The sequence below is a fragment of the Coregonus clupeaformis genome, unplaced genomic scaffold, assembly GCF_020615455.1.
Source record: "Coregonus clupeaformis isolate EN_2021a unplaced genomic scaffold, ASM2061545v1 scaf2431, whole genome shotgun sequence".
NCBI classification, from domain to species: Eukaryota; Metazoa; Chordata; class Actinopteri; order Salmoniformes; family Salmonidae; genus Coregonus; species Coregonus clupeaformis.
The window spans coordinates 5,023-75,457 of NW_025535885.1; the positions used below are offsets into that span (position 1 = coordinate 5,023).

The 70,435-nt window shown below is 51.8% G+C and overlaps 1 long non-coding RNA gene across 1 annotated transcript; it reads left to right on the forward strand.

Annotated features, from left to right (window-relative positions):
• The first annotated feature begins 3,112 nt into the window (after positions 1-3,112).
• On the forward strand, positions 3,113-41,129 carry LOC121563066. The gene is made up of 3 exons (XR_006660250.1): positions 3,113-3,194; positions 24,816-24,928; positions 41,095-41,129. It is a non-coding gene; the product is annotated as an uncharacterized LOC121563066 (long non-coding RNA).
• The last annotated feature ends 29,306 nt before the right edge of the window (positions 41,130-70,435 follow it).

Here is a 70,435-nt window from a genome sequence, read left to right on the forward strand (position 1 = left end):
CCCCCCCCCCAGCATGCCTAGCTCCACTATCAGACGTTCTGTGAAGAACATGGTGAATAACTACTCTGACGCAGAGAAGAAGGTCCAGGAGGCCACCTCCAACGACCCTTGGGGCCCTTCCTCCTCTCTGATGTCAGAGGTGGCCGACTGACCTACAACGTGGTGGTCGTTCAGTGAGATCATGAGCATGATCTGGAGACGCCTCAACGACCACGGAAAGAACTGGAGACACGTCTACAAGGCCCTGACGCTGCTGGACTACCTGATTAAGGTAACGCACCCTAACCCTAAACCAAGGAGTGCCTTGGGGTTTTTCTTTTAACACTTAGGATTGTGGCCAAACTGGAATCCGACACCCTTTTTAAAAAATATTTTGTTAATGTGTTGTTATCTGTTCCAGACGGGTTCGGGCAGTGGCCCTGCAGTGCAAGGAGAACATCTTTGCCATCCAGACCCTGAAGGACTTCCAGTACGTAGACAGAGACGGAAAAGACCAGGGAATCAACGTCAGACAGAAGAGCAAAGCAACTGGTGGTACTGCTAAAAGACGAGGAGAGACTGGGAGGTGAGGAGGAGAGGAGGGAGGGAGGGAGGGTACTGCTGAAAGACGAGGAGGAGAGACTGGGAGGTGAGGAGGAGAGGAGGGAGGAGGGAGGTGGTACTGCTGAAAGATGAGGAGAGACTGGGAGGTGGTGGTGGTACTGCTGAAAGATGAGGAGAGACTGGGAGGTGAGGAGGAGAGGAGGAGGGAGGTGGTACTGCTAAAAGATAAGGAGAGACTGGGAGGAGAGGAGGAGAGGGGGAGGGAGGTGGTACTGCTAAAAGACGAGGAGAGACGGAGAGGAGGAGAGGAGGGAGGAGGTGGTACTGCTAAAAGACGAGGAGAGACTGGGAGGAGAGGAGGAGAGGAGGAGGGAGGTGGTACTGCTAAAAGACGAGGAGAGACTGGGAGGTGAGGAGGAGAGGAGGGAGGGAGGTGGTACTGCTAAAAGACGAGGAGAGACGGAGAGGAGGAGAGGAGGGAGGAGGTGGTACTGCTAAAAGACGAGGAGAGACTGGGAGGAGAGGAGGAGAGGAGGGAGGGAGGTGGTACTGCTGAAAGATAAGGAGAGACTGGGAGAGAGGAGGAGGGAGGAGGGAGGTGGTACTGCTGAAAGATAAGGAGAGACTGGGAGGTGAGGAGGAGAGGAGAGGAGGGGGGTGGTACTGCTGAAAGATAAGAAGAGACTGGGAGGTGAGGAGGAGAGGAGGGAGGGAGGGAGGTGGTACTGCTGAAAGATAAGGAGAGAGTGGGAGGTGAGGAGGAGAGGAGGGGGGAGGTGGTACTGCTGAAAGATAAGAAGAGACTGGGAGGTGAGGAGGAGAGGAGGGAGGGAGGGAGGTGGTACTGCTGAAAAGACGAGGAGAGACGGAGAGGAGGAGAGGAGGGAGGGAGGTGGTACTGCTAAAAGACGAGGAGAGACTGGGAGAGAGAGGAGGAGAGGAGGGAGGGAGGTGGTACTGCTAAAAGACGAGGAGAGACTGGGAGGTGAGGAGGAGAGGAGGGGAGGGGAGGTGGTACTGCTGAAAGATAAGGAGAGACTGGGAGGAGAGGAGGAGGGAGGGGAGGTGGTACTGCTGAAAGATAAGGAGAGACTGGGAGGTGAGGAGGAGAGGAGAGGAGGGGGGTGGTACTGCTGAAAGATAAGAAGAGACTGGGAGGTGAGGGAGGAGAGGAGGAGGGAGGGAGGTGGTACTGCTGAAAGATAAGGAGAGAGTGGGAGGTGAGGAGGAGAGGAGGTGGGGGAGGTGGTACTGCTGAAAGATAAGGAGAGACTGGGAGGTGAGGAGGAGAGGAGGGGGTGGTACTGCTGAAAGATAAGGAGGAGACTGGGAGGTGAGGAGGAGGGAGGGAGGTGGGTACTGCTGAAAGATATGGAGAGACTGGGAGGTGAGGAGGGAGGGAGGTGGTACTGCTGAAAGATAAGGAGAGACTGGGAGGTGAAAGCCTACAGCCCAGTACATCACTGGGGCCGTCTATCATGTACCACTAGGTCTGTCTATAGTAATGTACCGTCTAGCACGTACCACTAGGTCTGTCTATAGTAATGCACCGTCTAGCATGTACCACTAGGTCTGTCTATAGTAATGTACCGTCTATCATGTACCACTAGGTCTGTCTATAGTAATGTACCACTAGGTCTGTCTATAGTAATGTACCACTAGGTCTGTCTATAGTAATGTACCGTCTATCATGTACCACTAGGTCTGTCTATAGTAATGTACCACTAGGTCTGTCTATAGTAATGTACCGTCTAGCATGTACCACTAGGTCTGTCTATAGTAATGTACCACTAGGTCTGTCTATAGTAATGTACCGTCTAGCACGTACCACTAGGTCTGTCTATAGTAATGTACCACTTGGTCTGTCTATAGTAATGTACCACTAGGTCTGTCTATAGTAATGTACCGTCTAGCATGTACCACTAGGTCTGTCTATAGTAATGTACCGTCTAGCATGTACCACTAGGTCTGTCTATAGTAATGTACCACTAGGTCTGTCTATAGTAATGTACCGTCTAGCACGTACCACTAGGTCTGTCTATAGTAATGCACCGTCTAGCATGTACCACTAGGTCTGTCTATAGTAATGCACCGTCTATCATGTACCACTAGGTCTGTCTATAGTAATGTACCGTCTATCATGTACCACTAGGTCTGTCTATAGTAATGTACCGTCTAGCACGTACTCACTAGGTCTGTCTATAGTAATGTACCGTCTAGCATGTACCACTAGGTCTGTCTATAGTAATGTACCGTCTAGCACGTACCACTAGGTCTGTCTATAGTAATGTACCGTCTAGCATGTACCACTAGGTCTGTCTATAGTAATGCACCGTCTAGCATGTACCACTAGGTCTGTCTATAGTAATGTACCGTCTAGCACGTACCACTAGGTCTGTCTATAGTAATGTACCGTCTAGCATGTACCACTAGGTCTGTCCAGGTGAGGTTACTGATGATGATATTTTTGATGCTGTCCAGGTGAGCGTTCCCAGGCTCTGAAGACTAAGGAGAGGATGGCCCAGGTAACCACTACAGGTGCCGTGGCACCAGGGTCAGGTTTTGGGCAGGTTCGTCTCAGCCCAACCTGTCTACCTCCTACAGCGAGGAGTACGGCAAGTCGGAGGGGTCACCTGCATCCTACCACGGCTGTGAGTAGCACTCATTTTATATTACGCACAAACACACGCTTAGACACACACACACACAGACACACACTTCGACACACAAGAGTTTAAGATTGTGTCCCAGTTTTGATTTTCTTGTTCCTTAAACTAGGGGGTGTCCAATCAAAACTCATATTTTTACCAGTGGGAAAATTGTATAGATAATCCTCTAAGAACCAACGGTCCAAACCTCATGTCTCTATCATAATACGTTCCAAAAGTTAGAATGGCCAGAATTAAGGTGACTAAATCAATGGAGTCAAAAATCAGGAAACTAGCATGGTGTCAGCTAGCTGGATGCTGTGAGAGAATGAAGGCTACCTGACAGGAAACTAGCATGGTGTCAGCTGAGCTGGATGCTGTGAGAGAATGAAGGCTACCTGACAGGAAACTAGCATGGCGTCAGCTAGCTGGATGCTGTGAGAGAATGAAGGCTACCTGACAGGAAACTAAGCGTGGCGTCAGCTAGCTGGATGCTGTGAGAGAACGAGCTACCTGACAGGAAACTAGCGTGGCGTCCAGCTAGCTGGATGCTGTGAGAAGAACGAAGGCTACCTGACAGGAAACTAGCGTGGCGTCAGCTAGCTGGATGCTGTGAGAGAATGAAGGCTACCTGACAGGAAACTAGCGTGGCGTCAGCTAGCTGGATGCTGTGAGAGAATGAAGGCTACCTGACAGGAAACTAGCATGGCGTCAGCTAGCTGGATGCTGTGAGAGAATGAAGGCTACCTGACAGGAAACTAGCGTGGCGTCAGCTAGCTGGATGCCGTGAGAGAATGAAGGCTACCTGACAGGAAACTAGCATGGTGTCAGCTAGCTGGATGCCATGAGAGAATGAAGGCTACCTGACAGGAAACTAGCATGGTGTCAGCTAGCTGGATGCTGTGAGAGAATGAAGGCTACCTGACAGGAAACTAGCGTGGCGTCAGCTAGCTGGATGCTGTGAGAGAATGAAGGCTACCTGACAGGAAACTAGCGTGGTGTCAGCTAGCTGGATGCTGTGAGAGAATGAAGGCTACCTGACAGGAAACTAGCATGGTGTCAGCTAGCTGGATGCTGTGAGAGAATGAAGGCTACCTGACAGGAAACTAGCATGGCGTCAGCTAGCTGGATGCTGTGAGAGAATGAAGGCTACCTGACACCCTACTAAAACTGGGCAGAAGGGGGGAGACACCCTACTAAAACTGGGCAGAGGGGGGGGGAGACACCCTACTAAAACTGGGCAGAGGGGGGAGACACCCTACTAAAACTCTGGGCAGAGGGGAGACACCCTACTAAAACTCTGGGCAGAGGGGGGGAGACACCCTACTAAAACTCTGGGCAGAGGGGGGGAGACACCCTACTAAAACTCTGGGCAGAGGGGGGGGAGAGACACCCTACTAAAACTGGGCAGAGGGGGGGGAGACACCCTACTAAAACTGGGCAGAAGGGGGGAGACACCCTACTAAAACTGGGCAGAAGGGGGGGAGACACCCTACTAAAACTCTGGGCAGAAGGGGGGGAGACACCCTACTAAAACTCTGGGCAGAGGGGGGAGACACCCTACTAAAATGGGCAGAAGGGGGGGAGACACCCTACTAAAACTCTGGGCAGGGGGGAGACACCCTACTAAAACTCTGGGCAGAAGGGGGGGAGACACCCTACTAAAACTGGGCAGAAGGGGGAGACACCCTACTAAAACTCTGGGCAGAGGGGGGGGGAGACACCCTACTAAAACTCTGGGCAGAGGGGGGGAGACACCCTACTAAAAACTCTGGGCGGGGGGAGACACCCTACTAAAACTCTGGGCGGGGGGGGAGACACCCTACTAAAACTCTGGGCGGGGGAGACACCCTACTAAAACTCTGGGCGGGGGGGAGACACCTACTAAAACTCTGGGCAGAGGGGGAGACACCCTACCAAAACTCTGGGCAGAGGGGGAGGAGACACCCCTACTAAAACTGGGCAGAAGGGGGAGACACCCTACTAAAACCATGTAGCCCCTCCACCTCATACAGCCCCCTGGCTCCGAGCTGCAGGCTTGCAGTAGGGCCACATTCCCCTGGAACACACAGACATCAGAGGAGGAAGTAGAATCACCTCCTTCACATGACTGGAATCTGTTCCTCTTCTCTCCGGGGAGCTCCGTGCTCACCTCTCCTTCACATGACTGGAATCTGTTCCCCTTCTCTCCGGGGAGCTCCGTGCTCACCTCTCCTTCACATGACTGGAATCTGTTCCCCTTCTCTCCGGGGAGCTCCGTGCTCACCTCTCCTTCACATGACTGGAATCTGTTCCCCTTCTCTCCGGGGAGCTCCGTGCTCACCTCTCCTTCACATGACTGGAATCTGTTCCCCTTCTCTCCGGGGAGCTCTGTGCTCACCTCTCCTTCACATGACTGGAATCTGTTCCCCTTCTCTCCGGGGAGCTCCGTGCTCACCCCTCCTTCACATGACTGGAATCTGTTCCCCTTCTCTCCGGGGAGCTCCGTGCTCACCCTCTCCTTCACATGACTGGAATCTGTTCCTCTTCCTTGGGGAGCTCCGTGCTCACCCCTCCTTCACATGGCTGGAATCTGTTCCCCTTCTCTCCCGGGAGCTCCGTGCTCACCTCTCCTTCACATGACTGGAATCTGTTCCCCTTCTCTCCGGGGAGCTCCGTGCTCACCCTCCTTCACATGACTGGAATCTGTTCCCCTTCTCTCCGGGAGCTCCGTGCTCACCTCTCCTTCACATGACTGGAATCTGTTCCTCTTCTCCGGGAGCTCCGTGCTCACCTCTCCTTCACATGACTGGAATCTGTTCCCCTTCTCTCCGGGAGCTCCGTGCTCACCCCTCCTTCACATGACTGGAATCTGTTCCCCTTCTCTCCGGGGAGCTCCGTGCTCACCTCTCCTTCACATGACTGGAATCTGTTCCCCTTCTCTCCGGAGAGCTCCGTGCTCACCTCTCCTTCACATGACTGGAATCTGTTCCCCTTCTCTCCGGGGAGCTCCGTGCTCACCCCTCCTTCACATGACTGGAATCTGTTCCTCTTCTCCGGGGAGCTCCGTGCTCACCTCTCCTTCACATGACTGGAATCTGTTCCCCTTCTCTCCGGGGAGCTCCGTGCTCACCTCTCCTTCACATGACTGGAATCTGTTCCTCTTCTCTCCGGGGAGCTCCGTGCTCACCCCTCCTTCACATGACTGGAATCTGTTCCTCTTCTCTCCGGGGAGCTCCGTGCTCACCTCTCCTTCACATGACTGGAATCTGTTCCTCTTCTCTCCGGGGAGCTCCGTGCTCACCCCTCCTTACATGACTGGAATCTGTTCCCCTTCTCTCCGGGGAGCTCCGTGCTCACCCCTCCTTCACATGACTGGAATCTGTTCCCCTTCTCTCCGGGGAGCTCCGTGCTCACCCCTCCTTCACATGACTGGGAATCTGTTCCCCTTCTCTCCGGGGAGCTCCGTGCTCACCTCTCCCTTCACATGACTGGAATCTGTTCCTCTTCTCCGGGAGCTCCGTGCTCACCCCTCCTTCACATGGCTGGAATCTGTTCCCCTTCTCTCCGGGAGCTCCGTGCTCACCTCTCCTTCACATGACTGGAATCTGTTCCCCTTCTCTCCCGGGGAGCTCCGTGCTCACCTCTCCTTCACATGACTGGAATCTGTTCCTCTTCTCCGGGGAGCTCCGTGCTCACCCCTCCTTCACATGACTGGAATCTGTTCCCCTTCTCTCCGGGGAGCTCCGTGCTCACCTCTCCTTCACATGACTGGAATCTGTTCCTCTTCTCCGGGAGCTCCGTGCTCACCTCTCCTTCACATGACTGGAATCTGTTCCCCTTCTCTCCGGGGAGCTCCGTGCTCACCCCTCCTTCACATGACTGGAATCTGTTCCTCTTCTCCGGGGAGCTCCGTGCTCACCCCTCCTTCACATGACTGGAATCTGTTCCTCTTCTCTCCCGGGGAGCTCCGTGCTCACCTCTCCTTCACATGACTGGAATCTGTTCCTCTTCTCTCCGGGGAGCTCCGTGTCACCTCCTTCACATGGCTGGAATCTGTTCCCCTTCTCTCCGGGGAGCTCCATGCTCACCCCTCCTTCACATGACTGGAATCTGTTCCTCTTCTCTGGGGAGCTCCGTGCTCACCTCTCCTTCACATGACTGGAATCTGTTCCTCTTCTCTGGGGAGCTCCGTGCTCACCCCTCCTTCACAGGGAGAGAGAATAAACAACACTTCCCCTTTCTGGCCCCAGTCACCTCTAACCTTTTTAGGTCATAGCAGTGGAGCTCTAAGGTCTCATCTCCTGGTGAGTGTAGCGCGCGCGTGTGTGTGTGTGTGGTCTTGATAGATGTGGTGGAAACTGTAGCAGCTGAGTCATTATCTGAAGGAAGCAGAGATCAGCCAATAGAAACGACGCTTAACAGGCACTGGCCAATGAGAGCGGGGCTGGGGTGTTGCCAAGGGGCATTTTGGGGATTCCAGACAGTGGAAGATTCCGGGTATTGTTCACTCAGGGTGTGAAGTGACTCACTCTTTTTAGATGTGTGTGGTGGAGATGGAACCAGAGATGGTTAGTTAGAATTCAGTAGAATTACGTGTATTCTTTTGTTGTTGTTAGTAGAGGGCCAGTGGTCACATCAGTTATAGTAGAGGGCCAGGGTCAGGGGTCACATCAGTTATAGTAGAGGGCCAGGGTCAGGGGTCACATCAGTTATAGTAGAGGGCCAGGGTCAGGGGTCACATCAGTTATAGTAGAGGGCCAGGGTCAGGGGTCACATCAGTTATAGTAGAGGGCCAGGGTCAGGGGTCACATCAGTTATAGTAGAGGGCCAGGGGTCACATCAGTTATAGTAGAGGGCCAGGGTCAGGGGTCACATCTGTTATAGTAGAGGGCCAGGGTCAGGGGTCACATCAGTTATAGTAGAGGGCCAGTGTCGGGGTCACATCAGTTATAGTAGAGGGCCAGGGTCAGGGGTCACATCAGTTATAGTAGAGGGCCAGGGTCAGGGGTCACATCAGTTATAGTAGAGGGCCAGGGTCACATCAGTTATAGTAGAGGGCCAGGGTCAGGGGTCACATCAGTTATAGTAGAGGGCCAGGGTCAGGGGTCACATCAGTTATAGTAGAGGGCCAGGGTCAGGGGTCACATCAGTTGTAGTAGAGGGCCAGGGTCACATCAGTTATAGTAGAGGGCCAGGGTCAGGGGTCACATCAGTTATAGTAGAGGGCCAGGGTCAGGGGTCACATCAGTTATAGTAGAGGGCCAGGGGTCACATCAGTTAAGTAGAGGGCCAGGGGTCACATCAGTTATAGTAGAGGGCCAGGGTCAGGGGTCACATCAGTTATAGTAGAGGGCCAGGGTCAGGGGTCACATGTTATAGTAGAGGGCCAGGGTCAGGGGTCACATCAGTTATAGTAGAGGGCCAGGGTCAGGGTCACATCAGTTATAGTAGAGGGCCAGTGTCACATCAGTTATAGTAGAGGGCCAGGGTCAGGGGTCACATCAGTTATAGTAGAGGGCCAGGGTCAGGGGTCACATCAGTTATAGTAGAGGGCCAGAGGGTCACATCAGTTATAGTAGAGGGCCAGGGTCAGGGGTCACATCAGTTATAGTAGAGGGCCAGGGTCAGGGGTCACATCAGTTATAGTAGAGGGCCAGGGTCAGGGGTCACATCAGTTATAGTAGAGGGCCAGGGTCAGGGGTCACATCAGTTATAGTAGAGGGCCAGGGTCAGGGTCACATCAGTTATAGTAGAGGGCCAGGGTCAGGGGTCACATCAGTTATAGTAGAGGGCCAGGGTCAGGGGTCACATCAGTTATAGTAGAGGGCCAGGGTCAGGGGTCACATCAGTTATAGTAGAGGGCCAGGGTCAGGGGTCACATCAGTTATAGTAGAGGGCCAGGGTCAGGGGTCACATCAGTTATAGTAGAGGGCCAGGGTCAGGGGTCACATCAGTTATAGTAGAGGGCCAGGGTGGGGTCACATCAGTTATAGTAGAGGGCCAGGGTCAGGGGTCACATCAGTTATAGTAGAGGGCCAGGGTCAGGGGTCACATCAGTTATAGTAGAGGGCCAGGGTCAGGGGTCACATCAGTTATAGTAGAGGGCCAGGGTCAGGGGTCACATCAGTTATAGTAGAGGGCCAGAGGGTCACATCAGTTATAGTAGAGGGCCAGGGTCACATAGTAGAGGGCCAGTCAGTTATAGTAGAGGGCCAGGGTCAGGGGTCACATCAGTTATAGTAGAGGGCCAGGGGTCACATCAGTTATAGTAGAGGGCCAGGGTCAGGGGTCACATCAGTTATAGTAGAGGGCCAGGGGTCACATCAGTTATAGTAGAGGGCCAGGGGTCAGGGGTCACATCAGTTATAGTAGAGGGCCAGGGTCGGGTCACATCAGTTATAGTAGAGGGCCAGGGTCAGGGGTCACATCAGTTATAGAGGGTCAGGGGTCACATCAGTTATAGTAGAGGGCCAGGGTCAGGGGTCACATCAGTTATAGTAGAGGGCCAGGGTCGGGGTCACATCAGTTATAGTAGAGGGCCAGGGTCAGGGGTCACATCAGTTATAGTAGAGGGCCAGGGTCAGGGGTCACATCAGTTATAGTAGAGGGCCAGGGTCAGGGGTCACATCAGTTATAGTAGAGGGCCAGGGTCAGGGGTCACATCAGTTATAGTAGAGGGCCAGGGTCAGGGGTCACATCAGTTATAGTAGAGGGCCAGGGTCAGGGGTCACATCAGTTATAGTAGAGGGCCAGGGTCAGGGGTCACATCAGTTATAGTAGAGGGCCAGGGGTCAGGTCATCAGTTATAGTAGAGGGCCAGGGTCAGGGGGTCACATCAGTTATAGTAGAGGGCCAGGGTCAGGGGTCACATCAGTTATAGTAGAGGGCCAGGGGTCACATCAGAGAGAGCCAGTCACATCAGTTATAGTAGAGGGCCAGGGTCAGGGTCACATCAGTTATAGTAGAGGGCCAGGGTCAGGGGTCACATCAGTTATAGTAGAGGCAGGTCAGGTCAGGGGGTCACATCAGTTATAGTAGAGGGCCAGGGGTCACATCAGTTATAGTAGAGGGCCAGGGTCAGGGGTCACATCATGGCAGTTATAGTAGAGGGCCAGGGTCAGGGGTCACATCAGTTATAGTAGAGGGCCAGGGTCAGGGGTCACATCAGTTATAGTAGAGGGCCAGGGTCAGGGGTCACATCAGTTATAGTAGAGGGCCAGGGTCAGGGGTCACATCAGTTATAGTAGAGGGCCAGGGTCACATCAGTTATAGTAGAGGGCCAGGGTCAGGGGTCACATCAGTTATAGTAGAGGGCCAGGGGTCACATCAGTTATAGTAGAGGGCCAGGGTCAGGGGTCACATCAGTTATAGTAGAGGGCCAGGGTCAGGGTCACATCAGTTATAGTAGAGGGCCAGGGTCAGGGGTCACATCAGTTATAGTAGAGGGCCAGGGTCAGGGGTCACATCAGTTATAGTAGAGGGCCAGGGTCGGGGTCACATCAGTTATAGTAGAGGGCCAGGGTCAGGGTCACATCAGTTATAGTAGAGGGCCAGGGTCAGGGGTCACATCAGTTATAGTAGAGGGCCAGGTGGGGTCACATCAGTTATAGTAGAGGGCCAGGGTCAGGGGTCACATCAGTTATAGTAGAGGGCCAGGGTCAGGGGTCACATCAGTTATAGTAGAGGGCCAGGGTCAGGGGTCACATCAGTTATAGTAGAGGGCCAGGGTCAGGGGTCACATCAGTTATAGTAGAGGGCCAGGGGTCACATCAGTTATAGTAGAGGGCCAGGGTCAGGGGTCACATCAGTTATAGTAGAGGGCCAGGGTCAGGGGTCACATCAGTTATAGTAGAGGGCCAGGGTCAGCATCAGTTATAGTAGAGGGCCAGGGTCGGGGTCACATCAGTTATAGTAGAGGGCCAGGGGTCACATCAGTTATAGTAGAGGGCCAGGGGTCACATCAGTTATAGTAGAGGGCCAGGGTCAGGGGTCACATCAGTTATAGTAGAGGGCCAGGGGTCACATCAGTTATAGTAGAGGGCCAGGGTGGGTCACATCAGTTATAGTAGAGGGCCAGGGTCAGGGGTCACATCAGTTATAGTAGAGGGCCAGGGTCAGGGGTCACATCAGTTATAGTAGAGGGCCAGCGGGTCACATCAGTTATAGTAGAGGGCCAGGGTCAGGGGTCACATCAGTTATAGTAGGGCCAGGGTCAGGGTCACATCAGTTATAGTAGAGGGCCAGCAGGGTCACATCAGTTATAGTAGAGGGCCAGGGTCAGGGGTCACATCAGTTATAGTAGAGGGCCAGGGTCGGGTCACATCAGTTATAGTAGAGGGCCAGGGTCAGGGGTCACATCAGTTATAGTAGAGGGCCAGGGTCGGGGTCACATCAGTTATAGTAGAGGGCCAGAGGGGTCACATCAGTTATAGTAGAGGGCCAGGGTCAGCACATCAGTTATAGTAGAGGGCCAGGGTCAGGGGTCACATCAGTTATAGTAGAGGGCCAGGGTCAGGGGTCACATCGGTTATAGTAGAGGGCCAGGGTCAGGGGTCACATCAGTTATAGTAGAGGGCCAGGGTCAGGGGTCACATCAGTTATAGTAGAGGGCCAGGGCAGGGGTCACATCAGTTATAGTAGAGGGCCAGGGTCAGGGGCCATCAGTTATAGTAGAGGGCCAGGGTCAGGGGTCACATCAGTTATAGTAGAGGGCCAGGGTCAGGGGTCACATCAGTTATAGTAGAGGGCCAGGGTCAGGGGTCACATCAGTTATAGTAGAGGGCCAGGGTCAGGGGTCACATCAGTTATAGTAGAGGGCCAGGGTCAGGGTCACATCAGTTATAGTAGAGGGCCAGGGTCAGGGTCACATCAGTTATAGTAGAGGGCCAGGGGTCACATCAGTTATAGTAGAGGGCCAGGGTCAGGGGTCACATCAGTTATAGTAGAGGGCCAGGGTCAGGGGTCACATCAGTTATAGTAGAGGGCCAGGGTCAGGGTCACATCAGTTATAGTAGAGGGCCAGGGTCACATCAGTTATAGTAGAGGGCCAGGGGTCACATCAGTTATAGTAGAGGGCCAGGGTCGGGGGTCACATCAGTTATAGTAGAGGGCCAGGGGGTCACATCAGTTATAGTAGAGGGCCAGGGTCAGGGGTCACATCAGTTATAGTAGAGGGCCAGGGTCAGGGGTCACATCAGTTATAGTAGAGGGCCAGGGTCGGGGTCACATCAGTTATAGTAGAGGGCCAGGGTCAGGGGTCACATCAGTTATAGTAGAGGGCCAGGGGGTCACATCAGTTATAGTAGAGGGCCAGGGTCAGGGGTCACATCAGTTATAGTAGAGGGCCAGGGTCAGGGTCACATCAGTTATAGTAGAGGGCCAGGGTCAGGGGTCACATCAGTTATAGTAGAGGGCCAGGTGGGTCACATCAGTTATAGTAGGGCCAGGGTCAGGGGTCACATCAGTTATAGTAGAGGGCCAGTCGGGGTCACATCAGTTATAGTAGAGGGCCAGGGTCGGGGGTCACATCAGTTATAGTAGAGGGCCAGGGTCAGGGGTCACATCAGTTATAGTAGAGGGCCAGGTGGGTCACATCAGTTATAGTAGAGGGCCAGGGTCGGGGTCACATCAGTTATAGTAGAGGGCCAGGGTCAGGGGTCACATCAGTTATAGTAGAGGGCCAGGGTGGGGTCACATCAGTTATAGTAGAGGGCCAGGGTCAGGGGTCACATCAGTTATAGTAGAGGGCCAGGGTCAGGGTCACATCAGTTATAGTAGAGGGCCAGGGTCACATCAGTTATAGTAGAGGGCCAGGGTCAGGGTCACATAGTTATAGTAGAGGGCCAGGGTCAGGGGTCACATCAGTTATAGTAGAGGGCCAGGGGTCACATCAGTTATAGTAGAGGGCCAGGGTCAGGGGTCACATCAGTTATAGTAGAGGGCCAGGTCAGGGGTCACATCAGTTATAGTAGAGGGCCAGTGTCAGGGGTCACATCAGTTATAGTAGAGGGCCAGGTGGGGTCACATCAGTTATAGTAGAGGGCCACAGGGGTCACATCAGTTATAGTAGAGGGCCAGGCAGGGGTCACATCAGTTATAGTAGAGGGCCAGGGTCAGGGGTCACATCAGTTATAGTAGAGGGCCAGGGTCGGGGTCACATCAGTTATAGTAGAGGGCCAGGGTCAGGGGTCACATCAGTTATAGTAGAGGGCCAGGGTCACATCAGTTATAGTAGAGGGCCAAGGGGTCACATCAGTTATAGTAGAGGGCCAGGGTCACATCAGTTATAGTAGAGGGCCAGGGTCAGGGGTCACATCAGTTATAGTAGAGGGCCAGGGGTCACATCAGTTATAGTAGAGGGCCAGGGTCAGGGGTCACATCAGTTATAGTAGAGGGCCAGGGTCAGGGGTCACATCAGTTATAGTAGAGGGCCAGGGTCAGGGGTCACATCAGTTATAGTAGAGGGCCAGGGTCAGGGGTCACATCAGTTATAGTAGAGGGCCAGCAGGGGTCACATCAGTTATAGTAGAGGGCCAGGTAGCACATCAGTTATAGTAGAGGGTCAGGGGTCACATCAGTTATAGTAGAGGGCCAGCGGGGTCACATCAGTTATAGTAGAGGGCCAGGGTCAGGGGTCACATCAGTTATAGTAGAGGGCCAGGGGGGTCACATCAGTTATAGTAGAGGGCCAGGGAGGGGTCACATCAGTTATAGTAGAGGGCCAGGAGTGGGGGTCACATCAGTTATAGTAGAGGCCAGGGTCAGGGGTCACATCAGTTATAGTAGAGGGCCAGGGGGTCACATCAGTTATAGTAGAGGGCCAGGGTCAGGGTCACATCAGTTATAGTAGAGGGCCAGGGTCAAAGGGCCAGGGTCACATCAGTTATAGTAGAGGGCCAGTAGGGGTCACATCAGTTATAGTAGAGGGCCAGGGTCAGGGGTCACATCAGTTATAGTAGAGGGCCAGGTCGGGGGTCACATCAGTTATAGTAGAGGGCCAGGGTCAGGGGTCACATCAGTTATAGTAGAGGGCCAGGGTCAGGGGTCACATCAGTTATAGTAGAGGGCCAGGGTCGGGGGTCACATCAGTTATAGTAGAGGGCCAGGGTCACATCAGTTATAGTAGAGGGCCAGGGTCAGGGGTCACATCAGTTATAGTAGAGGGCCAGGGGTCACATCAGTTATAGTAGAGGGCCAGGGTCAGGGGTCACATCAGTTATAGTAGAGGGCCAGGGTCACATCAGTTATAGTAGAGGGCCAGGGTCAGGGGTCACATCAGTTATAGTAGAGGGCCAGGGTCGGGGTCACATCAGTTATAGTAGAGGGCCAGGGTCGGGGGTCACATCAGTTATAGTAGAGGGCCAGGGTCAGGGGTCACATCAGTTATAGTAGAGGGTCAGGGGTCACATCAGTTATAGTAGAGGGCCAGGGTCAGGGGTCACATCAGTTATAGTAGAGGGCCAGGGTCAGGGGTCACATCAGTTATAGTAGAGGGCCAGGGTCAGGGGTCACATCAGTTATAGTAGAGGGCCAGGCATCAGTTATAGTAGAGGGCCAGGGTCAGGGGTCACATCAGTTATAGTAGAGGGCCAGGGTCAGGGGTCACATCAGTTATAGTAGAGGGTCAGGGGTCACATCAGTTATAGTAGAGGGCCAGGGTCAGGGGTCACATCAGTTATAGTAGAGGGCCAGGGTCAGGGTCACATCAGTTATAGTAGAGGGCCAGGGTCAGGGGTCACATCAGTTATAGTAGAGGGCCAGGGTCAGGGGTCACATCAGTTATAGTAGAGGGCCAGTGGGTCACATCAGTTATAGTAGAGGGCCAGGGTCGGGGGTCACATCAGTTATAGTAGAGGGCCAGGGTCGGGGTCACATCAGTTATAGTAGAGGGCCAGGGTCAGGGGTCACATCAGTTATAGTAGAGGGCCAGGGTCAGGGGTCACATCAGTTATAGTAGAGGGCCAGGGGTCACATCAGTTATAGTAGGGGCCAGGGTCAGGGGTCACATCAGTTATAGTAGAGGGCCAGGGGGTCACATCAGTTATAGTAGAGGGCCAGGGTCAGGGGTCACATCAGTTATAGTAGAGGGCCAGGGGGGTCACATCAGTATAGTAGAGAGTAGAGGGCCAGTGTCACATCACAGTAGAGGGCCAGGTCAGGGGTCACATCAGTTATAGTAGAGGGCCAGGGTCAGGGGTCACATCAGTTATAGTAGAGGGCCAGGGTCAGGGTCACATCAGTTATAGTAGAGGGCCAGGGTCATCAGTTATAGTAGAGGCCAGGGTCACATCAGTTATAGTAGAGGGCCAGGGTCAGGGGTCACATCAGTTATAGTAGAGGGCCAGGGGTCACATCAGTTATAGTAGAGGGCCAGGTGGGTCACATCAGTTATAGTAGAGGGCCAGGGTCAGGGGTCACATCAGTTATAGTAGAGGGCCAGGAGGGGTCACATCAGTTATAGTAGAGGGCCAGGGTCAGGGTCATCAGTTATAGTAGAGGGCCAGGTGGGGTCACATCAGTTATAGTAGAGGGCCAGGGTCAGGGGTCACATCAGTTATAGTAGAGGGCCAGGGTCGGGGTCACATCAGTTATAGTAGAGGGCCAGGGTCAGGGTCACATCAGTTATAGTAGAGGGCCAGGGGTCACATCAGTTATAGTAGAGGGCCAGGGTCGGGTCACATCAGTTATAGTAGAGGGCCAGGGTCAGGGTCACATCAGTTATAGTAGAGGGCCAGGGGGTCACATCAGTTATAGTAGAGGGCCAGGGTCAGGGGTCACATCAGTTATAGTAGAGGGCCAGGGGGTCACATCAGTTATAGTAGAGGGCCAGGGTCAGGGTCACATCAGTTATAGTAGAGGGCCAGGGTCAGGGTCACATCAGTTATAGTAGAGGGCCAGGGTCAGGGGTCACATCAGTTATAGTAGAGGGCCAGGGTCAGGGGTCACATCAGTTATAGTAGAGGGCCAGGGTCAGGGGTCACATCAGTTATAGTAGAGGGCCAGGGTCAGGGGTCACATCAGTTATAGTAGAGGGCCAGGGTCAGGGGTCACATCAGTTATAGTAGAGGGCCAGTGTCAGGGGTCACATCAGTTATAGTAGAGGGCCAGGGTCAGGGGTCACATCAGTTATAGTAGAGGGCCAGTGTCAGGGGTCACATCAGTTATAGTAGAGGGCCAGGGTCAGGGGTCACATCAGTTATAGTAGAGGGCCAGGGGGTCACATCAGTTATAGTAGAGGGCCAGGGTCAGGGGTCACATCAGTTATAGTAGAGGGCCAGGGTCAGGGGGTCACATCAGTTATAGTAGAGGGCCAGGGGGTCACATCAGTTATAGTAGAGGGCCAGTGTCGGGGGTCACATCAGTTATAGTAGAGGGTCAGGGGTCACATCAGTTATAGTAGAGGGCCAGGGTCGGGGGTCACATCAGTTATAGTAGAGGGCCAGGGTCAGGGGTCACATCAGTTATAGTAGAGGGCCAGGGGTCACATCAGTTATAGTAGAGGGCCAGTGTCGGGGGTCACATCAGTTATAGTAGAGGGCCAGGGTCAGGGGTCACATCAGTTATAGTAGAGGGCCAGGGTCAGGGTCACATCAGCAGTAGAGGGCCAGGGTCAGGGGTCACATCAGTTATAGTAGAGGGCCAGGGTCAGGGGTCACATCAGTTATAGTAGAGGGCCAGGGTCAGGGGGGTCACATCAGTTATAGTAGAGGGTGCAGGGGTCACATCAGTTATAGTAGAGGGCCAGGGTCGGGGTCACATCAGTTATAGTAGAGGGCCAGGGTCAGGGGTCACATCAGTTATAGTAGAGGGCCAGGGTCAGGGGGTCACATCATTATAGTAGAGGCCATGGGGGTCACATCAGTTATAGTAGAGGGCCAGGGTCGGGGTCACATCAGTTATAGTAGAGGGCCAGGGTCAGGGGTCACATCAGTTATAGTAGAGGCCAGGGTGTCACATCAGTTATAGTAGAGGGCCAGGGTCAGGGGTCACATCAGTTATAGTAGAGGCCGGGTCAGGGTCACATCAGTTATAGTAGAGGCCAGGGTCGGGGTCACATCAGTTATAGTAGAGGGCCAGGTCAGGGGTCACATCAGTTATAGTAGAGGGCCAGTGTCACATCAGTTATAGTAGAGGGCCAGGGTCAGGGGTCCATCAGTTATAGTAGAGGGCCAGGGGTCACTGTATAGTAGAGGGCCAGGGTCAGGGGTCACATCAGTTATAGTAGAGGGCCAGGGTCAGGGGTCACATCAGTTATAGTAGAGGGCCAAGGTCAGGGGTCACATCAGTTATAGTAGAGGGCCAGGGTCAGGGGTCACATCAGTTGTAGTAGAGGGCCAGGTGGTCACATCAGTTATAGTAGAGGGCCAGGGTCAGGGGTCACATCAGTTATAGTAGAGGGCCAGGGTCAGGGTCACATCAGTTATAGTAGAGGGCCAGGGTCAGGGGTCACATCAGTTATAGTAGAGGGCCAGGGTCAGGGGTCACATCAGTTATAGTAGAGGGCCAGGGTCAGGGTCACATCAGTTATAGTAGAGGGCCAGGGTCAGGGGTCACATCGTTATAGTAGAGGGCCAGGGTCAGGGGTCACATCAGTTATAGTAGAGGGCCAGGGTCAGGGGGTCACATCAGTTATAGTAGAGGGCCAGGGGTCACATCAGTTATAGTAGAGGGCCAGGGTCAGGGTCACATCAGTTATAGTAGAGGGCCAGGGTCGGTCATCAGTTATAGTAGAGGGCCAGGGTCAGGGGTCACATCAGTTATAGTAGAGGGCCAGGGTCGGGGTCACATCAGTTATAGTAGAGGGCCAGGGTCAGGGGTCACATCAGTTATAGTAGAGGGCCAGGGTCAGGGGTCACATCAGTTATAGTAGAGGGCCAGTGGGTCACATCAGTTATAGTAGAGGGCCAGGGGTCACATCAGTTATAGTAGAGGGCCAGGGGTCACATCAGTTATAGTAGAGGGCCAGGGGTCACATCAGTTATAGTAGAGGGCCAGGCAGGGTCACATCAGTTATAGTAGAGGGCCAGGGTCACATCAGTTATAGTAGAGGGCCAGGGGCGGGGGTCACATCAGTTATAGTAGAGGGCCGGGGGGTCACATCAGTTATAGTAGAGGGCCAGGGGTCACATCAGTTATAGTAGAGGGCCAGGGTCACATCAGTTATAGTAGAGGGCCAGGGTCAGGGGTCACATCAGTTATAGTAGAGGGCCAGGGTCAGGGTCACATCAGTTATAGTAGAGGGCCAGGGTCAGGGGTCACATCAGTTATAGTAGAGGGCCAGGGTCACATCAGTTATAGTAGAGGGCCAGGGTCACATCAGTTATAGTAGAGGGCCAGGGGTCACATCAGTTATAGGTAGAGGGCCAGGGTCAGGGGTCACATCAGTTATAGTAGAGGGCCAGGGTCAGGGGTCACATCAGTTATAGTAGAGGGCCAGGGTCAGGGGTCACATCAGTTATAGTAGAGGGCCAGGGTCAGGGTCACATCAGTTATAGTAGAGGGCCAGGGTCACATCAGTTATAGTAGAGGGCCAGGGGTCACATCAGTTATAGTAGAGGGCCAGGGTCAGGGTCACATCAGTTATAGTAGAGGGCCAGGGGTCACATCAGTTATAGTAGAGGGTCAGGGTCACATCAGTTATAGTAGAGGGACCAGGGTAGGGTCACATCAGTTATAGTAGAGGGCCAGGGTCAGGGGTCACATCAGTTATAGTAGAGGGCCAGGGTCAGGGGTCACATCAGTTATAGTAGAGGGCCAGGGTCAGGGGTCACATCAGTTATAGTAGAGGGCCAGGGGTCACATCAGTTATAGTAGAGGGCCAGGGTCACATCAGTTATAGTAGAGGGCCAGGGTCAGGGGTCACATCAGTTATAGTAGAGGGCCAGGGTCAGGGGTCACATCAGTTATAGTAGAGGGCCAGGGCCAGGGGTCACATCAGTTATAGTAGAGGGCCAGGGTCAGGGGTCACATCAGTTATAGTAGAGGGCCAGGGGCAGTGTCACATCAGTTATAGTAGAGGGCCAGGGTCAGGGGTCACATCAGTTATAGTAGAGGGCCAGGGTCAGGGGGTCACATCAGTTATAGTAGAGGGCCAGGGCCAGGGTCACATCAGTTATAGTAGAGGGCCAGGGTCAGGGTCACATCAGTTATAGTAGAGGGCCAGAGGGTCACATCAGTTATAGTAGAGGGCCAGGGACAGGGGTCACATCAGTTATAGTAGAGGGCCAGGGGTCCAGGGGTCACATCAGTTATAGTAGAGGGCCAGGGGTCACATCAGTTATAGTAGAGGGTCAGGGGTCACATCAGTTATAGTAGAGGGCCAGGGTCACATCAGTTATAGTAGAGGGCCAGGGTCAGGGGTCACATCAGTTATAGTAGAGGGCCAGGCCAGTGTCACATCAGTTATAGTAGACGTCAGGGTCAGGTGGCATCAGTTATAGTAGAGGGCCAGGGTCAGGGGTCACATCAGTTATAGTAGAGGGCCAGTGTCAGGGTCACATCAGTTATAGTAGAGGGCCAGGGTCAGGGGTCACATCAGTTATAGTAGAGGGTCAGGGTCACATCAGTTATAGTAGAGGGCCAGTGTCAGGGTCACATCAGTTATAGTAGAGGGCCAGGGTCAGGGGTCACATCAGTTATAGTAGAGGGCCAGTGTCACATCAGTTATAGTAGAGGGCCAGGGTCAGGGGGTCACATCAGTTATAGTAGAGGGCCAGGGTCAGGGGTCACATCAGTTATAGTAGAGGGCCAGGGTCAGGGGTCACATCAGTTATAGTAGAGGGCCAGGGTCACATCAGTTATAGTAGAGGGCCAGGGTCAGGGGTCGCATCAGTTATAGTAGAGGCCAGTGTCACATCAGTTATAGTAGAGGGCCAGGGTCAGGGGTCACATCAGTTATAGTAGAGGGCCAGGGTCAGGGGTCACATCAGTTATAGTAGAGGGCCAGGGTCAGGGGTCACATCAGTTATAGTAGAGGGCCAGGGTCAGGGGTCGCATCAGTTATAGTAGAGGGCCAGGGTCACATCAGTTATAGTAGAGGGCCAGGGTCAGGGGTCACATCAGTTATAGTAGAGGGCCAGGGTCAGGGGTCACATCAGTTATAGTAGAGGGCCAGGGTCACATCAGTTATAGTAGAGGGCCAGTGTCAGGGGTCACATCAGTTATAGTAGAGGGCCAGGGTCAGGGGTCACATCAGTTATAGTAGAGGGCCAGTGTCAGGGGTCACATCAGTTATAGTAGAGGGCCAGGGTCAGGGGTCACATCAGTTATAGTAGAGGGCCAGGGTCAGGGGTCACATCAGTTATAGTAGAGGGCCAGGGTCAGGGGTCACATCAGTTATAGTAGAGGGCCAGGGTCACATCAGTTATAGTAGAGGGCCAGTGTCACATCAGTTATAGTAGAGGGCCAGGGTCAGGGGTCACATCAGTTATAGTAGAGGGCCAGGGTCAGGGGGTCACATCAGTTATAGTAGAGGGCCAGGGTCAGGGGTCACATCAGTTATAGTAGAGGGCCAGTGTCACATCAGTTATAGTAGAGGGCCAGGGTCAGGGGTCACATCAGTTATAGTAGAGGGCCAGGGTCAGGGGTCACATCAGTTATAGTAGAGGGCCAGGGTCAGGGTCTGTGCTCAGGACTTAGGCTACAATGGAAGGTGTGTGGGAGGAACCTTTTTTTTAGCACTTTTCACTAGCATATTTTGTTATTCTTTCGAGTGTGGATTATATTAGGTTTATTTTTAGCGTCTCGGCCTCCTTGGTTTTTCCTTTTCATTGTTTTTGAGTACTTCCACATCAGTTATACACACAACCCTGAGCTGTGGCACTGTGAGATATATATATATATATACTGTAGCTATATTTACACATCAGTAGGATCTCACTCTGTGTCTGTAGTCTGTCTCTCTGACTGACTAGGAGTAGGTCTGGTTTAGAGCTGTAGTCTGTCTCTCTGACTAGGAGTAGGTCTGGTTTAGAGCTGTAGTCTGTCTCTCTGACTAGGAGTAGGTCTGGTTTAGAGCTGTAGTCTGTCTCTCTGACTGACTAGGAGTAGGTCTGGTTTAGAGCTGTAGTCTGTCTCTCTGACTAGGAGTAGGTCTGGTTTAGAGCTGTAGTCTGTCTCTCTGACTAGGAGTAGGTCTGGTTTAGAGCTGTAGTCTGTCTCTCTGACTGGGAGTAGGTCTGGTTTAGAGCTGTAGTCTGTCTCTCTGACTGACTAGGAGTAGGTCTGGTTTAGAGCTGTAGTCTGTCTCTCTGACTGACTGGGAGTAGGTCTGGTTTAGAGCTGTAGTCTGTCTCTCTGACTAGGAGTAGGTCTGGTTTAGAGCTGTAGTCTGTCTCTCTGACTGACTAGGAGTAGGTCTGGTTTAGAGCTGTAGTCTGTCTCTCTGACTGACTGGGGAGTAGGTCTGGTTTAGAGCTGTAGTCTGTCTCTCTGACTAGGAGTAGGTCTGGTTTAGAGCTGTAGTCTGTCTCTCTGACTGACTAGGAGTAGGTCTGGTTTAGAGCTGTAGTCTGTCTCTCTGACTGACTGGGAGTAGGTCTGGTTTAGAGCTGTAGTCTGTCTCTCTGACTAGGAGTAGGTCTGGTTTAGAGCTGTAGTCTGTCTCTCTGACTAGGAGTAGGTCTGGTTTAGAGCTGTAGTCTGTCTCTCTGACTGACTGGGAGTAGGTCTGGTTTAGAGCTGTAGTCTGTCTCTCTGACTAGGAGTAGGTCTGGTTTAGAGCTGTAGTCTGTCTCTCTGACTAGGAGTAGGTCTGGTTTAGAGCTGTAGTCTGTCTCTGACTGACTAGGAGTAGGTCTGGTTTAGAGCTGTAGTCTGTCTCTCTGACTAGGAGTAGGTCTGGTTTAGAGCTGTAGTCTGTCTCTCTGACTAGGAGTAGGTCTGGTTTAGAGCTGTAGTCTGTCTCTCTGACTGACTAGGAGTAGGTCTGGTTTAGAGCTGTAGTCTGTCTCTCTGACTAGGAGTAGGTCTGGTTTAGAGCTGTAGTCTGTCTCTCTGACTGACTAGGAGTAGGTCTGGTTTAGAGCTGTAGTCTGTCTCTCTGACTGACTAGGAGTAGGTCTGGTTTAGAGCTGTAGTCTGTCTCTCTGACTGACTAGGAGTAGGTCTGGTTTAGAGCTGTAGTCTGTCTCTCTGACTAGGAGTAGGTCTGGTTTAGAGCTGTAGTCTGTCTCTCTGACTGACTAGGAGTAGGTCTGGTTTAGAGCTGTAGTCTGTCTCTCTGACTGACTAGGAGTAGGTCTGGTTTAGAGCTGTAGTCTGTCTCTCTGACTGACTAGGAGTAGGTCTGGTTTAGAGCTGTAGTCTGTCTCTCTGACTAGGAGTAGGTCTGGTTTTAGAGCTGTAGTCTGTCTCTCTGACTAGGAGTAGGTCTGGTTTAGAGCTGTAGTCTGTCTCTCTGACTAGGAGTAGGTCTGGTTTAGAGCTGTAGTCTGTCTCTCTGACTAGGAGTAGGTCTGGTTTAGAGCTGTAGTCTGTCTCTCTGACTAGGAGTAGGTCTGGTTTAGAGCTGTAGTCTGTCTCTCTGACTAGGAGTAGGTCTGGTTTAGAGCTGTAGTCTGTCTCTCTGACTAGGAGTAGGTCTGGTTTAGAGCTGTGGTCTGTCTCTCTGTCTGACTAGGAGTAGGTCTGGTTTAGAGCTGTGGTCTGTCTCTCTGACTGACTGGGAGTAGGTCTGGTTTAGAGCTGTAGTCTGTCTCTCTGACTGACTAGGAGTAGGTCTGGTTTAGAGCTGTAGTCTGTCTCTCTGACTGACTGGGAGTAGGTCTGGTTTAGAGCTGTAGTCTGTCTCTCTGACTAGGAGTAGGTCTGGTTTAGAGCTGTAGTCTGTCTCTCTGACTAGGAGTAGGTCTGGTTTAGAGCTGTAGTCTGTCTCTCTGACTAGGGAGTAGGTCTGGTTTAGAGCTGTAGTCTGTCTCTCTGACTGACTGGGAGTAGGTCTGGTTTAGAGCTGTAGTCTGTCTCTCTGACTGACTAGGAGTAGGTCTGGTTTAGAGCTGTAGTCTGTCTCTCTGACTAGGAGTAGGTCTGGTTTAGAGCTGTAGTCTGTCTCTCTGACTAGGAGTAGGTCTGGTTTAGAGCTGTAGTCTGTCTCTGACTGACTAGGAGTAGGTCTGGTTTAGAGCTGTAGTCTCTCTCTCTGACTGACTAGGAGTAGGTCTGGTTTAGAGCTGTAGTCTGTCTCTCTGACTAGGAGTAGGTCTGGTTTAGAGCTGTAGTCTGTCTCTCTGACTAGGAGTAGGTCTGGTTTAGAGCTGTAGTCTGTCTCTCTGACTGACTAGGAGTAGGTCTGGTTTAGAGCTGTAGTCTGTCTCTCTGACTAGGAGTAGGTCTGGTTTAGAGCTGTAGTCTGTCTCTCTGACTGGGAGTAGGTCTCGTTTAGAGCTGTAGTCTGTCTCTCTGACTAGGAGTAGGTCTGGTTTAGAGCTGTAGTCTGTCTCTCTGACTAGGAGTAGGTCTGGTTTAGAGCTGGGTTAAACCTTGGACTGTACAGACGCCTAGGCTACCTTGTGTTTGTAGCAGCTTCCTGATGGCTTTGTCCAAATGACTGTATATTTGAATGGACAAAGCCATCGATCACCTGACACCGTTCATTGATCACGTGACACCATTCATTCCTATGTGAAGACTCAACAGTGTATTGAAGCCAAGTGAAGTCGGTTAAAGATGGCGTCTCATGGAGACATAACATGAGCAGTTTTGAGCTACTCCAGGAAGTGACGTTGGTGGCCAGCTCAGTGCTGCCCCCTCTCATTAAGTAACTGAAGTTGAAGGCCGACCGGGGTACTGCAGGCTGCCGTTAGCCACTAAATTAGCCTTTAACAACTTCTGTGTGCGATTTTAAAATAAAATAATTGGTTCAAGGACATACAGAGGGGGGCAAAGAGTGAGAGAGGGGGGCAAAGAGTGAGAGAGAGGGGGACAAAGAGTGAGAGAGGGGGGTGCAAAGACTGAGAGAGGGGGTGGGGGGCAAAATGGGGGAGAGGGGGGGGCAAAGACAGAGAGAGGGGGGGCAAAGACTGAGAGAGAGGGGGCAAAAAGGGGGGAGAGGGGGGCAAAGACAGAGAGGGGGGGGCAAAGGGGGGAGAGGGGGCAAAGACAGAGGGGGGGGCAAAAGGGGGAGAGGGGGGCAAAGACAGAGAGAGGGGGGCAAAGACAGAGAGAGAGGGGGGCAAAGACTGAGAGCGGGGGCAAAAGGGGGAGAGGGAGCCAGACAGACAGACAGACAGAAAGACGCAGACAGAGTAGAGATGTACGATGTCATCAGTCCCCGACTGTGCTGTGTCATCTACTCCCGCCCACGCCTCAGTTCCCACGGAAACAACACACTCACTGTTTCCAGCCAACAGTCTCACACAAGCGGCTCCCGTCTCAGTGTGCCCCGTCGCCCTGATCCAATAAAAACTAAAGTGACGCCTTCTCCTCTACTGGCTTTGCCATAGGGCCTCAAAAACACACACCAGTCTCTCTCTGTCTATTTTAGCAGTAATGAATGTCTTCTAACTGATCTCTCTCTAGTCTAGTACTGCAGTGTGTCAGTCAGTTCTGCTGAGGCATGTCTAACGTGTGTGTGTGTGTGTGTGTGTGTGTGTGTGTGTGTGTGTGTGTGTGTGTGTGTGTGTGTGTGTGTGTGTGTGTGTGTAGCCACGTCCCCGGTTCCAGGCTCAGAGTTGGAGCAGGCCCGCCCCCAGACCAGCGGAGAGGAGGAGCTCCAGCTGCAGCTGGCCCTGGCCATGAGCAGAGAGGCTGCAGAACAGGTACGCACGCCACGGCCACGCCCGTCATCTGTTCGGTGGTCAACACTTCCTCTGTCTGTCTGTCAGCTTGCTCAGGGGGACTCCTCTCTAGGTTAATCTCTCGGTGGTCAACACTTCATCAACACGTCTTTTAGAGACTGTTCTCTGTCTCCCTCTGTCTGTCTGCCACCTTGCTCAGGGTGACTCCTCTCTAGGTTAATCTCTCGGTGGTCAACACTTCAACACGTCTTTTAGAGACTGTTCTCTGTCTCCCTCTGTCTGTCTGTCACCTTGCTCAGGGGGACTCCTCTCTAGGTTAATCTCTCGGTGGTCAACACTTCATCAACACGTCTTTTAGAGACTGTTCTCTGTCTCCCTCTGTCTGTCTGCCACCTTGCTCAGGGTGACTCCTCTCTAGGTTAATCTCTCGGTGGTCAACACTTCAACACGTCTTTTAGAGACTGTTCCCTGTCTCCCTCTGTCTGTCTGTCACCTTGCTCAGGGGGGACTCCTCTCTAGGGTTAATCTCTCGGTGGTCAACACTTCAACACGTCTTTTAGAGACTGTTCCTGTCTCCCTCTGTCTGTCTGTCAGCTTGCTCAGGGGGACTCCTCTCTAGGTTAATCTCTCGGTGGTCAACACTTCATCAACACGTCTTTTAGAGACTGTTCCCTGTCTCCTCTGTCTGTCACCTTGCTCAGGGGACTCCTCTCTAGGTTAATCTCTCGGTGGTCAACACTTCAACACGTCTTTAGGTGCTGTCTCCCCTCATCGGTCACCTTGCTCAGGGGACTCCTCTCTAGTTAATCTCTCTCTGTGGTCAACACTTCAACACGTCTTTTAGAGACTGTTCCCTGTCTCCCTCTGTCTGTCTGTCAGCTTGCTCAGGGGACTCCTCTCTAGGTTAATCTCTCGGTGGTCAACACTTCATCAACACGTCTTTTAGAGACTGTTCCCTGTCTCCCTCTGTCTGTCAGCTTGCTCAGGGGGACTCCTCTCTAGGTTAATCTCTCGGTGGTCAACACTTCAACACGTCTTTTAGAGACTGTTCCCTGTCTCCCTCTGTCTGTCTGTCACCTTGCTCAGGGGGACTCCTCTCTAGGTTAATCTCTCGTGGTCAACACTTCAACACGTCTTTTAGAGACTGTTCCTCTGTCTCCCTCTGTCTGTCTCTGTCACCTTGCTCAGGGGACTCCTCTCTAGGTTAATCTCTCGGTGGTCAACACTTATCAACACGTCTTTTAGAGACTGTTCTCTGTCTCCCTCTGTCTGTCTCTCTGTCACCTTGCTCAGGGGGACTCCTCTCTAGGTTAATCTCTCGGTGGTCAACACTTCATCAACACGTCTTTTAGAGACTGTTCCCTGTCTCCCTCTGTCTGTCTGTCACCTTGCTCAGGGGGACTCCTCTCTAGGTTAATCTCTCGGTGGTCAACACTTCATCAACACGTCTTTTAGAGACTGTTCTCTGTCTCCCTCTGTCTGTCTGTCACCTTGCTCAGGGGGACTCCTCTCTAGGTTAATCTCTCGGTGGTCAACACTTTCAACACGTCTTTTAGAGACTGTTCCCTGTCTCCCTCTGTCTGTCTGTCACCTTGCTCAGGGGGACTCCTCTCTAGGTTAATCTCTCGGTGGTCAACACTTCATCAACACGTCTTTTAGAGACTGTTCCCTGTCTCCCCTCTGTCTGTCTGTCACCTTGCTCAGGGGACTCCTCTCTAGGTTAATCTCTCGGTGGTCAACACTTCAACACGTCTTTTAGAGACTGTTCTCTGTCTCCCTCTGTCTGTCACCTTGCTCAGGGGACTCCTCTCTAGGTTAATCTCTCGGTGGTCAACACTTCCATCAACACGTCTTTTTAGAGACTGTTCCCTGTCTCCCTCTGTCTGTCTGTGTCAGCTTGCTCAGGGGGACTCACTCTCTGGTTAATTCTCTCGGTGGTCAACACTTCAACCACGTCTTTTAGAGACTGTTCCCTGTCTCCCTCTGTCTGTCTGTCACCTTGCTCAGGGGGACTCCTCTCTAGGTTAATCTCTCGGTGGTCAACACTTCAACACGTCTTTTAGAGACTGTTCCCTGTCTCCCTCTGTCTGTCTGTCACCTTGCTCAGGGGACTCCTCTCTAGGTTAATCTCTCTGTGGTCAACACTTCATCAACACGTCTTTTAGAGACTGTTCCCTGTCTCCCTCTGTCTGTCACCTTGCTCAGGGGGACTCCTCTCTAGGTTAATCTCTCGGTGGTCAACACTTCAACACGTCTTTTAGAGACTGTTCTCTGTCTCCCCTGTCTGTCTGTCAGCTTGCTCAGGGGGACTCCTCTCTAGGTTAATCTCTCGGTGGTCAACACTTCAACACGTCTTTAGAGACTGTTCCCTGTCTCCCTCTGTCTGTCACCTTGCTCAGGGGGATTCCTCTCTAGGTTAATCTCTCGGTGGTCAACACTTCATCAACACGTCTTTTAGAGACTGTTCCCTGTCTCCCTCTGTCTGTCTGTCAGCTTGCTCAGGGGGACTCCTCTCTAGGTTAATCTCTCGGTGGTCAACACTTCATCAACACGTCTTTTAGAGACTGTTCCCTGTCTCCCTCTGTCTGTCTGTCACCTTGCTCAGGGGGACTCCTCTCTAGGTTAATCTCTCGGTGGTCAACACTTCAACACGTCTTTTAGAGACTGTTCCCTGTCTCCCTCTGTCTGTCTGTCACCTTGCTCAGGGGGACTCCTCTCTAGGTTAATCTCTCTGTGGTCAACACTTCAACACGTCTTTTAGAGACTGTTCCCTGTCTCCCTCTGTCTGTCTCTCTGTCACCTTGCTCAGGGGGACTCCTCTCTAGGTTAATCTCTCGGTGGTCAACACGTCTTTTAGAGACTGTTCCCTGTCTCCTCTGTCTGTCTGTCACCTTGCTCAGGGGACTCTCTCTAGGTTAATCTCTCGGTGGTCAACACTTCAACACGTCTTTTAGAGACTGTTCCCTGTCTCCCTCTGTCTGTCTGTCACCTTGCTCAGGGGGACTCCTCTCTAGGTTAATCTCTCGGTGGTCAACACTTCAACACGTCTTTTAGAGACTGTTCTCTGTCTCCCTCTGTCTGTCTGTCAGCTTGCTCAGGGGACTCCTCTCTAGGTTAATCTCTCGGTGGTCAACACGTCTTTTAGAGACTGTTCCCTGTCTCCCTCTGTCTGTCACCTTGCTCAGGGGACTCCTCTCTAGGTTAATCTCTCGGTGGTCAACACTTCAACCACGTCTTTTAGAGACTGTTCCCTGTCTCCCCTCTGTCTGTCTGTCACCTTGCTCAGGGGGACTCCTCTCTAGGTTAATCTCTCGGTGGTCAACACTTCAACACGTCTTTTAGAGACTGTTCCCTGTCTCCCTCTGTCTGTCTCTCTGTCACCTTGCTCAGGGGGACTCCTCTCTAGGTTAATCTCTCGGTGGTCAACACTTCATCAACACGTCTTTTAGAGACTGTTCCCTGTCTCCCTCTGTCTGTCACCTTGCTCAGGGGGACTCCTCTCTAGGTTAATCTCTCGGTGGTCAACACTTCAACACGTCTTTTAGAGACTGTTCTCTGTCTCCCTCTGTCTGTCTGTCACCTTGCTCAGGGGGACTCCTCTCTAGGTTAATCTCTCGGTGGTCAACACGTCTTTTAGAGACTGTTCCCTGTCTCCCTCTGTCTGTCAGCTTGCTCAGGGGGACTCCTCTCTAGGTTAATCTCTCGGTGGTCAACACTTCATCAACACGTCTTTTAGAGACTGTTCTCTGTCTCCCTCTGTCTGTCTGTCACCTTGCTCAGGGGGACTCCTCTCTAGGTTAATCTCTCGGTGGTCAACACTTCAACACGTCTTTTAGAGACTGTTCCCTGTCTCCCTCTGTCTGTCTATCACCTTGCTCAGGGTGACTCCTCTCTAGGTTTATCTTTTGGTGGTCAACACTTCATCAACACGTCTTTTAGAGACTGTTCCCTGTCTCCCTCTGTCTGTCTGTCAGCTTGCTCAGGGGGACTCCTCTCTAGGTTAATCTCTCGGTGGTCAACACTTCATCAACACGTCTTTTAGAGACTGTTCCCTGTCTCCCCTCTGTCTGTCAGTCACCTTGCTCAGGGGGACTCCTCTCTAGGTTAATCTCTCGGTGGTCAACACGTCTTTTAGAGACTGTTCCCTGTCTCCCTCTGTCTGTCTGTCAGTCACCTTGCTCAGGGGGACTCCTCTCTAGGTTAATCTCTCGGTGGTCAACACGTCTTTTAGAGACTGTTCTCTGTCTCCCTCTGTCTGTCTGTCACCATGCTCAGGGGGACTCCTCTCTAGGTTAATCTCTCGGTGGTCAACACTTCAACACGTCTTTTAGAGACTGTTCTCTGTCTCCCTCTGTCTGTCACCTTGCTCAGGGGGACTCCTCTCTAGGTTAATCTCTCGGTGGTCAACACTTCATCAACACGTCTTTTAGAGACTGTTCCCTGTCTCCCTCTGTCTGTCTGTCAGCTTCCTCAGGGGGACTCCTCTCTAGGTTAATCTCTCGGTGGTCAACACTTCAACACGTCTTTTAGAGACTGTTCTCTGTCTCCCTCTGTCTGTCTGTCACCTTGCTCAGGGGGACTCCTCTCTAGGTTAATCTCTCGGTGGTCAACACTTCAACAACACGTCTTTTAGAGACTGTTCCCTGTCTCCCTCTGTCTGTCTGTCACCTTGCTCAGGGGGACTCCTCTCTAGGTTAATCTCTCGGTGGTCAACACTTCATCAACACGTCTTTTAGAGACTGTTCTCTGTCTCCCTCTGTCTGTCACCTTGCTCAGGGGGACTCCTCTCTAGGTTAATCTCTCGGTGGTCAACACTTCAACACGTCTTTTAGAGACTGTTCCCTGTCTCCCTCTGTCTGTCACCTTGCTCAGGGGGACTCCTCTCTAGGTTAATCTCTCGGTGGTCAACACTTCAACACGTCTTTTAGAGACTGTTCTCTGTCTCCCTCTGTCTGTCTGTCACCTTGCTCAGGGGTACTCCTCTCTAGGTTAATCTCTCGGTGGTCAACACGTCTTTTAGAGACTGTTCCCTGTCTCCCTCTGTCTGTCAGCTTGCTCAGGGGGACTCCTCTCTAGGTTAATCTCTCGGTGGTCAACACTTCATCAACACGTCTTTTAGAGACTGTTCTCTGTCTCCCTCTGTCTGTCTGTCACCTTGCTCAGGGGGACTCCTCTCTAGGTTAATCTCTCGGTGGTCAACACTTCAACAACACGTCTTTTAGAGACTGTTCTCTGTCTCCCTCTGTCTGTCTTTCACCTTGCTCAGGGGGACTCCTCTCTAGGTTAATCTCTCGGTTGTCAACACTTCAACACGTCTTTTAGAGACTGTTCCCTGTCTCCCTCTGTCTGTCACCTTGCTCAGGGGGACTCCTCTCTAGGTTAATCTCTCGGTGGTCAACACTTCAACACGTCTTTTAGAGACTGTTCCCTGTCTCCCTCTGTCTGTCACCTTGCTCAGGGGGACTCCTCTCTAGGTTAATCTCTCGATGGTCAACACGTCTTTTAGAGACTGTTCTCTGTCTCCCTCTGTCTGTCACCTTGCTCAGGGGGACTCCTCTCTAGGTTAATCTCTCGGTGGTCAACACTTCATCAACACGTCTTTTAGAGACTGTTCCCTGTCTCCCTCTGTCTGTCTGTCACCTTGCTCAGGGGGACTCCTCTCTAGGTTAATCTCTCTGTGGTCAACACTTCAACACGTCTTTTAGAGACTGTTCTCTGTCTCCCTCTGTCTTTCTCTCTGTCACCTTGCTCAGGGGGACTCCTCTCTAGGTTAATCTCTCGGTGGTCAACACTTCATCAACACGTCTTTTAGAGACTGTTCCCTGTCTCCCTCTGTCTGTCTCTCTGTCACCTTGCTCAGGGGGACTCCTCTCTAGGTTAATCTCTCGGTGGTCAACACTTCATCAACACGTCTTTTAGAGACTGTTCTCTGTCTCCCTCTGTCTGTCACCTTGCTCAGGGGGGACTCCTCTCTAGGTTAATCTCTCGGTGGTCAACACTTCATCAACACGTCTTTAGAGACTGTTCCCTGTCTCCCTCTGTCTGTCTGTCACCTTGCTCAGGGGGGACTCCTCTCTAGGTTAATCTCTCGGTGGTCAACACTTCAACACGTCTTTTAGAGACTGTTCCCTGTCTCCCTCTGTCTGTCTGTCACCTTGCTCAGGGGACTCCTCTCTAGGTTAATCTCTCGGTGGTCAACACTTCATCAACACGTCTTTTAGAGACTGTTCCCTGTCTCCCTCTGTCTGTCACCTTGCTCAGGGGACTCCTCTCTAGGTTAATCTCTCGGTGGTCAACACTTCAACACGTCTTTTAGAGACTGTTCTCTGTCTCCCTCTGTCTGTCTGTCAGCTTGCTCAGGGGGACTCCTCTCTAGGTTAATCTCTCGGTGGTCAACACTTCAACACGTCTTTTAGAGACTGTTCCCTGTCTCCCTCTGTCTGTCACCTTGCTCAGGGGGATTCCTCTCTAGGTTAATCTCTCGGTGGTCAACACTTCATCAACACGTCTTTTAGAGACTGTTCCCTGTCTCCCTCTGTCTGTCTGTCAGCTTGCTCAGGGGGACTCCTCTCTAGGTTAATCTCTCGGTGGTCAACACTTCATCAACACGTCTTTTAGAGACTGTTCCCTGTCTCCCTCTGTCTGTCTGTCACCTTGCTCAGGGGGACTCCTCTCTAGGTTAATCTCTCGGTGGTCAACACTTCAACACGTCTTTTAGAGACTGTTCCCTGTCTCCCTCTGTCTGTCTGTCACCTTGCTCAGGGGGACTCCTCTCTAGGTTAATCTCTCTGTGGTCAACACTTCAACACGTCTTTTAGAGACTGTTCCCTGTCTCCCTCTGTCTGTCTCTCTGTCACCTTGCTCAGGGGGACTCCTCTCTAGGTTAATCTCTCGGTGGTCAACACGTCTTTTAGAGACTGTTCCCTGTCTCCCTCTGTCTGTCTGTCACCTTGCTCAGGGGGACTCCTCTCTAGGTTAATCTCTCGGTGGTCAACACTTCAACACGTCTTTTAGAGACTGTTCCCTGTCTCCCTCTGTCTGTCTGTCAGCTTGCTCAGGGGGGACTCCTCTCTAGGTTAATCTCTCGGTGGTCAACACTTCAACACGTCTTTTAGAGACTGTTCTCTGTCTCCCTCTGTCTGTCTGTCAGCTTGCTCAGGGACTCCTCTCTAGGTTAATCTCTCGGTGGTCAACACGTCTTTTTAGAGACTGTTCCCTGTCTCCCTCTGTCTGTCAGCTTGCTCAGGGGGACTCCTCTCTAGGTTAATCTCTCGGTGGTCAACACTTCATCAACACGTCTTTTTAGAGACTGTTCTCTGTCTCCCTCTGTCTGTCACCTTGCTCAGGGGACTCCTCTCTAGGTTAATCTCTCGGTGGTCAACACTTCAACACGTCTTTTAGAGACTGTTCCCTGTCTCCCTCTGTCTGTCTGTCAGCTTGCTCAGGGGGACTCCTCTCTAGGTTAATCTCTCTGTGGTCAACACTTCCAACACGTCTTTTAGAGACTGTTCCCTGTCTCCCTCTGTCTGTCTCTCTGTCACCTTGCTCAGGGGGACTCCTCTCTAGGTTAATCTCTCGGTGGTATTCGTCAACACGTCTTTTAGAGACTGTTCCCTGTCTCCCTCTGTCTGTCACCTTGCTCAGGGGGACTCCTCTCTAGGTTAATCTCTCGGTGGTCAACACTTCAACACGTCTTTTAGAGACTGTTCTCTGTCTCCCTCTGTCTGTCTGTCACCTTGCTCAGGGGGACTCCTCTCTAGGTTAATCTCTCGGTGGTCAACACGTCTTTTTAGAGACTGTTCCCTGTCTCCCCTCTGTCTGTCAGCTTGCTCAGGGGACTCTCTCTAGGTTAATCTCTCGGTGGTCAAATCAACACGTCTTTTTAGAGACTGTTCTCTGTCTCCCTCTGTCTGTCTGTCACCTTGCTCAGGGGGACTCCTCTCTAGGTTAATCTCTCGGTGGTCAACACTTCAACACGTCTTTTAGAGACTGTTCCTGTCTCCCTCTGTCTGTCTTCACCTTGCTCAGGGTGACTCCTCTCTAGGTTTATCTTTTGGTGGTCAACACTTCATCAACACGTCTTTTAGAGACTGTTCCCTGTCTCCCTCTGTCTGTCTGTCAGCTTGCTCAGGGTGACTCCTCTCTAGGTTTATCTTTTGGTGGTCAACACTTCATCAACACGTCTTTTAGAGACTGTTCCCTGTCTCCCTCTGTCTGTCTGTCACCTTGCTCAGGGGGACTCCTCTCTAGGTTAATCTCTCGGTGGTCAACACTTCATCAACACGTCTTTTTAGAGACTGTTCTCTGTCTTCTGTCTGTCTGTCACCTTGCTCAGGGGGACTCCTCTCTAGGTTAATCTCTCGGTGGTCAACACTTCAACACGTCTTTTAGAGACTGTTCTCTGTCTCCCTCTGTCTGTCTGTCACCTTGCTCAGGGGGACTCTCTCTAGGTTAATCTCTCGGTGGTCAACACTTCAACACGTCTTGTAGAGACTGTTCCCTGTCTCCCTCTGTCTGTCACCTTGCTCAGGGGACTCCTCTCTAGGTTAATCTCTCGGTGGTCAACACTTCAACACGTCTTTTAGAGACTGTTCTCTGTCTCCCTCTGTCTGTCTGTCACCTTGCTCAGGGGGACTCCTCTCTAGGTTAATCTCTCGGTGTTCAACACGTCTTTTAGAGACTGTTCCCTGTCTCCCTCTGTCTGTCACCTTGCTCAGGGGGACTCCTCTCTAGGTTAATCTCTCGGTGGTCAACACTTCATCAACACGTCTTTTAGAGACTGTTCTCTGTCTCCCTCTGTCTGTCTGTCACCTTGCTCAGGGGACTCCTCTCTAGGTTAATCTCTCGGTGGTCAACACTTCAACAACACGTCTTTTAGAGACTGTTCTCTGTCTCCCTCTGTCTGTCTTTCACCTTGCTCAGGGGGACTCCTCTCTAGGTTAATCTCTCGGTGGTCAAATTCAACACGTCTTTTAGAGACTGTTTCCTGTCTCCCTCTGTCTGTCACCTTGCTCAGGGGGACTCCTCTCTAGGTTAATCTCTCGGTGGTCAACACTTCAACACGTCTTTTAGAGACTGTTCCCTGTCTCCCTCTGTCTGTCTGTCACCTTGCTCAGGGGGACTCCTCTCTAGGTTAATCTCTCGGTGGTCAACATCAACACGTCTTTTTAGAGACTGTTCTCTGTCTCCCTCTGTCTGTCACCTTGCTCAGGGGGACTCCTCTCTAGGTTAATCTCTCGGTGGTCAACACTTCATCAACACGTCTTTTAGAGACTGTTCCCTGTCTCCCTCTGTCTGTCTGTCAGCTTGCTCAGGGGGACTCCTCTCTAGGTTAATCTCTCGGTGGTCAACACTTCCAACACGTCTTTTAGAGACTGTTCTCTGTCTCCCCTCTGTCTGTCTGTCACCTTGCTCAGGGGACTCTCTCTAGGTTAATCTCTCGGTGGTCAACACTTCATCAACACGTCTTTTAGAGACTGTTCCCTGTCTCCCTCTGTCTGTCTCTCTGTCACCTTGCTCAGGGGGACTCCTCTCTAGGTTAATCTCTCGGTGGTCAACACTTCATCAACACGTCTTTTAGAGACTGTTCTCTGTCTCCCTCTGTCTGTCACCTTGCTCAGGGGGACTCCTCTCTAGGTTAATCTCTCGGTGGTCAACACTTCATCAACACGTCTTTTAGAGACTGTTCCCTGTCTCCCTCTGTCTGTCTGTCACCTTGCTCAGGGGGACTCCTCTCTAGGTTAATCTCTCGGTGGTCAACACTTCAACACGTCTTTTAGAGACTGTTCCCTGTCTCCCTCTGTCTGTCTGTCACCTTGCTCAGGGGGACTCCTCTCTAGGTTAATCTCTCGGTGGTCAACACTTCATCAACACGTCTTTTAGAGACTGTTCCCTGTCTCCCTCTGTCTGTCACCTTGCTCAGGGGGACTCCTCTCTAGGTTAATCTCTCGGTGGTCAACACTTCAACACGTCTTTTAGAGACTGTTCTCTGTCTCCCTCTGTCTGTCTGTCAGCTTGCTCAGGGGGACTCCTCTCTAGGTTAATCTCTCGGTGGTCAACACTTCAACACGTCTTTTAGAGACTGTTCCCTGTCTCCCTCTGTCTGTCACCTTGCTCAGGGGGATTCCTCTCTAGGTTAATCTCTCGGTGGTCAACACTTCATCAACACGTCTTTTAGAGACTGTTCCCTGTCTCCCTCTGTCTGTCTGTCAGCTTGCTCAGGGGGACTCCTCTCTAGGTTAATCTCTCGGTGGTCAACACTTCATCAACACGTCTTTTAGAGACTGTTCCCTGTCTCCCTCTGTCTGTCTGTCACCTTGCTCAGGGGGACTCTCTCTAGGTTAATCTCTCGGTGGTCAACACTTCAACACGTCTTTTAGAGACTGTTCCCTGTCTCCCTCTGTCTGTCTGTCACCTTGCTCAGGGGACTCCTCTCTAGGTTAATCTCTCTGTGGTCAACACTTCAACACGTCTTTTAGAGACTGTTCCCTGTCTCCCTCTGTCTGTCTCTCTGTCACCTTGCTCAGGGGGACTCCTCTCTAGGTTAATCTCTCGGTGGTCAACACGTCTTTTAGAGACTGTTCCCTGTCTCCTCTGTCTGTCTGTCACCTTGCTCAGGGGACTCCTCTCTAGGTTAATCTCTCGGTGGTCAACACTTCAACACGTCTTTTAGAGACTGTTCCCTGTCTCCCTCTGTCTGTCTGTCACCTTGCTCAGGGGGACTCCTCTCTAGGTTAATCTCTCGGTGGTCAACACTTCAACACGTCTTTTTAGAGACTGTTCTCTGTCTCCCTCTGTCTGTCTGTCAGCTTGCTCGGGGGACTCCTCTCAGGTTAATCTCTCGGTGGTCAACACGTCTTTTTTGAGACTGTTCCTGTCTCCCTCTGTCTGTCAGCTTGCTCAGGGGGACTCCTCTCTCGGTTAATCTCTCGGTGGTCAACACTTCATCAACACGTCTTTTAGAGACTGTTCTCTGTCTCCCTCTGTCTGTCACCTTGCTCAGGGGACTCTCCTCTCTAGGTTAATCTCTCGGTGGTCAACACTTCAACTACGTCTTTTAGAGACTGTCCCCTGTCTCCCTCTGTCTGTCTGTCACCTCTTGCTCAGGGGACTCCTCTCTAGGTTAATCTCTCGGTGGTCAAAACTTCAACACGTCTTTTAGAAGACTGTTCCTGTCTCCCTCTGTCTGTCTCTCTGTCACCTTGCTCAGGGGGACTCCTCTCTAGGTTAATCTCTCGGTGGTCAACACTTCATCAACACGTCTTTTAGAGACTGTTCCCTGTCTCCCTCTGCTGTCACCTTGCTCAGGGGGACTCCTCTCTAGGTTAATCTCTCGGTGGTCAACACTTCAACACGTCTTTTAGAGACTGTTCTCTGTCTCCCTCTGTCTGTCTGTCACCTTGCTCAGGGGACTCCTCTCTAGGTTAATCTCTCGGTGGTCAACACGTCTTTTTAGAGACTGTTCCCTGTCTCCCTCTGTCTGTCAGCTTGCTCAGGGGACTCCTCTCTAGGGTTAATCTCTCGGTGGTCAACACTTCATCAACACGTCTTTTTAGAGACTGTTCTCTGTCTCCCTCTGTCTGTCTGTCACCTTGCTCAGGGGGACTCCTCTCTAGGTTAATCTCTCGGTGGTCAACACTTCAACACGTCTTTTAGAGACTGTTTCCTGTCTCCCTCTGTCTGTCTATCACCTTGCTCAGGGTGACTCCTCTCAGGTTTATCTTTTGGTGGTCAACACTTCATCAACACGTCTTTTAGAGACTGTTCCCTGTCTCCCTCTGTCTGTCTGTCAGCTTGCTCAGGGGGACTCCTCTCTAGGTTAATCTCTCGGTGGTCAACACTTCATCAACACGTCTTTTAGAGACTGTTTCCTGTCTCCCTCTGTCTGTCAGTCACCTTGCTCAGGGGGACTCCTCTCTAGGTTAATCTCTCGGTGGTCAACACGTCTTTTGAGACTGTTCCCTGTCTCCCTCTGTCTGTCTGTCAGTCACCTTGCTCAGGGGACTCCTCTCTAGGTTAATCTCTCGGTGGTCAACACGTCTTTTAGAGACTGTTCTCTGTCTCCTCTGTCTGTCTGTCACCATGCTCAGGGGGACTCCTCTCTAGGTTAATCTCTCGGTGGTCAACACTTCAACACGTCTTTTAGAGACTGTTTCTCTGTCTCCCTCTGTCTGTCTGTCAGCTTGCTCAGGGGGACTCCTCTCTAGGTTAATCTCTCGGTGGTCAACACTACACGTCTTTTTAGAGACTGTTCCCTGTCTCCCTCTGTCTGTCTGTCAGCTTCCTCAGGGGACTCCTCTCTAGGTTAATCTCTCGGTGGTCAACACTTCAACACGTCTTTTTAGAGACTGTTCTCTGTCTCCCCTGTCTGTCTGTCACCTTGCTCAGGGGGACTCCTCTCTAGGTTAATCTCTCGGTGGTCAACACTTCAACAACACGTCTTTTAGAGACTGTTCCCTGTCTCCCTCTGTCTGTCTGTCACCTTGCTCAGGGGGACTCTCTCTAGGTTAATCTCTCGGTGGTCAACACTTCATCAACACGTCTTTTAGAGACTGTTCTCTGTCTCCCTCTGTCTGTCACCTTGCTCAGGGGACTCCTCTCTAGGTTAATCTCTCGGTGGTCAACTACGTCTTTAGAGACTGATCCCTGTCTCCCTCTGTCTGTCTGTCAGCTTGCTCAGGGGACTCTCTCTAGGTTAATCTCTCTGTGGTCAACACTTCATCAACACGTCTTTTAGAGACTGTTCCCTGTCTCCCCTCTGTCTGTCTCTCTGTCACCTTGCTCAGGGGACTCCTCTCAGGTTAATCTCTCGGTGGTCAACACTTCAACACGTCTTTTAGAGACTGTTCCCTGTCTCCCTCTGTCTGTCACCTTGCTCAGGGGACTCTCTCTAGGGTTAATCTCTCGGTGGTCAACACTTCAACACGTCTTTTGAGACTGTTCTCTGTCTCCCCCCTCTGTCTGTCTGTCACCTTGCTCAGGGGTACTCCTCTCTAGGTTAATCTCTCGGTGGTAACACGTCTTTTAGAGACTGTTCCCTGTCTCCCTCTGTCTGTCAGCTTGCTCAGGGGGACTCCTCTCTAGGTTAATCTCTCGGTGGTCAACACTTCATCAACACGTCTTTTAGAGACTGTTCTCTGTCTCCCTCTGTCTGTCTGTCACCTTGCTCAGGGGACTCTCTCTAGGTTAATCTCTAGGTGGTCAACACTTCAACAACACGTCTTTTAGAGACTGTTCTCTGTCTCCCTCTGTCTGTCTGGCACCTTGCTCAGGGGACTCCTCTCTAGGTTAATCTCTCGGTTGTCAACACTTCAACACGTCTTTTAGAGACTGTTCCTGTCTCCCTCTGTCTGTCACCTTGCTCAGGGGGACTCCTCTCTAGGTTAATCTCTCGGTGGTCAACACCTTCAACACGTCTTTTAGAGACTGTTTCCTGTCTCCCTCTGTCTGTCTGTCACCTTGCTCAGGGGGACTCCTCTCTAGGTTAATCTCTCGATGGTCAACACGTCTTTTAGAGACTGTTCTCTGTCTCCCTCTGTCTGTCTGTCACCTTGCTCAGGGGGACTCCTCTCTAGGTTAATATCTTGGTGGTCAACACTTCATCAACACGTCTTTTAGAGACTGTTCCTGTCTCCCCTCTGTCTGTCTGCTTGCTCAGGGGGACTCCTCTCTAGGTTAATTTCGGTGGTCAACACTTCATCAACACGTCTTTTGAGAGACTGTTCCCTGTCTCCCTCTGTCTGTCTATCACCTTGCTCAGGGTGACTCCTCTCTAGGTTTATCTTTTGGTGGTCAACACTTCATCAACACGTCTTTTAGAGACTGTTCCCTGTCTCCCTCTGTCTGTCTGTCAGCTTGCTCAGGGGGACTCCTCTCTAGGTTAATCTCTCGGTGGTCAACACTTCATCAACTTACGTCTTTTAGAGACTGTTCCCTGTCTCCCCTCTGTCTGTCAGTCACCTTGCTCAGGGGACTCCTCTCTAGGTTAATCTCTCGGTGGTCAACACGTCTTTTTAGAGACTGTTCCCTGTCTCCCCTCTGTCTGTCTGTCAGTCACCTTGCTCAGGGGACTCCTCTCTAGGTTAATCTCTCGGTGGTCAACACGTCTTTTAGAGACTGTTCTCTGTCTCCCTCTGTCTGTCTGTCACCATGCTCAGGGGGACTCCTCTCTAGGTTAATCTCTCGGTGGTCAACACTTCAACACGTCTTTTAGAGACTGTTCTCTGTCTCCCTCTGTCTGTCACCTTGCTCAGGGGGACTCCTCTCTAGGTTAATCTCTCGGTGGTCAACACTTCATCAACACGTCTTTTAGAGACTGTTCCCTGTCTCCCTCTGTCTGTCTGTCAGCTTCCTCAGGGGGACTCCTCTCTAGGTTAATCTCTCGGTGGTCAACACTTCAACACGTCTTTTAGAGACTGTTCTCTGTCTCCCTCTGTCTGTCTGTCACCTTGCTCAGGGGGACTCCTCTCTAGGTTAATCTCTCGGTGGTCAACACTTCAACAACACGTCTTTTAGAGACTGTTCCTGTCTCCCCTCTGTCTGTCTGTCACCTTGCTCAGGGATCCTCTCTGGGTTAATCTCTCGGTGGTCAACACTTCATCAACACGTCTTTTAGAGACTGTTCTCTGTCTCCCTCTGTCTGTCACCTTGCTCAGGGGGACTCCTCTCTAGGTTAATCTCTCGGTGGTCAACACGTCTTTTAGAGACTGTTCCCTGTCTCCCTCTGTCTGTCTGTCAGCTTGCTCAGGGGGACTCCTCTCTAGGTTAATCTCTCTGTGGTCAACACTTCATCAACACGTCTTTTAGAGACTGTTCCCTGTCTCCCTCTGTCTGTCTCTCTGTCACCTTGCTCAGGGGGACTCCTCTCTAGGTTAATCTCTCGGTGGTCAACACTTCAACACGTCTTTTAGAGACTGTTCCCTGTCTCCCTCTGTCTGTCACCTTGCTCAGGGGACTCCTCTCTAGGTTAATCTCGGTGGTCAACACTTCAACACGTCTTTTTAGAGACTGTTCTCTGTCTCCCTCTGTCTGTCTGTCACCTTGCTTAGGGGTACTCCTCTCTAGGTTAATCTCTCGGTGGTCAACACGTCTTTTAGAGACTGTTCCCTGTCTCCCTCTGTCTGTCAGCTTGCTCAGGGGACTCCTCTCTAGGTTAATCTCCTCGGTGGTCAACACTTCATCAACACGTCTTTTGAGAGACTGTTCTCTGTCTCCCTCTGTCTGTCTGTCACCCTTGCTCAGGGGGACTCCTCTCTAGGTTAATCTCTCGGTGGTCAACACTTCAACAACACGTCTTTTAGAGACTGTTCTCTGTCTCCCTCTGTCTGTCTGGCACCTTGCTCAGGGACTCCTCTCTAGGTTAATCTCTCGGTTGTCAACACTTCAACACGTCTTTTGAGACTGTTCCCTGTCTCCCCTCTGTCTGTCACCTTGCTCAGGGGACTCCTCTCTAGGTTAATCTCTCGGTGGTCAACACTTCAACACGTCTTTTAGAGACTGTTCCCTGTCTCCCTCTGTCTGTCTGTCACCTTGCTCAGGGGGACTCCTCTCTAGGTTAATCTCTCGATGGTCAACACGTCTTTTAGAGACTGTTCTCTGTCTCCCTCTGTCTGTCACCTTGCTCAGGGGGACTCCTCTCTAGGTTAATATCTTGGTGGTCAACACTTCATCAACACGTCTTTTAGAGACTGTTCCCTGTCTCCCTCTGTCTGTCTGCTTGCTCAGGGGGACTCCTCTCTAGGTTAATCTCTCGGTGGTCAACACTTCATCAACACGTCTTTAGAGACTGTTCTCTGTCTCCCTCTGTCTCTCTGTCACCTTGCTCAGGGGGACTCCTCTCTAGGTTAATCTCTCGGTGGTCAACACTTCATCACGTCTTTTAGAGACTGTTCCCTGTCTCCCTCTGTCTGTCTGTCACCTTGCTCAGGGGGACTCCTCTCTAGGTTAATCTCTCGGTGGTCAACACTTCATCAACACGTCTTTTAGAGACTGTTCTCTGTCTCCCTCTGTCTGTCTGTCACCTTGCTCAGGGGGACTCCTCTCTAGGTTAATCTCTCTGTGGTCAACACTTCAACACGTCTTTTAGAGACTGTTCTCTGTCTCCTCTGTCTGTCTGTCAGTCACCTTGCTCAGGGGGACTCCTCTCTAGGTTAATCTCTGTACCTTTCTACCTTTCTCTCTGTGCATAGGAGGAGAGGATGCGTGGGGAGATGACCTGAGACTCAGATGGCGCTAGAGGAGAGTCGTAGAGGAAAAGCCCCTCGGTGATACCGGCTCTGGAAAACTAGCCAAGAAGAAGAGAGAGGTACACACAGACACACACAGACAGACCGACAGAGGGGCTTAACTATCTCAGTGTTTCCAATGGTACGGCTGTAGGTTGTTGTAGTCTGTTTTTCTCAAAGGTGATGATGGCTGGATGGATGGCTGATTGACCGACCCTCATAAGACTTCTTCTGCGTTGACTGTTTCTCTCATTAGGGCTGTTGTTTTTTTGTCTCTGTGTGTCAGGGTTTCAAAGCCGATTAAATAAAACGGGTGCCGGCCAATTGTCCAGGAGAAGGAAAAAAATAAAATAAAAATCCCCATTGAAATAATGTATTTTAGCAGTTTCATAGATTTTTTTGGAAATACCAGTCGATGTAGCGAGAGATTTACATCTCATCAACCAGCCGTTGCTGCTGGAGTTAAAAATGTGTTTTTTATAAAAGCCCAGTCATTGCGCAACAATTTCTAAAATGTTAATCGCGTATTTTCTTTAAAAAAGAGCTACTGGTAATTGAAGCGCTTCCCATTCGCCGTTCAAGTGTATAGGGCAACTTCGGCAGGCTTCAGTAACATCGCATCACGTTGCAGTGATCCGGAGACTGGATGCATTTTAAAAACATAAAACTTAGTTGTTTGAAACCTGGACGTTTTACCTCCATATTATGAGACGTGTCTTACCATGCTTCTAAAGTAGCCTATAGACACAAATCCAACCATAGAAACGTTGCAGGCGCATTATTTTATAAAGACTTCCTCATGTGCCGTTTTGAAACCAGTATCCTGTTTCTCTCACGTTCTATTGGTTTTCAACTTTCTTTCATTTGTCCGGTAGCCAAAATGCACAATCCTAGTCATATTAGCAACCCCCACGCTAGTTGTTGCATCTTTAGATCTCCCCCTTTCTTTCTAACAGATATTTCCGTCTGTCATGAAACCGCTCGCATGTGCAGTGCCTTTTTTAAACAACGTTACCCCCTCCCCCTTCCCCTTCCCGCTAATTTCATTATGGAACAAACAGTCCGTCTGTTTGGAATAGGCAGCGTCTTGGCTGAGGGACAGTAAATGTGGACAGTTATTCTGTCATCTTGCGCTGGATTGGATGACTTTGGTGCTTCTCCCCCCACAGCAGCCCCAGTCCTCCCTGCTGGATCTGATGGATGTTCCAGAGAGGGTTCAGCCGACCCCTGGGGGCAAGAGGAGCTGCTGCACCTGACCCCTGGCAGGCCTACGGTACTCACACACACACACACACACACACACACACCCTGGCAGGCCTACGGTACTACACACACACACACACACCCTGGCAGGCCTACGGTACTCACACACACACACACACCCCTGGCAGGCCTACGGTACTCACACACACACACACACCCCTGGCAGGCCTCACGGTACTACACACACACACACACCCCCTGGCAGGCCTACGGTACTCACACACACACACACACCCTGGCAGGCCCTACGGTACTCACTCACACACACACACACACACCCTGGCAGGCCTACGGTACTCACTCACACACACACACACACACCCCTGGCAGGCCTACGGTACTCACACACACACACACACACCCTGGCAGGCCCACGGTACTCACACACACACACACACCCCTGGCAGGCCTACGAGCACTCACACACACACACACCCCTGGCAGGCCTACGGTACTCACACACACACACACACACCCCTGGCAGGCCCTACGGTACTCACACACACACACACACACCCCTGGCAGGCCTACGGCACTCACACACACACACACACCTGGCAGGCCTACGGTACTCACACACACACACACCCTGGCAGGCCTACGGTACTCACACACACACATACACACACACACCCCTGGCAGGCCTACGGTACTCACACACACACACACCCTGGCAGGCCCACGGTACTCACACACACACACACACCCCTGGCAGGCCCACGGTACTCACACACACACACACACCTGGCAGGCCCTACGGTACTCACACACACACACACACCCTGGCAGGCCCACGGTACTCACACACACACACCCCTGGCAGGCCTCACGGTACTCACACACACACACACACCACTGGCAGGCCTACGGTACTCACACACACACACACACACATACACACACACACACACACACACACACACACACACACACACACACACATATATACACACATATATACACACACACACACACACACACACACACACACACACACATACATGCTGTGATGTCACGAGAGGCTGTGTCCTGGAGGGACGTTACATCCCCCTGAGGTGGCTGCAAACCCAGACAGCTATGGCTCCATCTGCTGGTATGGTCGGGAACTCCACCCCTCTATGGCCAATCTTCCCACGCAGCTGAAACAAATGAGGAGCTGATGAGCTGAAGGTTTGGGAAGGGAAGAGACACACTGAGGGAGTGTGTGGGGGTGAAGAGACACAGTCTCCAACCTGGGCTCTCTGGAGGACAAGAGTGCTGCACGTCCACTTCCATGAGGAATATAAGGATTTGGAGATACTTACCTTTGGGAAATACTCACCTTTGGATATATGCACCTGTGGAAATACGTGAGAGACATTTGGAAGGACTTTTTGCTGGGTTGGCCACTAGCTGCAACGTGGACTACAGTAAGGCTGGGGAAAAGTTATCTGAGCGAGTGAGAATTATGATTCTGGATGTGGAAGAGACATCCCTGAACTGTTAACCCTTAAAGAGCCACAAGAGAACAGAATTTTGTTATATTTTCGTTAATTTCCCAAGACCTATAATAAAATCCTTGTTTTGTTTGAACCTTGTCTCCTTGCACTACTTGAGCAATCCCGCTGAAAGCTGTGTAGCCTCTCGTGACGTCACAGATGGTGGAGAATACGGGCACGCTCAAGCGTTAATAGTGCATGTCAGAGGAGGATACCGAAGGTTTGATCACCCAGTTTTCCAAGTTGGCCGTAGGCTCCCGCCCGACTGAAATGGAGGACATATTGAAAGCCCTTGTTGCTGGCCAGCAAGCCCAGATGCAAGCAAACGTGGCTCTCTTGGAGGAGCAAAAGAAAGCCAACCTTCTGAAGGCAGAGGAATTGCAGTTGCAGAGACAGAGGGTGGTCCAAAATACCCGCCCAATAAAGGCAAGTGACTTTATATCTAAGATGGGAGCTACCGATGACATTGAGGCATACCTGCATGCATTTGAGGCCACGGCCACTAGGGAAGCCTGGCCCAAGCAACAGTGGGTTGGTCTGTTAGCCCCCTTTCTAACCGGGGAATCGCTGAATGCTGTCCGGGACCTGGGCCCTGACCAGGTTACTGACTATGATGCCCTGAAGTCTGAGATCCCTCAGCAGATATGGACTCACAAAGTTTGGTATGGCCCAGCGCTTTCACAGCTGGACCTTCCAACCAGACCAACCTCCTCGGGCGCAGATGCATGAACTTGTCCGAATCGCAAGGAAATGGCTGGATCCGCAGAGGAATACAGCAGCGGCGGTGGTGGAGGCCGTTGTGGTGGATCGTTACCTACGCGCCCTGCCTTATGAGGCAAAACGGTTCATCAGTCAACAGGCCTTGACCACGGCTGATCTGACCGTGGAAGCTGTGGAAAAGTACCAGGCCACAGCGGAGATGCTGAATGCTTCCCGAAAAAGACCCCAGGAGTGCGGCCCCACCACAAATGGGAAGAACCCGTCCAAAGGACCCCAAGGTCTCGAACCCAGCCACGTCAGGACTTATCCCGGCTCCGGGGGAGCCAGAAACCAGGCGGGTCCAAGAAGAGTACACCAGGAGGGGGAAACTCGACAGTGTTACCGGTGTGGGGAGATGGGACATATCTCCTGGCAGTGTGGGAAACCAGCCGATGAACCTATGCCCACTGCGGAGTCCTCCAGCTCAGCACCCACACACCGTTTTGCCTCGCTCTTGGGAGTCGTAGATGGCGGCCCAGATCGACCCCCACCTGCCCGGTAACTGTGAATCACCATGATGTGGAGGCCTTACTGGATTCTGGTAGCCGGGCCACCCTGGTGCGTAAGGATTTGGTGGGCCCAACGTGTCTGACCCCGGGAAAGTCCTCCCAGTTTCCTGTGTCCATGGGGACACCAGAGAATACCCCATTACTGAACTTACAATGACCAGCACACGGGGAACCATACACACGGACGAGCGGGGGTGGTTGATTCCCTCCCCGTCCCTGTCCTAATTGGGACGAGACTGCCCAGCCTTTTACCCACTCTGGAGAGAGTCTCAGGAGAGGATAACCCGAGTACCTCGGAAACGGAGAGGCAAGACTCATGCTGGGAAGGCTCCGGTGCAATCCTCCGAATTACTCACTCCCGCCCGGGCTCTGATAGGGATGGCAGGTGCCCAGACCGACACAGAGACGGAGCTACAGAATCTGGACAAAGAACTGTCTGGTCTGAAGGGGACCGCTGAGAGGTATCGTTTGTTAAAGCAACAGTTAGACATGAAGACAGAAGAGTTAGATATCCTCCAGGCTAAACTCCAACAGAGCTCCTTCCATAAGCAACAGGAGGAGCTGGAGAGGCTGCGCAGGACCATCGAGGAGTGTGAGGAGACCCTGCGCAGTAGTAAGGAGGTCCAGAAGAAGGCAGAGGAGAAGTACAAGGTGTTGGAGAACAAGATGAAGAATGCGGAGGCAGAGAGAGAGAAGGAACTGAAAGCTGCTCAACAGAAGCTAAACTCTGCTAAAACCAAGGCTGATGCGTTCAGTAAGAAACTCAAGGAGAGACAACAGGAGGCTGAGTCCCTGGTCCTAGAGGTGGAGGAGTTGAAGAGAGAGCAGGCTGGCAAGCACCACGGCAATGCGGGACGCCCCTCTCCCGGCGTGATGCCTTCTTCACTGCCTTTACCCACGGAGGACGTCGGTCCCGAGAGGGGGGATGTGTGATGTCACGAGAGGCTGTGTCCTGGAGGGACGTTACATCCCCCTGAGGTGGCTGCAAACCCAGACAGCTATGGCTCCATCTGCTGGTATGGTCGGGAACTCCACCCCTCTATGGCCAATCTTCCCACGCAGCTGAAACAAATGAGGAGCTGATGAGCTGAAGGTTTGGGAAGGGGAAGAGACACACTGAGGGAGTGTGTGGGGGGTGAAGAGACACAGTCTCCAACCTGGGCTCTCTGGAGGACAAGAGTGCTGCACGTCCACTTCCATGAGGAATATAAGGATTTGGAGATACTTACCTTTGGGAAATACTCACCTTTGGATATATGCACCTGTGGAAATACGTGAGAGACATTTGGAAGGACTTTTTTGCTGGGTTGGCCACTAGCTGCAACGTGGACTACAGTAAGGCTGGGGAAAAGTTATCTGAGCCGAGTGAGAATTATGATTCTGGATGTGGAAGAGACATCCCTGAACTGTTAACCCTTAAAGAGCCACAAGAGAACAGAATTTTGTTATATTTTCGTTAATTTCCCAAGACCTATAATAAAATCCTTGTTTTGTTTGAACCTTGTCTCCTTGCACTACTTGAGCAATCCCGCTGAAAGCTGTGTAGCCTCTCGTGACGTCACAATGCATACACACATACACACATACACATACATACACACACTCACTCACTCACACACAGACTAGAAGCAGTGTCCCAATATTCAGTACTTGCGTTCTAAATAGTAGGCATTTTGGTGATGTGGAAATATAAATACAAAATGGAGTGCTTTAAATGCCAGGATGTTCATACTCCATTTGGGCTTTTCATCTGGTAGAATTCACTGCACACTAATTAGGAAGAGAATCGTCTTCTGAGATCAACATGTTTGACAACGGCTGATAATCAGATCAGGGGAGGCGGCGTACCAAAAATGAACGAATGGCGGGAATCAACGCAATTGCATTTCGATGAGGCATTCTCAGTATGGATGAGTAGTATGTTGATATTACTTTTTTACTGAACAGTGCGTTCAATAATAATCATAATCAGTTTAGTATGATTAGTACACAGTATGTAGTTTTAGTAAGTGGTAGACAAGACAGATTTGGGACACGGCCAGTGGGTTTGACAGTGTAAAGGGGACAGGAACTGTCCAGTGGGTTTGACAGCGTAAAGGGGACAGGAACTGTCCAGTGGGTTTGACAGTGTAAAGGGGACAGGAACTGTCCAGTGGGTTTGACAGTGTAAAGGGGACAGGAACTGTCCAGTGGGTTTGACAGCGTAAAGGGGACAGGAACTGTCCAGTGGGTTTGACAGCGTAAGGGGGACAGGAACTGTCCAGTGGGTTTGACAGTGTAAAGGGGACAGGAACTGTCCAGTGGGTTTGACAGTGTAAAGGGGGACAGGAACTGTCCAGTGGGTTTGACAGTGTAAAGGGGACAGGAACTGTCCAGTGGGTTTGACAGTGTAAAGGGGACAGGAACTGTCCAGTGGGTTTGACAGTGTAAAGGGGGGACAGGAACTGTCTAGTGGGTTTGACAGTGTAAAGGGGGGACAGGAACTGTCCAGTGGGTTTGACAGTGTAAAGGGGGGACAGGAACTGTCCAGTGGGTTTGACAGTGTAAAGGGGACAGGAACTGTCCAGTGGGTTTGACAGTGTAAAGGGGGGACAGGAACTGTCCAGTGGGTTTGACAGTGTAAAGGGGACAGGAACTGTCCAGTGGGTTTGACAGCATAAAGGGGACAGGAACTGTCCAGTGGGTTTGACAGTGTAAAGGGGACAGGAACTGTCCAGTGGGTTTGACAGTGTAAAGGGGACAGGAACTGTCCAGTGGGTTTGACAGTGTAAAGGGGGGACAGGAACTGTCCAGTGGGTTTGACAGCGTAAAGGGGACAGGAACTGTCCAGTGGGTTTGACAGTGTAAAGGGGGACAGGAACTGTCCAGTGGGTTTGACAGTGTAAAGGGGGGGGACAGGAACTGTCCAGTGGGTTTGACAGTGTAAAGGGGACAGGAACTGTCCAGTGGGTTTGACAGTGTAAAGGGGGACAGGAACTGTCCAGTGGGTTTGACAGTGTAAAGGGGACAGGAACTGTCCAGTGGGTTTGACAGCATAAAGGGGGACAGGAACTGTCCAGTGGGTTTGACAGTGTAAAGGGGACAGGAACTGTCCAGTGGGTTTGACAGCGTAAAAGGGGGACAGGAACTGTCCAGTGGGTTTGACAGTGTAAAGGGGACAGGAACTGTCCAGTGGGTTTGACAGTGTAAAGGGGACAGGAACTGTCCAGTGGGTTTGACAGTGTAAAGGGGACAGGAACTGTCCAGTGGGTTTGACAGTGTAAAGGGGGACAGGAACTGTCCAGTGGGTTTGACAGTGTAAAGGGGACAGGAACTGTCCAGTGGGTTTGACAGTGTAAAGGGGACAGGAACTGTCCAGTGGGTTTGACAGTGTAAAGGGACAGGAACTGTCCAGTGGGTTTGACAGTGTAAAGGGACAGGAACTGTCCAGTGGGTTTGACAGTGTAAAGGGGGGGACAGGAACTGTCCAGTGGGTTTGACAGTGTAAAGGGGACAGGAACTGTCCAGTGGGTTTGACAGTGTAAAGGGACAGGAACTGTCCAGTGGGTTTGACAGTGTAAAGGGGACAGGAACTGTCCAGTGGGTTTGACAGTGTAAAGGGACAGGAACTGTCCAGTGGGTTTGACAGTGTAAAGGGGGACAGGAACTGTCCAGTGGGTTTGACAGTGTAAAGGGGGGGACAGGAACTGTCCAGTGGGTTTGACAGTGTAAAGGGGGACAGGAACTGTCCAGTGGGTTTGACAGTGTAAAGGGGACAGGAACTGTCCAGTGGGTTTGACAGTGTAAAGGGGGGGACAGGAACTGTCCAGTGGGTTTGACAGTGTAAAGGGGACAGGAACTGTCCAGTGGGTTTGACAGTGTAAAGGGGGGACAGGAACTGTCCAGTGGGTTTGACAGTGTAAAGGGGGGACAGGAACTGTCCAGTGGGTTTGACAGTGTAAAGGGGACAGGAACTGTCCAGTGGGTTTGACAGTGTAAAGGGACAGGAACTGTCCAGTGGGTTTGACAGTGTAAAGGGGGGGACAGGAACTGTCCAGTGGGTTTGACAGTGTAAAGGGGACAGGAACTGTCCAGTGGGTTTGACAGCATAAAGGGGGGACAGGAACTGTCCAGTGGGTTTGACAGTGTAAAGGGGACAGGAACTGTCCAGTGGGTTTGACAGTGTAAAAGGGGGACAGGAACTGTCCAGTGGGTTTGACAGTGTAAAGGGGGACAGGAACTGTCCAGTGGGTTTGACAGTGTAAAGGGACAGGAACTGTCCAGTGGGTTTGACAGTGTAAAGGGGACAGGAACTGTCCAGTGGGTTTGACAGTGTAAAAGGGGACAGGAACTGTCCAGTGGGTTTGACAGTGTAAAGGGGGGACAGGAACTGTCCAGTGGGTTTGACAGTGTAAAGGGGACAGGAACTGTCCAGTGGGTTTGACAGTGTAAAGGGGACAGGAACTGTCCAGTGGGGTTTGACAGTGTAAAGGGACAGGAACTGTCCAGTGGGTTTGACAGTGTAAAGGGGACAGGAACTGTCCAGTGGGTTTGACAGTGTAAAGGGGACAGGAACTGTCCAGTGGGTTTGACAGTGTAAAGGGGACAGGAACTGTCCAGTGGGTTTGACAGTGTAAAGGGGACAGGAACTGTCCAGTGGGTTTGACAGTGTAAAGGGGGACAGGAACTGTCCAGTGGGTTTGACAGTGTAAAGGGGGACAGGAACTGTCCAGTGGGTTTGACAGTGTAAAGGGGACAGGAACTGTCCAGTGGGTTTGACAGTGTAAAGGGGACAGGAACTGTCCAGTGGGTTTGACAGTGTAAAGGGGACAGGAACTGTCCAGTGGGTTTGACAGTATAAAGGGGGACAGGAACTGTCCAGTGGGTTTGACAGTGTAAAGGGGACAGGAACTGTCCAGTGGGTTTGACAGTGTAAAGGGGACAGGAACTGTCCAGTGGGTTTGACAGTGTAAAGGGGACAGGAACTGTCCAGTGGGTTTGACAGTGTAAAGGGACAGGAACTGTCCAGTGGGTTTGACAGTGTAAAGGGGGGGACAGGAACTGTCCAGTGGGTTTGACAGTGTAAAGGGGACAGGAACTGTCCAGTGGGTTTGACAGCATAAAGGGGGACAGGAACTGTCCAGTGGGTTTGACAGTGTAAAGGGGACAGGAACTGTCCAGTGGGTTTGACAGTGTAAAGGGGACAGGAACTGTCCAGTGGGTTTGACAGTGTAAAGGGGACAGGAACTGTCCAGTGGGTTTGACAGTGTAAAGGGGACAGGAACTGTCCAGTGGGTTTGACAGTGTAAAGGGGGACAGGAACTGTCCAGTGGGTTTGACAGTGTAAAGGGGGGACAGGAACTGTCCAGTGGGTTTGACAGTGTAAAGGGGGGACAGGAACTGTCCAGTGGGTTTGACAGTGTAAAGGGGGACAGGAACTGTCCAGTGGGTTTGACAGTGTAAAGGGACAGGAACTGTCCAGTGGGTTTGACAGTGTAAAGGGGACAGGAACTGTCCAGTGGGTTTGACAGCGTAAAGGGGACAGGAACTGTCCAGTGGGTTTGACAGCGTAAAGGGGGGACAGGAACTGTCCAGTGGGTTTGACAGCGTAAAGGGGGACAGGAACTGTCCAGTGGGTTTGACAGTGTAAAGGGGACAGGAACTGTCCAGTGGGTTTGACAGTGTAAAGGGGACAGGAACTGTCCAGTGGGTTTGACAGTGTAAAAGGGGGGGACAGGAAACTGTCCAGTGGGTTTGACAGTGTAAAGGGGGGACAGGAACTGTCCAGTGGGTTTGACAGTGTAAAGGGGGACAGGAACTGTCCAGTGGGTTTGACAGCGTAAAGGGGACAGGAACTGTCCAGTGGGTTTGACAGTGTAAAGGGGGGACAGGAACTGTCCAGTGGGTTTGACAGTGTAAAGGGGGACAGGAACTGTCCAGTGGGTTTGACAGTGTAAAGGGGACAGGAACTGTCCAGTGGGTTTGACAGTGTAAAGGGGACAGGAACTGTCCAGTGGGTTTGACAGTGTAAAGGGGGACAGGAACTGTCCAGTGGGTTTGACAGTATAAAGGGGGACAGGAACTGTCCAGTGGGTTTGACAGTGTAAAGGGGACAGGAACTGTCCAGTGGGTTTGACAGTGTAAAGGGGGACAGGGAACTGTCCAGTGGGTTTGACAGTGTAAAGGGGACAGGAACTGTCCAGTGGGTTTGACAGTGTAAAGGGGGACAGGAACTGTCCAGTGGGTTTGACAGTGTAAAGGGGACAGGAACTGTCCAGTGGGTTTGACAGTGTAAAGGGGACAGGAACTGTCCAGTGGGTTTGACAGTGTAAAGGGGACAGGAACTGTCCAGTGGGTTTGACAGTATAAAAGGGGGACAGGAACTGTCCAGTGGGTTTGACAGTGTAAAGGGGACAGGAACTGTCCAGTGGGTTTGACAGTGTAAAGGGGGACAGGAACTGTCCAGTGGGTTTGACAGTGTAAAGGGGACAGGAACTGTCCAGTGGGTTTGACAGCATAAAGGGGGACAGGAACTGTCCAGTGGGTTTGACAGTGTAAAGGGGACAGGAACTGTCCAGTGGGTTTGACAGTGTAAAGGGGACAGGAACTGTCCAGTGGGTTTGACAGTGTAAAGGGGACAGGAACTGTCCAGTGGGTTTGACAGTGTAAAGGGACAGGAACTGTCCAGTGGGTTTGACAGTGTAAAGGGGGGACAGGAACTGTCCAGTGGGTTTGACAGTGTAAAGGGGACAGGAACTGTCCAGTGGGTTTGACAGCATAAAGGGGGGACAGGAACTGTCCAGTGGGTTTGACAGTGTAAAGGGGACAGGAACTGTCCAGTGGGTTTGACAGTGTAAAGGGGACAGGAACTGTCCAGTGGGTTTGACAGTGTAAAGGGGACAGGAACTGTCCAGTGGGTTTGACAGTGTAAAGGGGGACAGGAACTGTCCAGTGGGTTTGACAGTGTAAAGGGGACAGGAACTGTCCAGTGGGTTTGACAGCATAAAGGGGGGACAGGAACTGTCCAGTGGGTTTGACAGTGTAAAGGGGGGACAGGAACTGTCCAGTGGGTTTGACAGTGTAAAGGGGGACAGGAACTGTCCAGTGGGTTTGACAGTGTAAAGGGACAGGAACTGTCCAGTGGGTTTGACAGTGTAAAGGGGACAGGAACTGTCCAGTGGGTTTGACAGTGTAAAGGGGACAGGAACTGTCCAGTGGGTTTGACAGCATAAAGGGGGACAGGAACTGTCCAGTGGGTTTGACAGTGTAAAGGGGGACAGGAACTGTCCAGTGGGTTTGACAGTGTAAAGGGGACAGGAACTGTCCAGTGGGTTTGACAGTGTAAAGGGGACAGGAACTGTCCAGTGGGTTTGACAGTGTAAAGGGACAGGAACTGTCCAGTGGGTTTGACAGTGTAAAGGGGGGGACAGGAACTGTCCAGTGGGTTTGACAGTGTAAAGGGGACAGGAACTGTCCAGTGGGTTTGACAGTGTAAAGGGGACAGGAACTGTCCAGTGGGTTTGACAGCATAAAGGGGGGACAGGAACTGTCCAGTGGGTTTGACAGTGTAAAGGGGACAGGAACTGTCCAGTGGGTTTGACAGTGTAAAGGGGACAGGAACTGTCCAGTGGGTTTGACAGTGTAAAAGGGGACAGGAACTGTCCAGTGGGTTTGACAGTGTAAAGGGGACAGGAACTGTCCAGTGGGTTTGACAGCATAAAGGGGGACAGGAACTGTCCAGTGGGTTTGACAGTGTAAAGGGGACAGGAACTGTCCAGTGGGTTTGACAGTGTAAAGGGGGACAGGAACTGTCCAGTGGGTTTGACAGTGTAAAGGGGACAGGAACTGTCCAGTGGGTTTGACAGTGTAAAGGGGACAGGAACTGTCCAGTGGGTTTGACAGTGTAAAGGGGACAGGAACTGTCCAGTGGGTTTGACAGTGTAAAGGGGACAGGAACTGTCCAGTGGGTTTGACAGTGTAAAGGGGACAGGAACTGTCCAGTGGGTTTGACAGCGTAAAGGGGGGACAGGAACTGTCCAGTGGGTTTGACAGTGTAAAGGGGACAGGAACTGTCCAGTGGGTTTGACAGTGTAAAGGGGACAGGAACTGTCCAGTGGGTTTGACAGTGTAAAGGGGACAGGAACTGTCCAGTGGGTTTGACAGTGTAAAGGGACAGGAACTGTCCAGTGGGTTTGACAGTGTAAAGGGGGGACAGGAACTGTCCAGTGGGTTTGACAGTGTAAAGGGGACAGGAACTGTCCAGTGGGTTTGACAGCATAAAGGGGGGACAGGAACTGTCCAGTGGGTTTGACAGTGTAAAGGGGACAGGAACTGTCCAGTGGGTTTGACAGTGTAAAGGGGACAGGAACTGTCCAGTGGGTTTGACAGTGTAAAGGGGACAGGAACTGTCCAGTGGGTTTGACAGTGTAAAGGGGACAGGAACTGTCCAGTGGGTTTGACAGTGTAAAGGGGACAGGAACTGTCCAGTGGGTTTGACAGCATAAAGGGGGACAGGAACTGTCCAGTGGGTTTGACAGTGTAAAGGGGGGACAGGAACTGTCCAGTGGGTTTGACAGTGTAAAGGGGGACAGGAACTGTCCAGTGGGTTTGACAGTGTAAAGGGGGACAGGAACTGTCCAGTGGGTTTGACAGCATAAAGGGGACAGGAACTGTCCAGTGGGTTTGACAGCATAAAGGGGGGACAGTAACTGTCCAGTGGGTTTGACAGTGTAAAGGGGGACAGGAACTGTCCAGTGGGTTTGACAGTGTAAAGGGGACAGGAACTGTCCAGTGGGTTTGACAGCATAAAGGGGGGACAGGAACTGTCCAGTGGGTTTGACAGTGTAAAGGGGGGACAGGAACTGTCCAGTGGGTTTGACAGTGTAAAGGGGGACAGGAACTGTCCAGTGGGTTTGACAGTGTAAAGGGACAGGAACTGTCCAGTGGGTTTGACAGTGTAAAGGGGGACAGGAACTGTCCAGTGGGTTTGACAGTGTAAAGGGGACAGGAACTGTCCAGTGGGTTTGACAGCATAAAGGGGGGACAGGAACTGTCCAGTGGGTTTGACAGCGTAAAGGGGACAGGAACTGTCCAGTGGGTTTGACAGTGTAAAGGGGACAGGAACTGTCCAGTGGGTTTGACAGTGTAAAGGGGGACAGGAACTGTCCAGTGGGTTTGACAGTGTAAAGGGGACAGGAACTGTCCAGTGGGTTTGACAGTGTAAAGGGGGGGACAGGAACTGTCCAGTGGGTTTGACAGTGTAAAGGGGACAGGAACTGTCCAATGGGTTTGACAGTGTAAAGGGGACAGGAACTGTCCAGTGGGTTTGACAGCATAAAGGGGGGACAGGAACTGTCCAGTGGGTTTGACAGTGTAAAGGGGACAGGAACTGTCCAGTGGGTTTGACAGTGTAAAGGGGGGGACAGGAACTGTCCAGTGGGTTTGACAGTGTAAAGGGGACAGGAACTGTCCAGTGGGTTTGACAGTGTAAAGGGGACAGGAACTGTCCAGTGGGTTTGACAGTATAAAGGGACAGGAACTGTCCAGTGGGTTTGACAGTGTAAAGGGGGACAGGAACTGTCCAGTGGGTTTGACAGTGTAAAGGGGACAGGAACTGTCCAGTGGGTTTGACAGTGTAAAGGGGGACAGGAACTGTCCAGTGGGTTTGACAGTGTAAAGGGGACAGGAACTGTCCAGTGGGTTTGACAGCGTAAAGGGGACAGGAACTGTCCAGTGGGTTTGACAGTGTAAAGGGGGACAGGAACTGTCCAGTGGGTTTGACAGTGTAAAGGGGACAGGAACTGTCCAGTGGGTTTGACAGCATAAAGGGGGGACAGGAACTGTCCAGTGGGTTTGACAGTGTAAAAGGGGACAGGAACTGTCCAGTGGGTTTGACAGTGTAAAGGGGGACAGGAACTGTCCAGTGGGTTTGACAGTGTAAAGGGGACAGGAACTGTCCAGTGGGTTTGACAGTGTAAAGGGACAGGAACTGTCCAGTGGGTTTGACAGTGTAAAGGGGGACAGGAACTGTCCAGTGGGTTTGACAGTGTAAAGGGGACAGGAACTGTCCAGTGGGTTTGACAGTATAAAGGGGGGACAGGAACTGTCCAGTGGGTTTGACAGTGTAAAGGGGACAGGAACTGTCCAGTGGGTTTGACAGTGTAAAGGGGACAGGAACTGTCCAGTGGGTTTGACAGCGTAAAGGGGGACAGGAACTGTCCAGTGGGTTTGACAGTGTAAAGGGGGACAGGAACTGTCCAGTGGGTTTGACAGTGTAAAGGGGACAGGAACTGTCCAGTGGGTTTGACAGTGTAAAGGGGGACAGGAACTGTCCAGTGGGTTTGACAGTGTAAAGGGGGACAGGAACTGTCCAGTGGGTTTGACAGTGTAAAGGGGGACAGGAACTGTCCAGTGGGTTTGACAGTGTAAAGGGGACAGGAACTGTCCAGTGGGTTTGACAGTGTAAAGGGGACAGGAACTGTCCAGTGGGTTTGACAGTGTAAAGGGGACAGGAACTGTCCAGTGGGTTTGACAGTGTAAAGGGGGACAGGAACTGTCCAGTGGGTTTGACAGTGTAAAGGGGGACAGGAACTGTCCAGTGGGTTTGACAGTGTAAAGGGGGACAGGAACTGTCCAGTGGGTTTGACAGTGTAAAGGGGACAGGAACTGTCCAGTGGGTTTGACAGTGTAAAGGGGACAGGAACTGTCCAGTGGGTTTGACAGTGTAAAGGGGACAGGAACTGTCCAGTGGGTTTGACAGTGTAAAGGGGGACAGGAACTGTCCAGTGGGTTTGACAGTGTAAAGGGGGACAGGAACTGTCCAGTGGGTTTGACAGTGTAAAGGGGGACAGGAACTGTCCAGTGGGTTTGACAGTGTAAAGGGGACAGGAACTGTCCAGTGGGTTTGACAGTGTAAAGGGGGACAGGAACTGTCCAGTGGGTTTGACAGTGTAAAGGGGACAGGAACTGTCCAGTGGGTTTGACAGTGTAAAGGGGGACAGAAACTGTCCAGTGGGTTTTTGACAGTGTAAAGGGGACAGGAACTGTCCAGTGGGTTTGACAGCGTAAAAGGGGGACAGGAACTGTCCAGTGGGTTTGACAGTGTAAAGGGGGACAGGAACTGTCCAGTGGGTTTGACAGTGTAAAGGGGACAGGAACTGTCCAGTGGGTTTGACAGTGTAAAGGGGACAGGAACTGTCCAGTGGGTTTGACAGTGTAAAGGGGACAGGAACTGTCCAGTGGGTTTGACAGTGTAAAGGGGACAGGAACTGTCCAGTGGGTTTGACAGTGTAAAGGGGACAGGAACTGTCCAGTGGGTTTGACAGTGTAAAGGGGGACAGGAACTGTCCAGTGGGTTTGACAGTGTAAAGGGGGACAGGAACTGTCCAGTGGGTTTGACAGTGTAAAGGGGACAGGAACTGTCCAGTGGGTTTGACAGTGTAAAGGGGACAGGAACTGTCCAGTGGGTTTGACAGTGTAAAGGGGGACAGGAACTGTCCAGTGGGTTTGACAGTGTAAAGGGGGACAGGAAACTGTCCAGTGGGTTTGACAGTGTAAAGGGGGGACAGGAACTGTCCAGTGGGTTTGACAGTGTAAAGGGGACAGGAACTGTCCAGTGGGTTTGACAGTGTAAAGGGACAGGAACTGTCCAGTGGGTTTGACAGTGTAAAAGGGGGACAGGAACTGTCCAGTGGGTTTGACAGTGTAAAGGGGACAGGAACTGTCCAGTGGGTTTGACAGTGTAAAGGGGGACAGGAACTCGTCCAGTGGGTTTGACAGTGTAAAGGGGGACAGGAACTGTCCAGTGGGTTTGACAGTGTAAAGGGGACAGGAACTGTCCAGTGGGTTTGACAGTGTAAAGGGGGACAGGAACTGTCCAGTGGGTTTGACAGTGTAAAGGGGACAGGAACTGTCCAGTGGGTTTGACAGTGTAAAGGGGACAGGAACTGTCCAGTGGGTTTGACAGTGTAAAGGGGACAGGAACTGTCCAGTGGGTTTGACAGTGTAAAGGGGACAGGAACTGTCCAGTGGGTTTGACAGCATAAAGGGGGGACAGGAACTGTCCAGTGGGTTTGACAGTGTAAAGGGGGACAGGAACTGTCCAGTGGGTTTGACAGTGTAAAGGGGACAGGAACTGTCCAGTGGGTTTGACAGTGTAAAGGGGACAGGAACTGTCCAGTGGGTTTGACAGTGTAAAGGGGGACAGGGAACTGTCCAGTGGGTTTGACAGTGTAAAGGGGGACAGGAACTGTCCAGTGGGTTTGACAGTATAAAGGGGGGACAGGAACTGTCCAGTGGGTTTGACAGTGTAAAGGGGGACAGGAACTGTCCAGTGGGTTTGACAGCGTAAAGGGGGACAGGAACTGTCCAGTGGGTTTGACAGTGTAAAGGGGACAGGAACTGTCCAGTGGGTTTGACAGTGTAAAGGGGGACAGGAACTGTCCAGTGGGTTTGACAGCGTAAAGGGGACAGGAACTGTCCAGTGGGTTTGACAGTGTAAAGGGGGGACAGGAACTGTCCAGTGGGTTTGACAGTGTAAAGGGGGACAGGAACTGTCCAGTGGGTTTGACAGTATAAAGGGGGGACAGAACTGTCCAGTGGGGTTTGACAGTGTAAAGGGGACGGGAACTGTCCAGTGGGTTTGACAGTGTAAAGGGGACAGGAACTGTCCAGTGGGTTTGACAGTGTAAAGGGGACAGAACTGTCCAGTGGGTTTGACAGTGTAAAGGGGACAGGAACTGTCCAGTGGGTTTGACAGTATAAAGGGGACAGGAACTGTCCAGTGGGTTTGACAGTGTAAAGGGGGACAGGAACTGTCCAGTGGGTTTGACAGTGTAAAGGGGGACAGGAACTGTCCAGTGGGTTTGACAGTGTAAAGGGGGACAGGAACTGTCCAGTGGGTTTGACAGTGTAAAGGGGACAGGAACTGTCCAGTGGGTTTGACAGTGTAAAAGGGGGACAGGAACTGTCCAGTGGGTTTGACAGTGTAAAGGGGACAGGAACTGTCCAGTGGGTTTGACAGTGTAAAGGGGGACAGGAACTGTCCAGTGGGTTTGACAGCATAAAGGGGGACAGGAACTGTCCAGTGGGTTTGACAGTGTAAAGGGGACAGGAACTGTCCAGTGGGTTTGACAGTGTAAAGGGGACAGGAACTGTCCAGTGGGTTTGACAGTGTAAAGGGGGACAGGAACTGTCCAGTGGGTTTGACAGTGTAAAGGGGGACAGGAACTGTCCAGTGGGTTTGACAGTGTAAAGGGGGACAGGAACTGTCCAGTGGGTTTGACAGCGTAAAGGGGACAGGAACTGTCCAGTGGGTTTGACAGGTGTAAAGGGGACAGGAACTGTCCAGTGGGTTTGACAGTGTAAAGGGGACAGGAACTGTCCAGTGGGTTTGACAGTGTAAAGGGGACAGGAACTGTCCAGTGGGTTTGACAGTGTAAAGGGGACAGGAACTGTCCAGTGGGTTTGACAGTGTAAAGGGGGACAGGAACTGTCCAGTGGGTTTGACAGTGTAAAGGGGACAGGAACCGTCCAGTGGGTTTGACAGTGTAAAAGGGGGACAGGAACTGTCCAGTGGGTTTGACAGTGTAAAGGGGGACAGGAACTGTCCAGTGGGTTTGACAGTGTAAAGGGGACAGGAACTGTCCAGTGGGTTTGACAGTGTAAAGGGGGACAGGAACTGTCCAGTGGGTTTGACAGTGTAAAGGGGGACAGGAACTGTCCAGTGGGTTTGACAGTGTAAAGGGGACAGGAACTGTCCAGTGGGTTTGACAGTGTAAAGGGGGGACAGGAACTGTCCAGTGGGTTTGACAGTGTAAAGGGGGACAGGAACTGTCCAGTGGGTTTGACAGTGTAAAGGGGACAGGAACTGTCCAGTGGGTTTGACAGTGCAAAGGGGACAGGAACTGTCCAGTGGGTTTGACAGTGTAAAGGGGACAGGAACTGTCCAGTGGGTTTGACAGTGTAAAGGGGGACAGGAACTGTCCAGTGGGTTTGACAGTGTAAAGGGGACAGGAACTGTCCAGTGGGTTTGACAGTGTAAAGGGGGACAGGAACTGTCCAGTGGGTTTGACAGCGTAAAAGGGGACAGGAACTGTCCAGTGGGTTTGACAGTGTAAAGGGGGACAGGAACTGTCCAGTGGGTTTGACAGTGTAAAGGGGACAGGAACTGTCCAGTGGGTTTGACAGTGTAAAGGGGGACAGGAACTGTCCAGTGGGTTTGACAGTGAAAAGGGGACAGGAACTGTCCAGTGGGTTTGACAGTGTAAAGGGGGACAGGAACCGTCCAGTGGGTTTGACAGCGTAAAGGGGGACAGGAACTGTCCAGTGGGTTTGACAGTGTAAAGGGGACAGGAACTGTCCAGTGGGTTTGACAGTGTAAAGGGGGGACAGGAACTGTCCAGTGGGTTTGACAGTGTAAAGGGGACAGGAACTGTCCAGTGGGTTTGACAGCGTAAAGGGGGACAGGAACTGTCCAGTGGGTTTGACAGTGTAAAGGGGGACAGGAACTGTCCAGTGGGTTTGACAGTGTAAAGGGGACAGGAACTGTCCAGTGGGTTTGACAGCATAAAGGGGGACAGGAACTGTCCAGTGGGTTTGACAGTGTAAAGGGGGGACAGGAACTGTCCAGTGGGTTTGACAGTGTAAAGGGGGACAGGAACTGTCCAGTGGGTTTGACAGTGTAAAGGGGACAGGAACTGTCCAGTGGGTTTGACAGTGTAAAAGGGGGACAGGAACTGTCCAGTGGGTTTGACAGTGTAAAGGGGACAGGAACTGTCCAGTGGGTTTGACAGCATAAAGGGGGACAGGAACTGTCCAGTGGGTTTGACAGTGTAAAGGGGGACAGGAACTGTCCAGTGGGTTTGACAGTGTAAAGGGGGACAGGAACTGTCCAGTGGGTTTGACAGTGTAAAGGGGACAGAACTGTCCAGTGGGTTTGACAGTGTAAAGGGACAGGAACTGTCCAGTGGGTTTGACAGTGTAAAGGGGGACAGGAACTGTCCAGTGGGTTTGACAGTGTAAAGGGGGACAGGAACTGTCCAGTGGGTTTGACAGTGTAAAGGGGGACAGGAACTGTCCAGTGGGTTTGACAGCATAAAGGGGGGACAGGAACTGTCCAGTGGGTTTGACAGTGTAAAGGGGACAGGAACTGTCCAGTGGGTTTGACAGTGTAAAGGGGGACAGAACTGTCCAGTGGGTTTGACAGTGTAAAGGGGACAGGAACTGTCCAGTGGGTTTGACAGTGTAAAGGGGACAGGAACTGTCCAGTGGGTTTGACAGCGTAAAGGGGGACAGGAACTGTCCAGTGGGTTTGACAGTGTAAAGGGGGACAGGAACTGTCCAGTGGGTTTGACAGTGTAAAGGGGACAGGAACTGTCCAGTGGGTTTGACAGTGTAAAGGGGGACAGGAACTGTCCAGTGGGTTTGACAGTGTAAAAGGGGACAGGAACTGTCCAGTGGGTTTGACAGTGTAAAGGGGACAGGAACTGTCCAGTGGGTTTGACAGTGTAAAGGGGGGACAGGAACTGTCCAGTGGGTTTGACAGTGTAAAGGGGACAGGAACTGTCCAGTGGGTTTGACAGTGTAAAGGGGACAGGAACTGTCCAGTGGGTTTGACAGCATAAAGGGGGGACAGGAACTGTCCAGTGGGTTTGACAGTGTAAAGGGGACAGGAACTGTCCAGTGGGTTTGACAGTGTAAAGGGGGACAGGAACTGTCCAGTGGGTTTGACAGTGTAAAGGGGGACAGGAACTGTCCAGTGGGTTTGACAGTGTAAAAGGGGACAGAACTGTCCAGTGGGTTTGACAGTGTAAAGGGGGGACAGAACTGTCCAGTGGGTTTGACAGTGTAAAGGGGGACAGGAACTGTCCAGTGGGTTTGACAGTGTAAAGGGGACAGGAACTGTCCAGTGGGTTTGACAGTGTAAAGGGGGACAGGAACTGTCCAGTGGGTTTGACAGTGTAAAGGGGGACAGGAACTGTCCAGTGGGTTTGACAGTGTAAAGGGGACAGGAACTGTCCAGTGGGTTTGACAGTGTAAAGGGGACAGGAACTGTCCAGTGGGTTTGACAGTGTAAAGGGGACAGGAACTGTCCAGTGGGTTTGACAGTGTAAAGGGGGGACAGGAACTGTCCAGTGGGTTTGACAGCGTAAAGGGGACAGGAACTGTCCAGTGGGTTTGACAGTGTAAAGGGGACAGGAACTGTCCAGTGGGTTTGACAGTGTAAAGGGGACAGGAACTGTCCAGTGGGTTTGACAGTGTAAAGGGGACAGGAACTGTCCAGTGGGTTTGACAGTGTAAAGGGGACAGGAACTGTCCAGTGGGTTTGACAGTGTAAAGGGGGGACAGGAACTGTCCAGTGGGTTTGACAGTGTAAAGGGGGACAGGAACTGTCCAGTGGGTTTGACAGTGTAAAGGGGGACAGGAACTGTCCAGTGGGTTTGACAGTGTAAAGGGGACAGGAACTGTCCAGTGGGTTTGACAGTGTAAAGGGGACAGGAACTGTCCAGTGGGTTTGACAGTGTAAAGGGGACAGGAACTGTCCAGTGGGTTTGACAGTGTAAAGGGGGGACAGGAACTGTCCAGTGGGTTTGACAGTGTAAAGGGGGACAGGAACTGTCCAGTGGGTTTGACAGTATAAAGGGGGGACAGGAACTGTCCAGTGGGTTTGACAGTGTAAAGGGGACAGGAACTGTCCAGTGGGTTTGACAGTGTAAAGGGGGGACAGGAACTGTCCAGTGGGTTTGACAGTGTAAAGGGGACAGGAACTGTCCAGTGGGTTTGACAGTGTAAAGGGGACAGGAACTGTCCAGTGGGTTTGACAGTGTAAAGGGGACAGGAACTGTCCAGTGGGTTTGACAGTGTAAAGGGGGACAGGAACTGTCCAGTGGGTTTGACAGTGTAAAGGGGGGGACAGGAACTGTCCAGTGGGTTTGACAGTGTAAAGGGGACAGGAACTGTCCAGTGGGTTTGACAGTGTAAAGGGGACAGGAACTGTCCAGTGGGTTTGACAGCGTAAAAGGGGACAGGAACTGTCCAGTGGGTTTGACAGTATAAAGGGGGACAGGAACTGTCCAGTGGGTTTGACAGTGTAAAGGGGGGACAGGAACTGTCCAGTGGGTTTGACAGTGTAAAGGGGACAGGAACTGTCCAGTGGGTTTGACAGCGTAAAGGGGACAGGAACTGTCCAGTGGGTTTGACAGTGTAAAGGGGGGACAGGAACTGTCCAGTGGGTTTGACAGTGTAAAAGGGGACAGGAACTGTCCAGTGGGTTTGACAGTGTAAAAGGGGACAGGAACTGTCCAGTGGGTTTGACAGCGTAAAGGGGACAGGAACTGTCCAGTGGGTTTGACAGTGTAAAGGGGGGGACAGGAACTGTCCAGTGGGTTTGACAGTGTAAAGGGGGACAGGAACTGTCCAGTGGGTTTGACAGTGTAAAGGGGACAGGAACTGTCCAGTGGGTTTGACAGTGTAAAGAGGGGACAGGAACTGTCCAGTGGGTTTGACAGTGTAAAAGGGGACAGGAACTGTCCAGTGGGTTTGACAGTGTAAAGGGACAGGAACTGTCCAGTGGGTTTGACAGCGTAAAGGGGGGACAGGAACTGTCCAGTGGGTTTGACAGTGTAAAGGGGACAGGAACTGTCCAGTGGGTTTGACAGTGTAAAGGGGGACAGGAACTGTCCAGTGGGTTTGACAGTGTAAAGGGGACAGGAACTGTCCAGTGGGTTTGACAGTGTAAAGGGACAGGAACTGTCCAGTGGGTTTGACAGTGTAAAGGGGACAGGAACTGTCCAGTGGGTTTGACAGTGTAAAGGGGACAGGAACTGTCCAGTGGGTTTGACAGTGTAAAGGGGACAGGAACTGTCCAGTGGGTTTGACAGCATAAAGGGGGGGACAGGAACTGTCCAGTGGGTTTGACAGTGTAAAAGGGGGACAGGAACTGTCCAGTGGGTTTGACAGTGTAAAGGGACAGGAACTGTCCAGTGGGTTTGACAGTGTAAAGGGGACAGGAACTGTCCAGTGGGTTTGACAGTGTAAAGGACAGGAACTGTCCAGTGGGTTTGACAGTGTAAAGGGGGACAGGAACTGTCCAGTGGGTTTGACAGTGTAAAGGGGGGGGACAGGAACTGTCCAGTGGGTTTGACAGTGTAAAGGGGGACAGGAACTGTCCAGTGGGTTTGACAGTGTAAAGGGGGACAGGAACTGTCCAGTGGGTTTGACAGTGTAAAGGGGGACAGGAACTGTCCAGTGGGTTTGACAGTGTAAAGGGGGACAGGAACTGTCCAGTGGGTTTGACAGTGTAAAGGGGACAGGAACTGTCCAGTGGGTTTGACAGTGTAAAGGGGACAGGAACTGTCCAGTGGGTTTGACAGCGTAAAGGGGACAGGAACTGTCCAGTGGGTTTGACAGTGTAAAGGGGACAGGAACTGTCCAGTGGGTTTGACAGTGTAAAGGGGACAGGAACTGTCCAGTGGGTTTGACAGTGTAAAGGGGACAGGAACTGTCCAGTGGGTTTGACAGTGTAAAGGGGGACAGGAACTGTCCAGTGGGTTTGACAGTGTAAAAGGGGACAGGAACTGTCCAGTGGGTTTGACAGCGTAAAGGGGGACAGGAACTATCCAGTGGGTTTGACAGCGTAAAGGGGGGACAGGAACTGTCCAGTGGGTTTGACAGTGTAAAGGGGACAGGAACTGTCCAGTAGGTTTGACAGTGTAAAGGGGGACAGGAACTGTCCAGTGGGTTTGACAGTGTAAAGGGGACAGGAATTGTCCAGTGGTTTGACAGTGAAGTAAAGGGACAGGAACTGTCCAGTGGGTTTGACAGTGTAAAGGGGACAGGAACTGTCCAGTGGGTTTGACAGCGTAAAGGGGGGACAGAACCGTTCAGTGGGTTTGACAGTGTAAAGGGGGACAGGAACTGTCCAGTGGGTTTGACAGTGTAAAAGGGGACAGAACTGTCCAGTGGGTTTGACAGTGTAAAGGACAGGAACTGTCCAGTGGGTTTGACAGTGTAAAGGGGGACAGGAACTGTCCAGTGGGTTTGACAGTGTAAAGGGGGGACAGGAACTGTCCAGTGGGTTTGACAGCGTAAAGGGGGACAGGAAACTGTCCAGTGGGTTTGACAGTGTAAAGGGGGGACAGGAACTGTCCAGTGGGTTTGACAGTGTAAAGGGGGACAGGAACTGTCCAGTGGGTTTGACAGTGTAAAGGGGGACAGGAACTGTCCAGTGGGTTTGACAGTGTAAAGGGGACAGGAACTGTCCAGTGGGTTTGACAGCGTAAAGGGGGACAGGAACTGTCCAGTGGGTTTGACAGTGTAAAGGGGACAGGAACTGTCCAGTGGGTTTGACAGTAAAGGGGGACAGGAACTGTCCAGTGGGTTTGACAGTGTAAAGGGGGACAGGAACTGTCCAGTGGGTTTGACAGTGTAAAAGGGGGACAGGAACTGTCCAGTGGGTTTGACAGTGTAAAGGGGGGACAGGAACTGTCCAGTGGGTTTGACAGTGTAAAGGGGACAGGAACTGTCCAGTGGGTTTGACAGTGTAAAGGGGACAGGAACTGTCCAGTGGGTTTGACAGCATAAAGGGGGGACAGGAACTGTCCAGTGGGTTTGACAGTGTAAAGGGGGACAGGAACTGTCCAGTGGGTTTGACAGTGTAAATGGGGACAGGAACTGTCCAGTAGGTTTGAGCAGTGTAAAGGGGGACAGGAACTGTCCAGTGGGTTTGACAGTGTAAAGGGGACAGGAACTGTCCAGTGGGTTTGACAGTGTAAAGGGGGACAGGAACTGTCCAGTGGGTTTGACAGTGTAAAGGGGGACAGGAACTGTCCAGTGGGTTTGACAGTGTAAAGGGGGACAGGAACTGTCCAGTGGGTTTGACAGTATAAAGGGGGACAGGAACTGTCCAGTGGGTTTGACAGTGTAAAGGGGGACAGGAACTGTCCAGTGGGTTTGACAGTGTAAAAGGGGACAGGAACTGTCCAGTGGGTTTGACAGTGTAAAGGGACAGGAACTGTCCAGTGGGTTTGACAGTGTAAAGGGGGACAGGAACCGTCCAGTGGGTTTGACAGTGTAAAGGGGGGGACAGGAACTGTCCAGTGGGTTTGACAGTGTGAAAGAGGGACAGGAACTGTCCAGTGGGTTTGACAGTGTAAAGGGGGACAGGAACTGTCCAGGGGTTTGACAGTGTAAAGGGACAGGAACTGTCCAGTGGGTTTGACAGTGTAAAGGGGGACAGGAACTGTCCAGTGGGTTTGACAGTGTAAAGGGGACAGGAACTGTCCAGTGGGTTTGACAGTGTAAAGGGACAGGAACTGTCCAGTGGGTTTGACAGTGTAAAGGGGACAGGAACTGTCCAGTGGGTTTGACAGCGTAAAGGGGGACAGGAAACTGTCCAGTGGGTTTGACAGTGTAAAGGGGGGGACAGGAACTGTCCAGTGGGTTTGACAGTGTAAAGGGGGACAGGAACTGTCCAGTGGGTTTGATAGCGTAAAGGGGGACAGGAACTGTCCAGTGGGTTTGACAGCATAAAGGGGGGACAGGAACTGTCCAGTGGGTTTGACAGGTGTAAAGGGGGACAGGAACTGTCCAGTGGGTTTGACAGTGTAAAGGGGACAGGAACTGTCCAGTGGGTTTGACAGTGTAAAAGGGGACAGGAACTGTCCAGTGGGTTTGACAGCATAAAGGGGGACAGGAACTGTCCAGTGGGTTTGACAGTGTAAAAGGGGGGACAGGAACTGTCCAGTGGGTTTGAACAGTTGTAAAGGGGGACAGGAAACTGTCCAGTGGGTTTGACAGTGTAAAGGGGGACAGGAACTGTCCAGTGGGTTTGACAGTGTAAAGGGGGACAGGAACTGTCCAGTGGGTTTGACAGTGTAAAGGGGGACAGGAACTGTCCAGTGGGTTTGACAGCGTAAAGGGGGACAGGAACTGTCCAGTGGGTTTGACAGTGTAAAGGGGACAGGAACTGTCCAGTGGGTTTGACAGTGTAAAGGGGGACAGGAACTGTCCAGTGGGTTTGACAGTGTAAAGGGGGACAGGAACTGATCCAGTGGGTTTGACAGTGTAAAGGGGACAGGAACCGTCCAGTGGGTTTGATTAGTGTAAAGGGGACAGGAACTGTCCAGTGGGTTTGACAGTGTAAAGGGGGGACAGGAACTGTCCAGTGGGTTTGACAGTGTAAAGGGGGACAGGAACTGTCCAGTGGGTTTGACAGCGTAAAGGGGGGACAGGAACTGTCCAGTGGGTTTGACAGTGTAAAGGGGGACAGGAACTGTCCAGTGGGTTTGACAGTGTAAAGGGGACAGGAACCGTCCAGTGGGTTTGACAGTGTAAAGGGGGACAGGAACTGTCCAGTGGGTTTGACAGTGTAAAGGGGGACAGGAACTGTCCAGTGGGTTTGACAGCGTAAAGGGGGACAGACGTCCAGTGGGTTTGACAGTGTAAAGGGGACAGGAACTGTCCAGTGGGTTTGACAGTGTAAAGGGACAGGGAACTGTCCAGTGGGTTTGACAGTGTAAAGGGGACAGGAACTGTCCAGTGGGTTTGACAGTGTAAAGGGGACAGGAACTGTCCAGTGGGTTTGACAGTGTAAAGGGGGACAGGAACTGTCCAGTGGGTTTGACAGTGTAAAGGGGACAGGAACTGTCCAGTGGGTTTGACAGGTAAAGGGGACAGGAACTGTCCAGTGGGTTTGACAGCATAAAGGGGGACAGGAACTGTCCAGTGGGTTTGACAGTGTAAAGGGGGACAGGAACTGTCCAGTGGGTTTGACAGTGTAAAGGGGACAGGGAACTGTCCAGTGGGTTTGACAGTGTAAAGGGGACAGGAACTGTCCAGTGGGTTTGACAGTGTAAAGGGGAACGCAGGAACTGTCCAGTGGGTTTGACAGTGTAAAGGAGGACAGAACTGTCCAGTGGGTTTGACAGTGTAAAGGGGACAGGAACTGTCCAGTGGGTTTGACAGCGTAAAGCGGGGGACAGGAACTGTCCAGTGGGTTTGACAGTGTAAAGGGGGACAGGAACTGTCCAGTGGGTTTGACAGTGTAAAGGGGACAGGAACTGTCCAGTGGGATGACAGTGTAAAGGGGACAGGAACTGTCCAGTGGGTTTGACAGTGTAAAGGGGGACAGGAACTGTCCAGTGGGTTTGACAGTGTAAAGGGGACAGGAACTGTCCAGTGGGTTTGACAGCGTAAAGGGGGACAGGAACTGTCCAGTGGGTTTGACAGTGTAAAGGGGGACAGAACTGTCCAGTGGGTTTGACAGTGTAAAGGGGACAGGAACTGTCCAGTGGGTTTGGACATGTAAAGGGGGACAGGAACCGTCCAGTGGGTTTGACAGCGTAAAGGGGGGACAGGAACTGTCCAGTGGGTTTGACAGCGTAAAGGGGGGACAGGAACTGTCCAGTGGGTTTGTACAGTGTAAAGGGGGACAGGAACCGTCCAGTAGGTTTGACCGGTAAAGGGGACAGAACTGTCCAGTGGTTTGACAGCATAAAGGGGGGACAGGAACCGTCCAGTGGGTTTGACAGTGTAAAGGGGACAGGAACCGTCCAGTGGGTTTGACAGTGTAAAGGGGAGCAGGAACCGTCCAGTGGGTTTGACAGTGATAAAGGGAGGAACCGTCCAGTGGGCTTTGACAGTGTAAAGGGGACAGGAACTCGTCCAGTGGGTTTGACAGTGTAAAGGGGGGACAGGAACTGGTCCAGTGGGTTTGACAGTGTAAAAGGGGACAGAACTGTCCAGTGGGTTTGACAGTGTAAAGGGGACAGGAACGGGCCCAGTGGGTTTGAGAGCGATAAAGGGGGGACAGGAACTGTCCAGTGGGTTCGTGAGCAGTGTAAAGGGGACAGGAACTGCCAGTGGGTTTGACACGGCAAAGGGGGGAAAGGAAACTGTCCAGTGGGTTTGACAGTGTAAAGGGGACAGGAACTGTCCAGTGGGTTTGACAGTGTAAAGGGGACAGGAACTGTCCAGTGGGTTTGACAGCGTAAAGTGGGGGACAGGAACTGTCCAGTGGGTTTGACAGTGTAAAGGGGGGACAGAAACGTCCAGTGGGTTTGACAGTGATAAAGGGGGAGGAACTGTCCAGTGGGTTTGACAGTAGTAAAGGGGACAAGGAACTGTCCAGTGGGTTTGACAGTGTAAAGGGGACAGGAAAATGTCAAGTGGGTTTAACAGTGTAAAGGGACAGAACTGTCCAGTGGGTTTGACAGTGTAAAGGGGACAGGAACTGTCCAGTGGGTTTCTGACAGTGTAAAGGGGACAGGAACCGTCCAGTGGGTTTGACACATAAAGGGGGACAGGAACTGTCCAGTGGGTTTGACAGTGTAAAGGGGGACAGGAATTGTCCAGTGGGTTTGACAGTGTAAAGGGGGACAGGAACGGTCCAGTGGGTTTGACAGTGTAAAGGGGGACAGGAACCGTCCAGTGGGATTTGACAGTATGTAAAGGGGACAGGAACCGTCCAGTGGGTTTGACAGTGTAAAGGGGGGACAGGAACTGTCCAGTGGGTTTGACAGTGTAAAGGGGGAAGGAACTGTTCCAGTGGGCTTGACAGCATAAAGGAAAGGGACAGAAGAACTGTCCAGTGGGTTTGACAGTGTAAAAAGGGGACAGGAACTGTCCAGTGGGTTTGACAGTGTAAAGGGGACAGGAACCGGTCCAGTGGGTTTTGACAGTGTAAAGGGGACAGGAACTGTCCAGTGGTTGACAGTGTAAAGGGGACAGAACTGTCCCAGTGGGTTTGACAGTGAAAGGGGACAGGAACTGTCCAGTGGGTTTGACAGCATAAAGGGGGACAGAAACGGTCCAATGGGTTTGACAGTGTAAAGGGGGGGGGACAGGAGATTGTCCAGTGGGTTCGGTGACAGTAAAGGGGACAGAACTGTCCGAGTGGGTTTGACAGTGTAAAGGGGGACAGGAACTGTCCAGTGGGTTTTGACAGCGATAAAGGGGACAGGAACTTGTCCAGTGGGTTTGTACAGCATAAAGGGGGACAGGAACTGTCCAGTGGGTCGTTTGACAGCGTAAAGGGGACAGGAACTGTCCAGGTGGGTTTGACTTTATTGTAGTAAGGGGACAGGAACCGTCCAGTGGGTTTGACAGGAAAAGAAGGGGGACAGAACTGTCCAGTGGGTTTGACAGTGTAAAGGTGACAAGTGGAACCGTCCAGTGGGTTTGACAAAGCATAAAGGGAAGGAGCAGGAACTGTCCAGTGGGTTTGACAGTGGTAAAGGGGACAGGAACTGTCCAGTGGGTTTTGACAGTGTAAAGGGGACAGGAACTGTCCAGTGGGTTTGACAGTGTAAAGGGGACAGGAACTGTCCAGTGGGTTTGACAGTGTAAAGGGACAGAAAGCTGTCCGCAGTGGGTTTGACAGGTGTAAAGGGGACAGAATATCCAGTGGGTTTGACAGCATAAAGGGGGGGGGACAGAACTGTCCAGTGGGTTTGACAGTGTAAAGGGGGGAGCAGGAACTGTCCAGTGGGTTTGACAGTATAAAGGGACAGGAACTTGTCCAGTGGGTTTGACAGCATAAAGGGGGGACAGGAACTGTCCATGGGTTTGACAGGGGTAAAGGGGACAGGAACTGCCAGTGGGGTTTGAGCAGCATAAAGGGGGACAGGAACTGTCCAGTGGGTTAAGACAGCATAAAGAGGGACAGGAACTGTCCAGTGGGGTTTGACAGTGTAAAGGGGGACAGGAACTGTCCAGTGGGTTCGACAGTGGTAAAGTGGGGGACAGGAACTGTCCAGTGGGTTTGACAGGTAAAGGGGGGACAGGAACTGTCCGTCGGGTTTGACAGTGGAAAGTGGGGACAAGGAACTGTCCAGTGGGTTTGATGAAAGTGTAAAGGGGACAGGAACTGTCCAGTGGGTTTTGAAACAGTGTAAAGGGACAAGAACTGTCCAGTGGGGACCCAAGCGTAAAGGGACGAGAAACTGCCAGTGGTTTAGACAGTGTAAAGGGGACAGAAACTTGTCCAGTGGGTTTGACTGGGTGTAAAGGGGGACAGAACTGTCCAGTGGGTTTGTTTCATAGTGTAAAGGGACAGAACTCGTCCAGTGGGTTTGTTACAGCATAAGGGGGACAGGAACTTGTCCAGTGGGTTAGACAGTGTAAAGGGACAGGAACTGTATGGAAGTTTGATCGTGTAAAGGGGACAAGGAACTTGTCCAGTAGGGTTTACAGTGTAAAGGGGACAGGAACGTCCAGTGGGTTTGACAAGGTGGTAAGGGGACAGGAAACTGTCCAGTGGGTTTGACAGTGTAAAGGGGACAGGAGCAGCCAGTGGGTTTGACAGCGAAGGGACAAGGA